The 52783-nt window shown below is 36.8% G+C and overlaps 4 protein-coding genes and 1 long non-coding RNA gene across 5 annotated transcripts; 3 read left to right on the forward strand and 2 right to left on the reverse strand.

The window, feature by feature from the left end:
- The first annotated feature begins 3420 nt into the window (after positions 1-3420).
- Positions 3421-30307, forward strand: LOC131434896 (F-actin-capping protein subunit alpha). The gene is made up of 3 exons (XM_058602143.1): positions 3421-3813; positions 4817-5385; positions 23154-30307. The coding sequence occupies exons 2-3, from the start codon at positions 5139-5141 to the stop codon at positions 23774-23776; spliced, it is 870 nt and encodes a 289-aa protein (XP_058458126.1). The 5' UTR covers positions 3421-3813; positions 4817-5138; the 3' UTR covers positions 23777-30307.
- Positions 30308-37494: 7187 nt separating this feature from the next.
- On the reverse strand, positions 37495-38150 carry LOC131438425 (uncharacterized). The gene is made up of 2 exons (XM_058608440.1): positions 37853-38150; positions 37495-37795 (listed from the first exon to the last, which is right to left on the reverse strand). Exons 1-2 carry the CDS (start codon positions 38001-38003, stop codon positions 37557-37559), a joined length of 390 nt encoding a protein of 129 aa, XP_058464423.1. The 5' UTR covers positions 38004-38150; the 3' UTR covers positions 37495-37556.
- A 105-nt stretch (positions 38151-38255) lies between these two features.
- On the forward strand, positions 38256-38901 carry LOC131438424 (large ribosomal subunit protein mL54). Its single transcript, XM_058608439.1, has 2 exons — positions 38256-38493; positions 38552-38901. Exons 1-2 carry the CDS (start codon positions 38388-38390, stop codon positions 38851-38853), a joined length of 408 nt encoding a protein of 135 aa, XP_058464422.1. The 5' UTR covers positions 38256-38387; the 3' UTR covers positions 38854-38901.
- Positions 38902-40256: 1355 nt separating this feature from the next.
- LOC131436786 (hatching enzyme 1.2-like) lies at positions 40257-47212 on the reverse strand. The gene is made up of 3 exons (XM_058605704.1): positions 46676-47212; positions 46181-46617; positions 40257-40386 (listed from the first exon to the last, which is right to left on the reverse strand). The coding sequence occupies exons 1-3, from the start codon at positions 46998-47000 to the stop codon at positions 40306-40308; spliced, it is 843 nt and encodes a 280-aa protein (XP_058461687.1). The 5' UTR covers positions 47001-47212; the 3' UTR covers positions 40257-40305.
- Positions 44345-45240, forward strand: LOC131436787 (uncharacterized). Its single transcript, XR_009230668.1, has 3 exons — positions 44345-44868; positions 44926-45087; positions 45142-45240. It is a non-coding gene; the product is annotated as an uncharacterized LOC131436787 (long non-coding RNA).
- Positions 47213-52783: the final 5571 nt, after the last annotated feature.

A 52783-nucleotide genomic window follows, 5' to 3' on the forward strand; every position in this document is an offset into this window, starting at 1 on the left:
TTTGAGCTCCATTTTATCAGATTTTATTACTATTGTCGGTAGTATCGGCATAGTGATATTCGGTTCATTCAACTATACACTAATAAGACCTAAAAGATTCTCTATAGCGATTTGAGTTTTGGAAAAAAATGTACCGGGAGTCGTACTTGGATTGAATTCAGCAAATCATATAAAGATTATGAAAAAAAAAATTTTTGAAATATAACATTTTTACACTAAGTATCCTACCTCCAGAAGCAGGGGTTTGATCCGAACGAAAATTTGAATATTGTTTGGCATCTTAAGAATAACATTTGAATTTAAGTTTGTGAAAATGGGCTCAGTCATCAGAGATGGCATTTCACTAGAGTGATACACCAGGGCGTAAGTTTCAATTGTACACTGCGGATACATTTGGTATGCTTCACACAAAGAGGAAGTGCACTTCTTCTCAGTGTCCATTAGGCAGACATTCTCTTCGCACGAATCGCTCTCACGTGATCTCGTTTAAATACACCCAAGTGATCACTGGCGCGTGATGGTGAGCAAAAACTTCTGTGAACTTCAATTCAAAGAGAGTAGCTCTGGTCTTGCATGAAAAATTTCCAAGAAAAAAACGAAAATTCAACGATAAATTGATTTCTTTACTATTTTTGCGTACCCCACGTCACTTATCCGCAAACCATACGCTCATCGGAGTGTACACCTTTGTGAAAGTATCTGCTTCCCCCTCAGAGAATTTATTAACTCTGCTCTAGCACTTTGGTGCGATTCAGTGGAGGAGGTAAAAGGAAATAAACAAACACACTCCGAGAAAAGTGAGTGATATTATTTTCACATTTTTGGTGCATATCATCCTGTAATTCCGGAACCGTAAGTCGGGTCCAAACGAAATTCAAGAGCTTTGTATGGAACCATAAGACCTTTTATTTGAATTTATGTTTGTGAAAATCGGTTCAGCCGACGACACGACCAGGCACTTCGAAGAAAAATCAGCATTAAAACTGTTCGCTAACGATTCACCGCCAGTTACCACAAATCTAGCGACCCCTTGTAAATGATAAAAATAATCTTCTCGAGCAACACTGTTTAAGTTGCTATGGACTAGTTACCAAGGAACCCCAAAACAAATAAACATGTTTTGAAAGCGGTGGAATTGTTCTATTAGTGTTAAACTTTGTTCAAATTGAGCAGAAATGCATTTAAATGAACTCGATTTTCGGAATTTAATCGAAACTAAGGATGAAACCAACGAACGAGGACAATGATCTGCTTCCAGTGATTCATCCGTACACTTCAACTGCTAGCTTTTCTGGGCAGTAGGATTCGGTGTAATATACCGGTGTCAAAATTGTTTTGTGTCGGTTGATTGCGCAGAAGTGGAAACGGTATTTCACCTTGTTGGCCACTATTCGAGGATTACTAGTGGAATTCCACAAAGAAATCATTTTACCGTACGTTATACAGGTACCGCAGAGCACTAGCCTCGCTCAGCTCGTTGTCGGTCATTTCCATGTCTTCCTTCTCACACAACGGTTTCAAGTCAAGACCTGAATTTTGAACTTGGCTTTATAAAAGACATAACTCATACTCCTCATTTTTTACATTCCGCTCGAGTCAGGTAAATCCATTAAAATGTTCCGTAATATAATAACCGATCTGAAATTTATTTTGTTTACATTCATCTTGCCTTCGATATGCAGTAACCAAGGTTATGGTTACTGTTATTTAAAATCAAAAAAATTTATCAACTTGTGCTGCCAGTTTAAAAAAATTCACTAGCGTTTTCGATTTGACATTTCCAGTTACTGAGGGGTAGTTAAATTTACGATACAGTTTTGATAGACGAGTGGCAGGTCGTGTCGTCGGTTCAGCCATCTCCGAGAAATGAGAGTGACAATATTTGTCACGATTTGTCACGCACACATACACACACGCACACACACGCATATTCACACAGACATTTGCTCAGTTCGTCGAGTTGAGTTGAGCCAGACCCTGTTAGCTTGGAGCGAAATAAATCTGAAATGTATTGAAACTTTTTATAGGGGCAGAAAAGTATTTCTTCAAGATTTTTCTCAGTGTCGGAAAATAACCATTGACCTGTCAAAAATAACCAAGCTTTCGAGCATTGTTATTTTTGACAACATCCAAATAACCGAGAGTCAAATTTTAACTAAAAGTTAAACTAATTCGCGAGATGACCAACAGCCTTAAAATGTTCTCGCGGATATTGTTAAACTTTTGGGATTTGAGTGAACGCAACTCAAATCATGTACTATTTTTAAAGAGCATTAGGATATCGGTAACTATTATTCGAAAAACTACTAGTAGTACTTACCACTAATCACATTATTAGTTACTACTAGCATAAATCAAATAAACATAGATTTCCCAGTGTAATAGTAATGTAGTTGAGCAACCCGTGACACCAAAAGCACCGTCTGGTTGAGAATGGGTGCGTAAATGCTCCTAAAATGCATGCAAAAAGTTGCCTGCGCATTTAACACAACCACAGTAGCTGATGGAAAAAAGTACACCCGTTTGTCACTAGAGGTGCTGTTAGTGTCACCGTACAGTGAGAAATCTATGTTTATTTGATTTATGCTACTAGTCACATTACTAGTTACGCGCATAAACGAATATCATAAACTAACTGCCTATATAACGACAAATACTCAAGAATACTGTTTTTATTATACACGGAATAGTTTATTACGCTGATCAAATGGTACTTTTACATTTACAATGCAGTTTTGATAGACGACTGGTAAATCGTGTCGTCAATTGATCTAATACCATGTTCACATTAGCGCTTATATCACTTGATATACCGAGATGATATGCATATCACGTGGAAGTGTTCACATATGATCGAAATGATATCGTTTGACAATCAAGTTGTCATATTGAATGTTCCCATTAGGAGTAAGATCAATAATAGTGCTTTCCTCTCATACAACTCAATCAATAATTGAAGTCTTGCATTTAATGTCTCCGAACGCTAGTATTCATTGAAAAATTTGAAATTATAATGATTGTTTATTATCATTCTCGAAGTGACGTCCATAAATGAGTGCGTTCAATGCCATTATCCGTGTTGCTAGTTGGAATTTTTGAAAACTCGACATGATATCGTACATGATATCCCGGATATCATGCCAAAATGATGATACGCGTTGACATCAAATTGTATGAGATATCATGTAATATCGCACATTATATCATCGGATATCAAGTATATCCGCATATCACTTGATATCAGGGCTAATGTGAACATGGTATAAGCATGTTACTCAAGCATGCAACATTTTTTTCTTGCGTGTATACAACTGAGTGCCGAGCGAATTCATTGATGAACCGACTGACAGCAATTTGCCGTACCAGATTTACACAGCATACGTGGTGACCAAATGTCTTCCTTCTAGTGTCACACGGTAAGCGAAAAAGCACACAGCAGCAGTGGATTCGCGTTTTCCTCGCACGATTGGTTTCGTTTATCTAGCGACCGAGCCCGTTTTATTTCTCCCGAAGTGCGTGTTTTTTGAGTCGGTCGGGCGTGTGTGAACCGTTCGAACAGAATACAGAGCTCAAAGTTGAGATTGTTGTTTATTGTGCATAATTTTAGTTTAGTTTGACACGGGTGTTGGGCGTGCTAGATTTTGCCTTTGAATCGAAAAAGTGCTACTCCAAAAGTGGAATTTTCTTGTTGGAATATTAAAGAAGAAGAGTTGAAGCGGTGTGGAAAACAAAGAGGAGACGAAATTACTCATCGCAAGACAGCAGTACTAGATTTATAGCTGACCAGAAGTGCGACAAAGGTTCATTCACTCGGTGAGTTGTTAGAGAGTAAGCAATGGTGCCAGTATGACAACATATTTGGGATATGGTTAGATTCAATATCTATCATTTTTTGAATTACCTGGAATTAAGATATGTTCAGTACGTTGGCTCATGTCATAAAATGAAATCTGATACTGATTCAAATCATCATCAGCATTAAGTTAGCGAAGTTTAAGTTTTTAACCATTAAGTTTGACACTCCATACATACGTTTGTGCTGTGCTTTATTTTGAAAACAAAATGCCTAATATAAAACTTTCAGAGCAAAGCTCGCATTTTTTGTGATGACGGATAATAAACTAAATACACTGAAGTCTTTTTTATGCGAATTTACGTACCGCATAAAAAAAACCGCATAACTCTGAAAATTCGCATAAAAAAAACCGCATAACTCTGAAAATTCGCATAAAAAAAACCGCATAACTCTGAAACTTCGCATAAAAAAAGACCGCAGAAGGGCAAACCGCATAACTCTGAAAATTCGCATAAAAAAAACCGCATAACTCTGAAACTTCGCATAAAAAAAACCGCATAACTCTGAAAATTCGCATAAAAAAGTCGCGTAAAAAAACCCCATAAAAAAAAAGACCTCAGTGTATTAAGATTCAATTTGAAGAGGAATTCCTAGAGATTCGGTACTCACTGAAATTAAGTCTTTATAAAAACCCGTAGTGAATAGTTTTCTTTTTCTTTCAAAAGTGGAAGTTAGAAGGGTGCTTATCGGCCGCTATCACAAAAACGCAAAAATATTGTTACATACTGAGCAAAAAAGACATAAAATGCAACTCCTGTTTTTAAATGACAATCGTTTATTTATATATTTTTGAACTAGGAATAATTGCTATTGTCCCTATAACATAAAACTATTGAAATTAGATTTCCAACCATACGGAGACACTACATTTATTTATTTTATGCCTCCAGTTTACATTTTTTTTATTTACTTCGATTCATAGTAAATCAGCTATCAATTACAAATCTACTTGTTTTTCAGTTCTCTGTCAACCCTGACCGTTGAGTGAACACATCAGCAACTCTCACTGAAAGTGTCAGAAAAAGCAGCCGAAAGAAATTCGTACAAGTGTCAAACAGAAAAACCTAAAGAGTGTAGTGAGTGTTGTGCGATAACATAAAAGGTAATAGTTGTAGAAAACTAGGAAAATACTCGCTAGGCAAGGTTGAATATTTTGTTTTTCTGAAAAATATTCCATCACCTTGAACGGTACGACGTTTAGAACAGATACTTTTTTTAGAAAGGCAACTACGATAGTGTGCTTTTTTCCGGTACGGATCGCAACACAGCACAATCCGAAAAAATGGCAGATATAGATGATGTGATAAGTGATCAGGAGAAGATCCGTATCGTGAACGATTTCATCCTGCACGCACCGCCAGGAGAGTTTAACGAGGTGTTTAACGATGTTCGGGAATTACTGAACGACGACCGGCTGCTCAAGGAAGGTGCGAGCTCCGCATGTGCCCAGTACAATAAGGATCAGCTCACACCAGTAATACTAGAGGGTTCCGAGCTTGCCGTGCTCGTCACAGAGTTCAACGATCTGGGTAAGTAAAAGTTGAATTATTCGGTTCTTTCTCTAGATTGCCCTTAAAACCGTCCTGTTGGACAATAGTAGCAAGCAAACAATGTCTGTCGATCGGTTTAACTCACCGAGATTGGATTTTATTTATAGATTGCTTTCTATTCTGTGTCCACTGTCGTGTGTTTGTTGATTTGCAGAAATAAAAATCAGTAGAGTAAGGTTTTATTTCGGGCGCGACAAATCGTGCATCTCTTGTTATCATGAATTAAGTTGGTGTGGTCAATAATGTTGCACGAATCTTTCTTGCGAATGAAGTTTCTGTAATTAAATACGAAGAACGTTCTTATCGCATCAATTTTACACTTCGATTGAAAAAATCAAAATTTGTTCTTTCTTTTTTTTTTAACTATTTATTGGAATATGAGTTAAAATTAAATTATTAAGATTTAAATTGGGTGTTCAGCCACAAGTGGTGACTTTTCAGCCCTATTATATATACGATTTTGTTATTACCATGAGGACATCATTTGCTTCCGGAATTCTGAGATTTTTGTGTAGGGAAAATTCTAAACCTACTTGTATTGGGTAATGGGGAAAAGGAACTTATATACTAACTTACTAACTAATACAGAGAGCGAATCGATTCAATTGAAGATTGCATCGATTTTTGTCGGAATTTGCTTATAATATTATGTGACATTACATCTAATGCTTCTATATTTGTGAGTCTGTGTCACTTATTACACTTTGCCTGGATTCCTTCAATGTGATCCTTGAAAGTGAGTTTTTTTAATTCTATTTCTTCTGGACTCAATGAACGAGAATTGGAAAAGTTAAATTTCCAGAAATTTTGGGATGAATTACAGTCTGCGTTGAAAAAAAAATTGCAATATGTGTGTGGATTTAGAATAAAACCACGAGTTAGGTGAAAAAAATTGCTTGAAGCTTATTTCTATATAAAGTCTTGTAATAGGGAAAATTGGATATAAGCAAAATTTTTTTAGAAAATTCACAAAAACTGTCTTTCTGTTTAGAAAATTCGAAAATCTCGGCTTTCGGGAGTATGATTCGTCATTGATAAATTAGGTTTTTTCGTGTTTTGTTCCTACGAGAGCAAAATATAATGTTCGTCCGAACGAGATTTTTATTCTATTTGAAGTGTTTATGTTTATGTTTACTATCCCAAATATCACTTTTTTCCCCGAGTCAAAGGCACGACGAGTCGTTTTTTTACTTTTCAGCTGCTCTGTTTGTGTAGTAGTCGGATGGGGCGAATTCTTGAGAATACAGCGGGTGCGATACTATTTCTCAAAAATGTTCTTTTATTATATCCTTCACCAGGTAATGATAGACGGCACGTGATCGTGTTGCAATATAGCTTTGTCATGTTTTTAAGCCTATTCCGACCGGTTTTTGATCAACGCATTTGTTCAAACTAATAATTTGTTGTTGATAGCGATTCTTGTTAACCGTTTCGTCACCACACCACACTCGTTCCATCAAACACTGCCTTACTGTCTTACTGCCAAAGGGATTTGGCTTTACCGTTGATAAGCCGACCTCACCAGGCATCAATTTTTCTTCACCCGTGATGTTTTTAGATTGTCTATCGGTATCCATTTTTCCTACTTCAGGATTTGTCGCATTTTTTCTTGATTGATCTATCTAGACTGATTTATGATCATCAGAATTCACTCAATTTTTAAAGGAGACAAAACAACCGTTAATGCATTGTATTATTTTGAAGCATTTGACTCTCTTGAATAAGAACAGCTGTTTTACTGCCCGATGTTTCGACTACTGGTTTCGTTTTTCATCACGGAAAATATCTCAATATCGTCTAAGAAATTGTAAGCTTCCAAAGACAATCTTTGCAAGTGTTTAGGTTGTGCACAGTGATAATATTGACATATGGTAAGATGGGGTAAAAAGACACTTTTGTGTTTGCCGCATTGTAGACACTACGTTTTTGAAAATATTAGCAAATCAATCTATAAATCTATGAGTTCGTCGAGTACGCAAAATGTCTGGATGTGTGTGAAAGGTATTGTAGTCGCACGCAGTTTTTTTTTCAACTTTATTTGGTCGGATCCGGGATTATAGGGTGACTAGTGTAAATTGAAAGTTTCAAATTACTTCGTCACTTTTCTCAGATATACAAAACTCCAAAATTTCATCCGGATCCGACTTCCGGTTCCAGAATTACAGGATAAAATCTATATTACTTCCCGGCTTCTGGTTCAGGAAGTACTGGGAATATTATTCACAAACTAAATATTCGAAAATTAGTTTCAAATGAAAGGTCTTATGATTCCATACGGAATTCCTGAATTTCATCTCGATCCGACTTCCGGTACCAATATTACAGGGTTATGAGAACATTTCAAACCTTCATAGAAAGCGCACCGTTACGTATATGCGCTGGTACGGAAGAAGAAAACACTACACCGCCTCCACGATCGAAGCACACAGCGTGCTGCGTTCGATTTCATACACGTGGTCAAGAGAATGAAAACCGACACCGGCAGATGCGCAGCAGATTCTCGGATGCGTCACAATAGATTTAAGGTTATTTGAAATAACATGCGTCAAAGGCATCATTACACTACTAGGAGGATTAAAACGAATAGATATTCGTATTGTGCCCAATTTTTTGCTTAAAAACCACTTATCTGGTTCTCCCACGTTTGATTTACGCAGTTTTACACCACCGTATAAATTCATAACTGAAGAACGCTGTAAAAAAAATTAGAATATATATGCGAAATCGAAATTAGAAACAAACGATGAGTTTTACGGACAACAATTTACGTTACCAATCGGGTGGATGTTATTTCAATTTGTTCAAATGTGGGTTCGAAATGGCTTTTCGTGGCTTTTTTTACCCCACCTTGCCCTATAAACCAAACGTTTTTATTAGAATAATATTACCAGTTGAAGTTGTACTAAGCAAACAAGTGATCATATCATTTTCGGACGAGGAACGTCAAGATATTTCTTTTGATAAAAACGTGCCCTAATCCACCTAGCAGTGAGATGGTAAGTTTTTTTATCAATCCGCATGTATTTTTTGCTTGATTATTCGCCGGTGTTGTTAGTTTTGAAATTAATTTTATGTTGTTTAGCATTATCAATTATTGGAATCTCTGGTTTCTTTTTCTTGTTTGAAAACTTTTCAGAATCTTAAAATTTTGTCCCTCAAAAATGCAATTTCTTGAATATATTCATTTTGTGAGATAATCGAACATTACTGAAAACGTACCTAACTTAAAACTATGTATATACGCGTAAAAAATTACCGGATAAGAACCTTCCATAATATGCCTAGTGGTGTAATAATTCCTTTCTCATATTTGCATATATAACACTGTTATGTTCTTCAAAATATTGTTTTGATTCCTGAAATGGGGACATCTAGGGGACGGGTATGGCGTGGATAGTCGATGCCTTTCACGCAGCCCACCTGGGTTCGATTCCCAACCACGCACATATGTTCAGAAAGATTTTCTGGTGTATGACCATAAGGTGTTAAAACCCCTCTATAATTAAAACAAAAAATGGAATCCATTTCTGAGAAAACGATGTGAGTTCCACTATTGTAGGTGAAACAGGGAATAGGTGGTAACAGACTTAGAACTGATACACTGATGAACCTCACAAATAGCATACCGAAATACACTAGGGTCTTTTTTATGCGGTTTTTTTATGCGAATTTTCAGAGTTATGCTGTTTTTTTATGCGAATTTTCAGAGTTATGCGGTTTTTTTATGCGGTACGTAAACTCGCATAAAAAAAGACTTCAGTGTACTAGTATATGTGTCTATTGATATTTCGTAACATTAGTGGCGAAGTAGTAAAGCATTTTTTTAATATAAAAGAGTGAAATTAAATTTATTTTATTCAAACGTTTTTTTTTTGTTTATTCCACTAACCGCTCAGAAAGAGAATTTTTTCAATATTTTTCACGGGTTTTGCTTCATCACCTTAATTAACTACCTAAAATGTTTAACAATTTCCCTCTGTAATTTCGGAACCGGAAGTTGGATCAAAGAAATTTTTATAAGTGTACTATCGGATAGTATTCAGACATTTTGCTATCTCGATGAACTGAGTCGAATGGTATATAATACTCGGAACTCGGGACCTCTGTTCAAAAGTCGGTTTTCACAGTTATTGCATAACCTTTCTACATGACAATGAAGTGCAAAACCTGGACTCGGATTTTTCTTTACAAAAAGGCGTTTAAAAACATATTTTTTGCAAGAACCGGACAAAAAAAACTTGAATGCATAAACCGCTTAAAAACTGATCATTTTGCTTGTTTAATACGGGCGTCTAGATCCACACTGCGTTTCATTGTGACAATCGGCACTTCGAATGCTAGAACCGGATAAGTACGTTTATTTCGGAACAATCGGCTTCGTTTTCATTCGGTTTTTGCATTCGAGAAAACAAAGCGTAACGCTTTTTCTTTGTTGAACTACAGGTTGGCATAACAATTCAACATAAACTGTTATGCATTGACGAATCTAAGACGAAACGTAAAGATAGTGAAACCTAAACGAGTTTTGTAAATTTTTGTAAACGATTTTTTCATTTAGCCGTTCTAAAATTATTATACCCCGGTTTTTAAACACAAACATCTACTCGACAATATGCAATACACTGAGGTCTTTTTACACAAATTTCCGAAGTTACGCCTGTTTTTTTTTGTTTCAATCCGAATTTTCGAAGTTACGTGATTTTTTCACGCAGATTTCCGAAGTTACGCGTTTTTTTAGGCGAGTTTTCCAATTTATCCGGTTTTCTTGTTTTGTCTTAGAAATGCTCGAAAGTGTAAAATTAGAGCAATCCACACCACCAGTGTTTTTCAATGAAAAACGGTATAAGTCAACTCTCTGACATTTTCGATTAAAATTTTTTTTTATTTACAGATCTCGACGTTTCATGCATTTCCAAACATTTGGCATCAACGAAAAATTCCTTTTCAGAAATCTAAAATTAGTAAATTTTTTCAAAATTTTTTTCTGAGATTACACCAGAGCTGAGCGTTTCATGTACACTAAGGTCTCTTTTTACACGGTATTTTTTGCAAGGTCTTTTTTTACACGGATTCCGGAATTAACACGGTTTTTATTTACGCGGGTTTCGCAATTAACACGGTTTCTGATGAGAGTTTGAAAAGCACTGTCATTTGTTTTTTGAGAAAAATTTTAAAAAAGGAACAGGTTGTCTGTAAGAAAACGATTAAGAGAGCTAATTCAAAGTTTAAAAGGTAACTAAAATCATTCACTCAATAATTCACGTGATCATTAACTGTCGTTCCATAAAATGATTAATCAGTCTTCAGATCTTCAGTCCCTGTTGTAAATTACACGACAACGTCTCTTTCGCTCAGTTGTGGTGTATGATGTCAGCATCGTCATTGATATTATCGAGAATTTCGTAGCGTTGAAGAAATAGTCGGATTTACTAATCTCTTCAACTTTTCATCATATCGAGCAGTACAGTATTTTATACCCATTTGAATAATATAACTCTAGTAGTATTATGATTTACGCCGATGAAATGAGTTGCTTCATCATGACACATCTGTCGCTGCCTGCATAGATCTTTATCCAATACCCATGTCTCCCCACTCAGTTTAGTTAAGAATGACTGTTAAGATCGTTAGTGTTTATTACACGTTGCACCTTCGGAATTGAAAAGAACTTATTCTCAAGCTGAAAGTGAAAGTGTTTATGGCTGGTATTATTAGTACTTCTTTAGTCGAACGTTCTAAATTGTACGTATTATCGTTCTTTTGAAAACCGAATTCATTAAACATAAGGCATGAGCCATTTAGATTATTTTGCTTATCGTACAACGTGTTTCCTGAGTGTTCTAATTTTAATTTGTCATCCAATGTATTTTATCAAGTATGACTAGACCATCTCGTAACCTCAGGTTGGTTTTTAGATTTCCGTTTTTTATTGTGAGAAAACAGTTACATTTTATCAAAAACAGAACAAACTAACACTCAAATCTACGGTTTTTTGGGATTATTTCGTCAAATTTTCCACGCGGTTTTATTTTTGCACGGTTTCCGCAATTAACACGATTTTATTTTACACAGATTTTTTTAACACGGTACGTAACCCCCGTGTAAAAAGAGACCTTAGAGTATTTCTAAGACATTTAACATAAAAAAATCTTTAGTTGTGTTTTTTCTAAGCGGATTTCCAAAGGTTTTTTTGCGAGGTCGTTTCAATATTTCTACCGTAAGTGGAAACGTACACACATCAAGCAAGCTTCCCACGCATAGGAAAGAGCACCTACAGCGTATGTGTTCCGATACTGAAACTAAATAATGCGTATTATCCTCGCATAATAAACTTTCTATTGGATCAACCCTAGTTGATTGTATAACTATTCACAAAAGCATCAATACAGTTTGTTTATTACGAAGTTACACTACCAGTCAAAAGTTTCGGTCCATTTGCTTAATTATTTTTAATTACGATTTAATTACGTCGTCTACTCAGTGGATTTTGTCAAGCACGTAGATCGAGTATAAACGTGTTTTGACTTGTTGTAATCTATCGATGCGTCTAGTATCTATTACGCGCTACATCCTTGTGTTGCAAAAACTCACTTCAAGAACCATATTTACAATTGTTCGTTAAATTTTTTTTTCTTGCCCACCTTTTTGAGTAGAACATATTTCGCATTCAAAATAATAATTTTTTTATGTGAATCGACGTAAGTTAATGTTAATAAAACTATATATTTCATGTTTAATTAGTAGAGAAATGAATCGAAAAGCATAGCTTAGCATAGCATGTAGAGACACGGGCAGTCATTATGGCACTACATGAAGGAGGTTACTCAACGCGAAAAATTGCTTCTAAATTGCAATGTTTCTAAAAAGTTATGAGAACGTTACAAAGAAAGAGCCAAAACAGAAAAAAGCCATGGATTTTTTTACGTTTCCTGAACATTGTAAAGTGGACCCAAACTTTTGACCGGTAGCGTATGTCGAAATCACTGGTGCCACCAAAATTGAAGACAATTTCGAATGCTCATCGTATTTTTCCATGTTCTGCTCTATGCAACTTTGGATACTAGGCACTGGATACGATTATTATTATCAATACATTTCAGAGCAGTTTCTTTCGCTCGTAGTAAAACTGTGACAAAACAATTTATATAAATATTCAGTAGAGTCGCGTGTCCAAGCCATATCTTAACCACAGTTGCTGAACACACGATCCGAGCTTGATAACAATGTATATAAAGATTACAACGTATTTGCCGTAAGATAAAACGAAGGGACATTGTGTGTGCACTGGGCAACGTAATCAATTCTATTGAAGCATCGGGGTCAACTGCATTCCAGTAATAGCAGCGAAATTGAGAATGCGTAAAACAAATGATTCGATAAATAGAACCTTGGACTCGAAAATACCAGTTCGTGTCATCATTGGGCGTCATTTCTCTTGGATGACAAGTTTAGATTGGAATTAGAAATCAAACCCGCTCAAATGCTCTGGAAAGATGGTGTAAAGTATAATCCACTGTGTTCATGTAATAACGCCTTTCAACACCGTTTTAATATTTTATTATGAATTGCTTTTGAAACTCGAATCAGTTCAAAAACCCGCACCGCATCTCGTTTGTTTGTTATCATTGTGAGTGAACGCATGTAAGCTGCCAGCACGCAGCAGCTGACTGACTTTTGATTTTTGTTTCTTTCTTTGTTTCTTCTATCATTCAGTTGCACTTCGACGTTTATCAGTCTCTCCTCCTATTGTGCTTCGAATGTGTGGCGAAGGCGAACGAGCGGTCTGTCACCGAAGCACAACAATGTGAAGCCGTGGGATAGTCGCGGCACGGGAAGAAATGGGGGGTGAAGGGAGGAGTGGTTTCAATTTGCGCGCCTCGACAACCGCCTCAACGACGATACCATAAAAGGCAATAACACTGTTTATATGTATGAGCCCCTAGGAACGGTGGCGTCGACGGTGGTGACGTCTATGCGACGTCGACGTGTGTTGTGATGAAGTGAATACTCCGACTTCAACCAGAATGGTATGATTTTTACCAAGAAAAACGAAAGCTCTCTCTAGCAAAGCCTAAACGGCCGCCAACATGTGGACAGATACGGATCGGTTGTGTAGTTTGCGCTGTAACCAATCCATCGTACCGGATCTCGGCTTTTATCGGTACTCTATCAGTTTGGTTAACGTGGTGTTTGCCATGTGGGAGTGCCGAAGATTGTATACAGTTTGTATCTGTAATCAGTAAGCTTGGCAGATATCGCTTATCACTGACAGGAGTTAGTAGAACCGAAAATGAGTTGTTTTTTGTAAATGCTGCTAAAGAATTCTACACCCTGTTTTTTTTATTGAACGTAGGAAGGGTTTATATACCTAAAACAAAAATATTTAAATATATCGCTTTATCTATTTCATTACTTTATTTCGGGTTTGGTGGGTAATTTCAAATCGTAACAACAATAGATCTTTTCTGCGTTTCTCATATAGAAAGATTATTCAATTTCTATGAAAATCGAGTTGCTATGAGACTATGAAAATTTGTGCCTAAACTTTTCTCCGAGAAGGCAAAGTTTACAAATTTAGCTTGAAGGTGAAATGTAGTCCCAAAAAATGAGCGCAAAATTTTAACCGCTTGAGTTGAACGAATCGTCGCACAGAGCATAACAGGCAAAATCGACATATATGTTAGAAGCCAGGAATATTTTCAGTGATTAAGCGCAGTGGACTAACCACACGTTTTTGTTGGTTTGTAAAAGAAACTCCGATTAATTTGTAATAGATTTGTGAATATTACACACTAGCACTATGATCCATTAGTATTTATAATTAACTAACATGAGGTTATATGTATATGTGTTGACTAACATATACAGTGGCGTCTCGTGACAAAATTCACGGGTTGTGCACTGGTTATGTGGTATAATGATGTAACAGTTTGTTGTAAGCAGTGTTGGGAATTGCCGAAAATTTGACTCAAGCTGCTCGATATTTATCTATATTGTATACAACATTTTCCATTCGGTAGAAGATGCTACAAGAACTCGAGTCTCTCAATGCATGAACCGCGAGAGAATTTTTCTACATTTCTTCGCTCCACTTCATACTCTGCGTATTTCACGGCCCTTAAAAAAAATGCATTCTGATAATGATTGGTGCTGTGTGGAATTTACCAAGAGAAAATCGCAAGTTGATAATTATCGCAGAAAATCGAATCGATTATTCGACTTGATGATTTTCATACTTGCAATATTTCAAAACCCTTGTTTGGAGCATTCACAGACATTTTCATAGACACAACGTATACAAAGGTTATATGCACATAGTTAGAATAAGCGGCAATAGTAAAATGATTCTATCGCAATTATCCACTACGTTTGTTGCTTCAGAGAGAATCCCCACAGCAGCGAGCTAAACTTTGATTCTCAAACAGATCAGAGAAATTCGCTTTCGCACTGGTGTCTATTCTATGTTAAATGAACCATGCAGATTTTTTGTTGATGATATCCGTCTCTCTTTGATGGCACTGATTGAATCGTGTGAAGAGTTGCTAGTGAGCGTTCTTTGACACGATGAAAACCATCCTTGGTTGTAAGTGCAAACTAACGATTGATGAAAGGATATTCGATTTTGTTTTTCAATACACTGAAATAACGATATTCTTTTGGATGGGATTTTTTTTATTAAAATTATTGTATATCAATAACACTATATAACAAAATAATCGAAACAATACAAGAATTCAGCGCTCTACACGTCGACGAAATTAGTCAATAACTTCATCAATAAAACTGCTTCGACGTTGCAGTTGAGACAGCAATTTTTTTCAATTCTCATAAGCATAAGCCATTGAAGCCTCTCTTGAAGGTGTGCATACAAGTTCTCACAGAGCCAAACGTGACAGAGAGAACAACAAATCTCATTGCTGTACAGAGTAATTGCTTCTCTTCTTAAATCTGTGCTGTAGCTCATGTGCACGGAATACACACTAAAACAGCGACAAGAGATACTTGAAATTGGGGGACTGCTGGGTACAACATCGCTCATTATTTTATATTCGGTACCATCCGAACTACTTTCATCGCAAAAATAGAGAATCTTACAAATGATTGAATGTGGATAGGGATGCAGTTAATTCCTCCAGTTTGTCCGATTGTGCAGTGCACGAGGTGCACATGAGGAAAGAGATGGCAGTCTACCTACCAATATTCCTTAAATGCCATTCGCTTCTTTAAATGAAGTTGATTTAGGCGATATAACTGAAAATAAAATGATCTACTTACAAGATCAACTTTTTCAAATGATCATCCGAATGAATTCGACTTCATCACTTTTTGAAGTATTTCAAATCGGATGGCAATTCGCCAATAATATTACAGGGTCCGGCACTCGAAGTGTAACCAACTTCAGACCGCTCGCGCAGCTGACGCACGGGCATCAGCTCTCTAGAAATTTGCTAAATGACAGTTCGGAGTTGTATTGTTTACAAGCGCAAGAAAGCATTTTGCCAAAAGTGAACGCGAAAAAAAAATCTTGACTTGAGAGAGCGAAGGAGTTGCTTCGTTTGGCCGAAAGCGGTCAATTTCCGAACATTGTATTTTCTGACGAGAAAATTTTTCCAATTGAGCAATTCGTAAACACTCAAAACGATAGGGTTTACTTGACCGACCGTTCATACGAGAATTTGAGTCATCGATTGGCCACCAGGAGGCAGCACCCGCAACAGATAATGGTTTGGGCCGCTGTAACCGCAGATGGGCGCTCTCCAATCGTTTTCATCGAGCCTGGCGTCAAGGTAAATGCGACATATTATCGGGAAAGTATTCTGGAGGTTGCTTTGAAGCCGTGGGCAGACAAACATTTCGGTGGCAGACCATGGACGTTTCAGCAGGACTCGGCACCGTCTCACAGAGCTCGAGTGAACCAAGAATGGCTGAAAAACAACGTTCCAAACTTCATCACGTCCACACAATGGCTCTCGAATTCACCAGATGCGAATCCAATGGATTATTCTCTTTGGGCCATTTTGGAGAGCAAAGTCCGAACTAAAAGATACACCAGTCTCGAGGCGCTGAAAAAAGTTATTGTCCGCGAGTGGGCCAAAATACCTGCAAGTCACATTCGGGCAGCTTGCGATTCGTTTTTTGACCGTCTCAAGGCCATAGTCAAGGAAAAAGGTGGTCATATCGAGCAAAAGTGAATTGATTCTGAATTTTGTATTATTTTTACACATTTTGTACTTTGAATCAAGTAAAAGTAATTTTCCAAACGGAATTTATGGCCTTTTTAATTGGTTACACTTCAAGTGCCGGACCCTGTATAATGAATTTAAAATTTAACAGTGATGTTAAATAATTATTTGAATATTTTAAATTGGAATGCTCAATCTTTGAAATCGAGTGAAGATGAATTTTATAATTTTCTCAACCAAAATCAAATTGAAAAGTAATCCACATTATGTGGTTCATCGATTTAGTTTTACTGGAATGGGTGGTGGAGTTGCCATTTTTGTCCAACGGCAAATTAAACATCGAATATAACCTTCTTTCAATACTAAAGTTATTGAAAGCTTGGGAATCGAAGTTGAAACCATTCATGGAATTTATTTCATCGCTGGAGCATATTTGCCACTCCAATGCACCGGCGAACAATTAAATGTAATGTCACATAATATTATAAGCAAATTCCGACAATAATCGATGCAATCTTCAATTGAATCGATTCGCTCTCTTTATTAGTTAGTAAGTTAGTATATAAGTTACTTTTCCTCATTACAAAATACAAGTAGGTTTAGAAATTTCCCTACACAAAAATCTCAGAATTGCGGAAGCAAATAATGTCCTCATGGTAACAACCAAATCATATATATAATAGGGCTGAAAAGTCACCACTTGTGGCTGAACACCCGATTTAAATCTTAATAATTTAATTTTAACTCATATTCCAATGGTTATTTAAAAAAAAATGATTGAAATTTTAATTAGTAGAGAGCAGTGCCCTATTTTGTCTGCTAGAATTCTCCGGCATATCGGATTTCCCTGCCATAGACGACGGTTTTGAAGGGGTAAGCGATATATCAAAGGGAAAGCAGCGCTCTGATTGGTCAATCGATGCAAAAGCGAAAATGTTGGAAGCACATGAATCTATAAATAGAAGCAAAATTATAGCTAACGTTTCAGTCCTACGCGTAGTATGCTAGAGGTAGGTTGTTGCTAGACAGCAAGACAAAAAGTGCCATAAAACGATTTGAAGCTTTAATTGGTATGCTCTGATCTTGTGTCATGCAAGCTCGGATGAAATTCAATGTTATGACGTTTCGCCTGCGTAAGATTAATTTTTATTTTATATAGGATGAACTCTATTGATAATAAGAAGAAGTTTATCGCTTCAACCGAAATCGCAGAGTAGTAGAGAAACTTAACGCTATAAAAATCACTGCTTGCATACAAAACTTGAACACAATCTTGACGAAGAGAAGCTTTAATATCAAAATCCGTTAGCTCTTCAAAATCAGTGAAAGTCAGTAAAGACTTTTGACCGTCTTTTTCCAGTTTTGGACCACTGTGCGACGCACCGAAACAGAAGACGAGTGCCATAAATATAATACCTTTTTTCGTGTTCCTTTCCCATATTTTCAAAAATATCACTAAAAGATTCTGTAAAGAAATTTTATGTTCAAGCTGGAATAAAGTTATAAACTTTCTTTCGGTATAAACTAACATAACTTTTTTCATATGCGAACAGTTATGTCAAGTCAAGTTTATGAGAATTTTTTTAAATTTCGCGTCGTCGCACTAAATGACTTAAACAAAAGTAGCTGTCATTTTCAGATTCTATTCAATGACGTTTCCATTTCATGCGCTTTAATTTATTATTTTCATATACAGTGTCAATACAGAATTTTGATTCCTCGAAACCGATTTACAGATTTTTCTCGTGGAAAATATAGATTTAAATGAGGCAACCCTGCACGTTATATGAAATTGAACAAAGCACATTGTGTGCTTCGTTCGAAAAGCTGTGGTATTTTCTTCTTCCGTACCAGCACGTAGCGGTTTTGCATCGTTTGCAAACCAAAAGTCGGATCTGGATGAAATTGCACAGTATCTTTTAAGACGATGATAGCTTCAATTTGAATCATGATTTGTGAAAATCAGTTTTACCCGTTGCACAGTGGGAAAAAAACCCAGGAAACCCGCAAAGAAATCGGGAATCATGGAAAAAGGCAAAAAAACAAGAGTGTTTCTTATGTAAAAAACGTGCTTAATTCATCTAGCAGTGAGATGATACCTTTTTTTTATCAATCCGCATGTGTTTTTTGCATGAATATTCTTCGGTGTTTCAGTTTTCATGACATTATTCTAATGTCCGTCGTTTTAAGTGGCAATTTGCGATTTTAATCACTCATTATTCTGTAATGTCGAAACTGAAAATCGGATCGAATTTGAATCTAAAAGTGTAACAATCGATTAAACATTCCATGATATGTCGAAGTAATTTCCACTTTAGAGTTTACGGTAATTTAAGGTACTTCCAGAGCCGGTATTCAGGAACCAGCATATCCCAAACCGATTCGTATGGCCGTATGACGAAAAAATTGCCATATTTTCCGAAACGAAAACTGAATACAATTAAAAATGAAATAAGTTTATTTGGTTATCGACTATCCAAATCTGCAAACCCGATAAACCTGATTAATTTGTGTGAAATAGACATTTTTATACTAATCACCCTGTATCCCCGAAACCGGAAGTTGGATCTGACTGAAAAGCAAGATGTCTTATAGAATCTAAAGACTTTTCATTTGAATCTTAGATAATTCTTAGACTTCATTTGAATCTCAAAACAGTTCTGCCATTCACGAGAAAAATGAGTTACACAATTTTAATTTCGTTTCACATGTCCTCCTGTTGCTCCGGAACCAGAGGTCGGAACCAAACGTATTTCAGAAACCTTGTTTGGGAGCATTCGGCTTTTCATATAAATCTGAGTTTGTAGAAACCGGTTGAGTCATCTCCGAGAAAATTGAGTGAAACTATTTGTCACACACGCATTTGCTGATCTCGACGAACTGATTCGAATGGTATATAGGTGTTATGTTCTTCCAGCATTTGTTGCTGTAAGTAGTTCAAATCAATATAATTATGGAATTGTTCTCAACTCGAAAATGCTGCCATCATCTAGTTTATTTATGTCATACTCGAAAATTATGTTGCCAAAAACGAACCGTGCTAAAATCGGTCCAAGGCAAAATATCATGCTGTACACAGTCTTTGGGGTACTTAGAAAGAAATGTATGTGACAGTATAAAAAATCGTGTTTGATGTTGCTCCCAAGCATTTCTTTGCCAGACAGCGCTCAAAACTTCTACTGCTGGAATAGGGGAAAAAGTCGCTTACACAAAAATTTCGATATATCCGTTAAAAATCGACGGATTTTAACAATCTATGGCTTGTTGGATAGGTATTACCGTGTGGAATATAAGTTTTAAAATATATTCTGTTTTCAAGGTCAATTGTGACAGATACTGTCAAAAAACTGAAAATTTTGACATAAAACTTCGTATAACTCAAAAAGTAAACATCCAATCTTAAAACCATTCAATAGCGTTTTGGGTGACGGGGAGACCTTTCATTTGCGACTAGTTTGATCAAAATCGGTCCAGCCATCTCTGAGATCTCGACCTCTTAGTTGATAACACACACACATACACACACACACACACACACACACACACACACACACACACACACACACACACACACACACACGGACATTTGCTCAGTTCGTCGAGCTGAATCGATTGGTATATAACATTCGGCCCTCCGGGCCTCGGAAAATTTTTCTAAAGTTTGAGCGAATTCTATACCTATTTTTTATATTTATAAAAAAAGGTAAAAATTCAAGAAATTCAATGGAATGGTTTTTAATGGCCACACGAATCGCCATCCTGCTCGTTTTGGCTATTTTATTCCAATTCCTCCAATATGTGAAATTTTCATCTAAATCACCCTTAAGCCTTAAGCGAACCACGTTGAAAGCATACGAAAACTATCTTATATTATGTAGAAAAAGTCTGGAGAATCGAATGGAAGAACCTTCACTGGCCGCACGAAACGTTCTGGTGACTATTTTACCCCATTGCTTCATTTCATTTCATATCTTATTGTGAATCTTCCTTAAATCTCGGTAAAATAGTCATCAAAACGTTTCATGCGGCCAGTGTAGGTTCTAGCATTCGATTCTACAGACTTTTTTACATAAGATAAGCTAGATTTAGTAAACTTCCAATGAGTTTTACCATGATTTAAGACCGATTTACAATAAAATGGGGTAAAATAGTCTTAAAATTGTTTCGTGCGGCCTGTGTAGGTTCTTCCATTCGATTCTCCAGACTTTTTTACATGAAAGTAGGCTATTCCAGAATACCGCACTCGACTTCTTTTCAAGTTACAGAGCGAATGTTATAGGAAACCCCAAAACTGCTGTACATTTGGGGTAAAACGAGCATTCGGTTCTACAGACTTTTTTTTTACATAAGATAAGCTGGATTTAGTAAACTTCCAATAAGTTTTACCATGATTTAAGACCGATTTACAATAAAATGGGGTAAAATAGTCATCGAAACGTTTCGTGCGGCCAGTATAAGTTCTGGCATTCGAATTTACAGACTTTTTTTACATAAGATAAGCTGGATTTAGTAAACTTCCAATAAGTTTTACCATGATTTAAGACCGATTTACAATAAAATGGGGTAAAATAGTCATCAAAACATTTCGTGCGGCCAGTGTAGGTTCTTTCATTCGGTTCTACAGACTTTTTTTACATAAAATAAGCGGGATTTAGTAAACTTCCAATAAATTTTACCATGATTTAAGACCGATTTACAATACAATGGGGTAAAAAAGTCACCAGAACGTTTCTTGCGGCCAGTATAAGTTCTAGCATTCGATTCTACAGACTTTTTTACATAAGATAAGCTAGATTTAGTAAACTTCCAATGAGTTTTACCATGATTTAAGACCGATTTACAATAAAATGGGGTAAAATAGTCTTAAAATTGTTTCGTGCGGCCTGTGTAGGTTCTTCCATTCGATTCTCCAGACTTTTTTACATGAAAGTAGGCTATTCCAGAATACCGCACTCGACTTCTTTTCAAGTTACAGAGCGAATGTTATAGGAAACCCCAAAACTGCTGTACATTTGGGGTAAAACGAGCAGGATATCGATTCGTGCGGCCATTGTGCACCATTCCATTGAAATCCTTGGACATTTTTACTAAAAAAAACGCTTTAGTTTGTTAGGCACAAATCTCCAAATATCAAGGGGAACGTGCCATTTGAGCCAATTTGTTCTGATACAGAATTCTTTGCGGGTTTTCACAGATTTTTCCCCACTGTGTGTTGTTGGGTAATCGAAGGAGTTCCGTTTTTGAAGCCTTTCTTAACTACTACCGGTGTTTTCAACGGTGGAAACCGGGTACTAGTAGTCCCAAAATAAGGTTTATATATCCACCAATTAACAAGATCAGTTTACCACTAGGTTTTATAAAAATTTGCATCTTGTTTCATCATCACTCGTGAAATTGAAAATTTTTCACTTATCGCGCTGTAATGCCTAAATCGGAAGTCGGATTTGAATCAACTTTTCAGGGACTTTTCAACGAATTTCAAGACCATTTCATTTGCATCTTGTAAAAATCTTGTTGTGAGTGCGCATTTTTCTCTTAGATTTGCACATATTACCCAGTAATTCCGGAACCGGAAGTCGGATAGAATTGAAATTTAATAGCAACGTATGAAACCATAAGACCTTTTATTTGAATCTAAGTTTGTGAAAATCGGTTCAACCGATAAAAACGGATAAAATTGAGTGACAATATTTGCCACACAGACATTTTGGGACTTCGACGAACTGAGTCGAATGGTATGCGCCTCGGTTGAGTTGGTTTTCAGAGTGATTACATAACCTTTCTATGTAAGAAAGGTAAAACAAACGAGATCTGAAAAAATGTTTGATTTACTTGCAATCTATTTTGCTAATAAAATATTGAGCTGCGATTTATTAAAAAAAAATAAATGAAGCTTGCGAACCGGTGTTTTGATCCAGAATCGATATAGAAATGATGAAAATAACACTTGATTATCAACAGAGTAACCGGAAAAAGCTAAGCATTAGCGTTCAAGAGATAAGAATCTTGTTAGTTGTTATTTGATCGAACGCGTTCGGTACAGATTGTGGCGCTGAGCTTTCTGCGTGTAGGTTACATAATAATTTTGAAGGCAACAATTAATTCAAATTAATCCATTATCACAAAAAAAAAAACATATACATATCAGTTTCCAGTTTCTGATGTGGAACAGCATGAGTCAAAACAAAATCAATCCGCACAAATTGCTGATCCAGCGCTTTTACTTTAACTTTCTTAAACAACAAGACACTGATCTCATTATTCTCGTCCTGTCTATTATGCGTTGCCACCTTTTGCCACCCTCAAACTATCCTCATGCGATTCACCATATCTTTGATTTCATAGTGGTAAGCAAAGATTGCTCACCGTTTTGCAATTCATGACTCACCGTGCGCTCATACCTGCAATGAAGCCGCACAATTCCGAGAAAGGCAAAGTAAACACAGCGACACTACCCCTTGCCATGCTGTGTTATCAGCCGTACCCGGCGGCACCGCAATAAACCTTTTGCTGTAAATGATATCATTTTCAGTGTTTTGTTTTTTTGTTCCTTCTATATTTCAGGTGGTGGTCGGTATTTTGACCCTCGGACGAAACAGAGCTTCAAGTTTGACCACCTACGCAAAGAGGCCTCGGACCTACAGAATCACGACGGTGATCACATTTCGGAGCAATGGCGTGCGATGTTAGACATCGAGTCGCTGACATACAGTGCGAACCACTACCGCAACGGATCCTGCTCGACCTACGGCCGCACCAGCAACGGACAGATAACGTTAAATGTGTGCATCGAAGACCACCAGTTCCAGCCGAAAAACTTCTGGAACGGTCGGTGGCGTTCGGTGTGGTCGATCAGCTTCCCAGCGACCGGCGGTGGAACGGCCGAGCTGAAAGGAATGCTCAAACTGCAGGTGCACTACTACGAGGACGGTAATGTGCAATTGGTCTCGTCAAAAGAGTGCCGCGAGTCGGTAGTAATTACGAACGAAGCTACCACCGCCAAGGAGATCATACGACTGATTGAGGAAAACGAGCACGACTACCAGACAGCAATATCGGAAAACTACCAAACAATGTCGGACACGACCTTCAAGGCGCTCCGGAGACAGCTTCCGGTCACTAGAACTAAGATCGACTGGAGTAAGATAGTGTCGTATAGTATTGGTAAGGAACTGAAAACGCAGTAGAGGGTGTGCGCGGGTGTTTCGTGATGGGTGGGAGGGGCTAGGTCAGGTCGATATGAACATTATGCGAAAACATATGTACATCATTGCATAGCGTATCGAAAGATGAATAAAAAAACAGGGGGAACGTGATTTTGGCATGCACAGGTCTAGCCAGTCTAGCGAGTAACCGTGTGTGCGGCACGAACGAAAGTCAGCGAAAAATTATAACAAATTTAACAATTATTTCCAAAAAAAAACGCAAAAATATTCGAAACAAAAATATCGTCTTTTTACAATAAACGTACGCTAGAAACAAAAAAAAACAAACAAAACAAAGCAGACTTACACTTTAAACGATAGGGAAATACACAATGAGAAAGGAAGCCAATTGTTCTGCAAGAGATTAGTTTGTCATCGCTGTAAATGCATCGCTCTAGGGATAAATGAAAATGTTAATCTAGTGAACAGATAGACACAAACCAACAAGAAATCAATTATATACAGCAAACAGAATCAACTCTACACTCCTTAGTAGCAAAAAAAATGGAAACTCGAATTCACCGACAACGTTTGACCGACTAGTGAACTCTTTCTACTCGATAAAGTTTAGCCAGTTTCGCACCAACCTCGATGGAACAAATACCAGGTCGGCCGTATGCTGCCGGCGAGCTGCATCCATAGTTTAAATTTAGTAGTATACCGTAGAAAAGCGGTAGACATTCAATTTGATAAGAAGTGTTAATGCGCTCAATAGTTTAATGTACACCGCCGGTACCCGTCCCTTAGTTTCCCTTAGTCTTTTCCGTGTTGTTCTAGCAGACACCCGCAGTCGGGAGGGTTTTTCATCCTTCCTCTCCCTCCGGTCTACTCTTTCCGGTCGGTAGAATCCTACCGCCTACTGCCTACAGCACAATTTCATTCCGAAAGTGTTCACACTTAGCGTACTTTGTGTGTCTTTTAGTCATGGCTCGGGCCAGCGATCGTGATGTGTTGTGATTGGTGCAGGTATCGGCACACTATCTTATCGGCCAGCCAGTCAGCCGCCATAGCCGCCTTTGGACTAGCGGATCTAACGCAAACGTTGATAAGATTTGTGTAAATTTTAGATGCCGAATTGGACTACTCTTGAAATTGTAGAAATCAGTCAGTCACACAGGCTAGCGATAGTTCGATTTTATACAGATAGCGTATTTATAATACGATATCTGTCTAGGCAAATTGCGACTTGGCTTAACATTTGTAGATAGCAAAAAGGATCATAATGAAAATTCGCACTTTCAAAATGCATTCCCAAAACTCGAGTTTTTGTTTCGATTATCATCTAATTTTCAGAGTAAAAAGAAACAATTTATGTGAGTTTTGGCATCATTCATATAATAATTTATTTCGACTTTATATCCAAATGCGCGAGTTTTGGCCTTAAGGGCTGAGGACAGTACCGTAAAGTGGTAGGTTTTTTGCTATTTTCCCGTTTCAAATTAAATTCTCTTGGAAACGGTGCAGAATATAGAAAAACCCACCTGACAATGTCTTCGAAATTTAGTTGAAAATATTCTGTGAAATTTTCAGAATGAATGTTGTATTTTTTCTGACTGAAGAACTGCTGAAAATTGGAACGCTCGGAAATGCATACCTCTACTTGTTCATCGAATATCTCGGCTTTGAAGGCTTGTATCATAAATCTACCGTGACAAAATCTAGATAATTTAGTTTAGATGCGATTAGTACATAAAAACATATATGTTATCGCGATAAAAAAAAGTCTTGTATTTTTCTGTGAAACAAAGTCAGTTTCAATGCATCCGCCATTTTTTTTTCACTTTGGTTTCCTGATAGCATTCTGAAAAAGGAGAGAGAAATAAAATTGGCTCGACAAGGCTGCCAAACACACATACATTCAATCTTTGTGAAAGTTGAATATTTTTTCATTGTTCATTGGAATCCATGTAATGTCCAACCCATACGATAGATTAATGTGATAAAACTTCTCATCAAAACAATAAAATGTATGCTGGCAACCCGGTACAGTTTGCCCATATACGAGAGAGTACAAGAGAAATGCGATGCGCAAAGGGAATTCAGCGAGCCACGTGGTCGATTTAAAACTCAACACGTCGCCCTCTGTCCTCAGGCCTTAACATCTGTCACATAAAGTTTTACACGACCACATAATCGACGGTTTTTTTGCATATTAAGTGGGGCAATCTTTTACAATTTCATTTAGGGGTGGGCACATAACCGTTTTTACTTTTCTTTACATAGTCTCAGTGCAGAGCAGTTCAAATTGAACTGCTTAGTGCAAACTCAAACAGTTCAATTTGAACCGCTAAGCAGACGTAAAGTTAATGCTATTTGCAAAAAACCTTTTCAATTTGCGCCGAAGTTTTCGTTCGGCACGTCAGAAAAGACAGCGGTTCAATTTGAACTGTTTAAGTTTGCACTAAGCAGTTCAATTTGAACTGCTCTGCACTGACGAGTCTAAGACGAAACGTAACGAAAAGTTTAAAAATTGTTTTTTTTTTAATTTAATGCTTTAATCGATAGATATAGAACATCATTGCAAATTATTGCAAAGTTTTAAAGACGAATTCCGAATACTTTTGAAGATATAGTTGTTTGAATTTTCGCGCGCCATGCCATTTCTTCGAAGCGTATGTACTATAAAGTGCGCTTTCTCGAAATCGCCGATTGACGCACAAAAATTAAATTACTGAACCAATCGACACGAACCTTTTCCAATTTTGTTAGATGTTATACAGAGAAATGTGTGCACCTCTTAAATGCATTAAAAATTTGTTTTAAATATTTTATTTTTCATAAAAACAACTACAAACAGTTTGGAATTCGATATAGTGGGAACAAGAAGACGACTTTTCAAAACCAGCCTTGGGAGATACTCATTATGTCTGCCATTTTGAATTTATTTATATTTACAAAAGTTGTTTTTTTCTTATTCTCAAACGTACATCTACAGATATTATAAAAAAGGAATTTTTCTGTGCCATTTGTTCTGTTTCTGTTCAATAAAATAAAGAAAATGATCCAACCGTTTCATAGAGTGCCCCCTTTCAACAACATTTCTTATACATTCTTCACTACTTTAGGTAATTTTTGAAAAGTGCTTCTTCAAAGTGCCCTAGTAGTTTTCTATTGGACCAGTGCAGTGAAACTTCATTCAATTCAATTGAAACTGAATGTGGAACACATTGACGATTTCTCTACTGCAGTAAACTTCACTCTCGGACACACACAATGTTCAGATCATCCGGTTTGAAAACGACAAGATTCGCTTCATACCACTCTAGCCCGTCCTTCATGCACTAGCATGATGCTCAAACCCACCAGAAGATCGTCGGACCGTCATAAGCCTTCAGGAGAGAAAAAAGCTTAGAAACACAACTCTTAATTCATTCATGGTGTTTGCGGTAACAACAAGTTGTACTCCGTTTGATTTCGTTGACTTCTGGCTGTGCAACTTCCGGACATGGCATTTTGCGACCGAATTCTGTTTCTCATTTGAAGACTTCTGAACTTTAAACGTGTTCAGTCTAGCTCTAGTTTTTCTATTCTGCACATAATTCTTGCTCACATGCAACTTTTAGCCATATCTCAAACTGAGGTGTTCGGTTTCTGTTTAAAGGCCGCGTTTGTGATCGACGGCTTTTAGCTACCGATTTTTATTAGATTGCAACCTTTTTCTGATAGCGCGATGTGACAGATTCTCAAACTACCCATGCGAAAGTTTTCCACTTTCTTTCTTCACCATTTGGAAAACTTTTGCGCTCTTGATGGAATCAACTCACAGAGTGTAAACAATACACATTAAACTATGTTTACGTAAACTTTAATAAATGTTACACAATGGATAAAAAATTAGAGTAATTTGAGTGTGTGCGTATTTTTAACGGTACACCTTTTATCTAAAGCTCTAAAGGGTATTCGTAGCCGAAATAAAATGTATTATTTCTACCAATGATGCTTGAATTGTTTCATATTCTAATACTCTAACGCTGAGTACGATTGATTTTGATATCCAAAAAAATACCGAAATATACTTGCTTTGTGATTTATATCATTCATTTATTATGGTTTATAAGAAGTATACAAGCTTCAAATGGGCGTGTCTGCTACAGGATCTCAGCTGGCTACTGAGTCCTTAGAAAGCCCTATTAGCAGCTGTAGCATGCATTTTCACCTCACAGCGAACATAATTATCGCATGTCACTAGTGTTCCAAGATATATGAACTATTCAACAACCTCGTAACATACCCCATCATTACCCTCTTCGGGTCCTACACCGTTTGGTCTTGGTAGAGTTTATTGTCAACCCTATTCTAACGCTGCCTCTCTCTGGAAGGGCACAAAGGCCTCTTCCACAGCTCTACTATCCACACCAATAATATAAATGTCGTCCGCAAAATCAAGAAGCACGTGAGACTTATTGACGATAGTTCCGCTTCTCTGCATGCCGGATTTTCGTATCGCACCTTTGAGCACTATATTGAACAACATATTTGAGAGCGCGTCGATCTGCTTTAATCAATCTAACGTCACGAAAGCATCGGATGTCTACCAGCTATCTTGACGCTTGATTTTGATCCATCGGGCATTGTTCTCTATTTGTCGATGTACACACTCGACTTGTATCTTTTGGCGAGTATTGAACTACCGAATAATTTTAATAATTTTTAACACTGGGATCTCTTTTGAGAGCGGTTTTTTTAATACGGTTTCTTTTTACGCGGATTTCCGAAGTTACGCGGTTTTCTTAGGCGGATATCCAAAGTTATGCGGATTTCCAAAATTACGCGGTTTTTTTCGGCATCAAAAAAAAAAATTTCGATTCTGGAAGTCTCCTAATTTTTGTATGTCCCAAAGTCGATTTTCACAAAAAAAATGTTTTTTGAGATTGCACCAGATCTGGACGTTTCATGCGTTTCTAAGCAATTTAGCATTAAACTTTTTTTTTATTAGTTTGAAGGTTTTTTTACGCGAATTTCCGAAGTTACGCGGATTTCCAAAGTTACGCCTTTTTTTTTGCACGGTTTTTTTACGCGGTGCGTATCCCCGCGTAAAAAGATACCTCAGAGTACTGATATACCAGCACAAATAAACTTTTGCTGACTGCAGTACCCCAAACTACTGCTGTGATGAAACGTTTTTTTAACTGAAAAAATCACTTTTCGAGATTTGAACAACTGAGCACGGTAATCCAATTTAAGTGTTTAGGATTACAGCATCATCACTGTTTCGGATTTCAACATAGATTCTGAGATCATCGGCAAGCGGTAAAATTAAATATTAAATTCACATTATTAAATTAAAGTAGGAAGATCAACGAACCTAAATGACTGCCTTGTGGAATTCCGGAAGAGACGAGAAACGCTTAAAAAACATGATGATTCTGGAAGGCTACCTCAGAAACGGGAATGAAAATTAGTGCCAATTCAGCTTCCAACTAGCACCGAAATTATTCTTCAGCATACAGTGCAATATACGAATCCAACAAATTCGGAATTCAGAAGATATTTCTAACAACCATCTAATGTGTATTGGTAGTTCAATATTAAGACGTCTACGAGTGGCATGTCATCGATGATTTTTGCCGTAGTGTACTTAGAGTGTGATATGTTGTACTTCATCATTAATTCTTGTTAGGTCCCTAAACCGTTGCAGTTTCGACTTTTGAGAGACTTTTTTGAGTTATATTTGTCGATCGGTTACTATGCATAAAAAGATGCTGATTTTATTCAAATTCTAATAAACAAACGAACAATTGTTACAGATTTTTTTGTACAGTTACATGAGGATCCATTCAATTCACAACACGTTCACGTCGTTTCGCATTGTCCCCAGTGGAAACAATTTGTTTAGTCAAAATAAATCATTGTATGATTTCCAACTTCAATTCAAAACGAATGGCAATGCTGTGTGATAGATACAAGATCGCACGGATTCTGCAGAAACGAGCCAATAAATACTTCCGTAACCACCAACTATTGCTCCTGTCCCCCTGAAATGTTGTAGAGCAGTGTAGCATAAATAAAACATAAACAAATACAGTATCAAATGCACCGCTCCGTGTCGCGTACCGCCACAAACAATAGAATTAAATCGAATCCAGCGAATGGGCGCGGTTCAAATAGTAGATCGATAGAGTTGACGAATGTCTCCACAAAGAGCTGACTGCGTGGAACGTTCAACAGGATAACAATTAAGTAATGACGATCGCAAAAACGAAAACAAGAAAGCATGATACATGATGAATAATAAAACATGAGTAAAACAATAGTGACAGATACGCATATACACTGAGACGACAAAACGTTAACGTTAGAAAAATGAATAAACAAACGATAAACAGCCAGACAGCACACAACACATGCATGAACCGTTGAGTAATTATGAGGTAATTCAAACATGAAAACAGGCAAGGAGAAAAAAATAACTATATTAAAATGAAAAAGTAATAAAAATAATGTATATTTAATTATTATTACATATATATGAAAATTAAATAAAAAATTCATATAAAAATGCGGTTCTCACGAGCAAGTGAACCATGATATAATCCGAATCTATCCCTTCTTCTTCTACGATACAGAGAACACCGTATATTCGTTTCGTTGCCGTATTGACTATTATTCACATTCGAAATCCGCAACTTTATGAGAGGCTACTATACATCCGTGATGTGATGTGATAGATATGTTCACCCCTATTCTGCATTTCGATCGAATCGGATAATTTCGATAGAATGTAAAAATTTGCATTTTGTAATCCGATCGAGTGATACTTTTGTATGGAAAACTCGAACTCGATCGAGCTATACAGAATGCCAAATTTCGTATTCGATCGAAACAATCCGATTCGAACGAAATACAGTCTCAAAATTGTTGTTTGAATATTTGCCGAAATACTATTCATCGAATTTACTCGCATTATGCCATTCAATCTCGAAATCTCGCTTCAACGTTTATGTGCTTCAATATAAACGTTGAAGCGAGATTTCTCGAAACCACCCGTTCACATGTTAAAAATAAAATTACTGATCCAATCAACACGAATCTTTTTTTCTGTAATAATTTGTGCAGAGAAGTGTGTGAACCTATAAAATGTAAAAAAAAAATAATTGTATTTCAATTTTTTTTTCTTGCATATATGTTTGAATATTTATATGTAGCTACATATTAAACACACACACATAGAATCAGTGTTGGTGATTGCCGAAAATTTGACAGAAGCTGCTATATTGCTATCTATATTGTATACAACATTTTCAATCCGGTAGAAGATGCCTAGGACAGGACCAGACAACTGGCTTCTTTTTCCAGAAAAATATTTCTCTTCTTATTCCGGTTGCTCCCTGCTGTAAATAATAAATGCCTCGCGATCACTGTTGCCAGTAGAGATAATTATTCATTCTGAAAACTTTCTCCCCTTATAACATGCAATTATTTATCATTTGAAAACACTTAGACAAATGTTTTATCGGTCAAAAATATAGCTCTGGATTCATTTTGATCAGATGTTTGTTTTGAAGAGAACGTTTAGTTGAAACAGCTTAATAAAATTTTTCTGAAACACTCAATTTTGGGTAATTAATTTTTGCAGCTTTTATAACTAAAGTATTCAACATATTCTATTTGAGAAAAATAATAACATACAGAAGTATCCAAAGATTGGGTGCTATTCTCAACCAACATAATCAATATTCTCGTCCATATCACACTTCGTGATTTCAGGCTTTCTCTTTGTATCATCCAATGATTGTTAAATGTACTCGTATACTTTCCGCATTGACAGGATTTAAAAACAAATTGAACTTAAATCCTTTTGAAATCAATAATTTTGAAAAGATGACCCGAAAAATAAAAAATCCAATATCAAGCTACATTGTTACCGACGATACTGACAACACTTTTTCTACCACCCTGCAGTAATCTTGATTTCAACAACTTGTACTTGCTTATGTCAATTTCAACCAATCACGAGCTGGTCCGAAATTGGTCCTAAAAGTGGATTAACAATTGTCAGGTCCTGTCCTAGGAAGATGCTACAAGAACTCTAGTCTCTCAATGCATGAACCGTGAGAGAATTTTGCTACATTTCTTCGCTCCACTTCATACTCTGAGTATTTCACGCTCTTAAAAAAATTTACAGTCTGATAATGATCGTTGCTGTGTGGAATTTCCCTAGAGAGAATCGCAAGTTGACAATTGTCGCAGAAAATCGAATCGATGATTCAACTTGATGATTCTCATACTAGGTTGCAATATTTCAAAACCCTTGTGTGGAGCATTCACAGACATTTTGAAAGACACAACTTATACAAAGGTTATATGCACATAGTTAGAATAAGCGGCAATAGTAAAATAATTCTATGGCAAATATCAACTGCCTGTATAGAATCGGATCGCGAAACGAGAATAAGCGACAATTTGTTGCTTCAGAGAGGATCCCCACAGCAACGTGCTAACCTTTGATTCTCAGAAATGTCATCGGGAGAAACTCGCTCTCGCACTGGTGTCGATTCTATGTTAAATGAGCCATGCCAGGTTTTTGTTGTTGCGATGATTTCCGTTTCTCTTTGATGGCACTGATTCAATCATTGAAGAGTTGCCAGTGAACGTCCTTTGAAACGATAAAAGCCATCCTTGCATAGAACCTTAGGTTCATGCACTTGAGACAAGTCTCCTGTCCAATTTGATACATTATTTGGATGAATAAGAGTTCAACTTCGGAAGATATCGTGTGAATTGGAAATCAACTTCGTGAACTATGGTAAGGTGGGGCAAGACTGCCAGAGGGGCAAGTGTGCCACCCCCACCATTTTCACATAGAATGAGCATTTATCATAAATATACACATTTGGGTTTATTCATTGAATATCCACGATATAATTTTATATTGCTTCTATTTGTCTCATTTATTTATTTGGTCGTGAAATCCGAACAAACCAAATCTTGTAATTAGCACACATAATATAAGAACGAGATCTTACAAAATAAGAGTTTTTAGATTGTTCTCCATTTGATAGGGTTTCATTTTAATGTCAGATCATTGGTACACCTTTTAGTTGAATATTTGTTAAAAATTGAATATCGATAATTGAATTATTAGTAACATAGTACCATGATTTTGCAATCGGTTCATAACGGGGTAAGTTCGCCATATTGCTATGGGGCAGGTGTGCCATAGCAGATGATGAACAAACCTAACCTCAAAGTCGATCGGTGTTGAAACATTCAATAAAAGCATGTTGTGAACGATGGTACGGATATAGGGTTTTTTCGCGTAAAAAGTTGTCAAACACAACCATGCTTGCTGCAATCCAGTCCTTGCACAGTGGTGGTTCAACAATTCGAAAGGCGGCTAAAGAACTCGACATTCCGCGGAAAACTTTAGAGAAGTAAATGATGATGATTTTTTTTGGTACATGTAATATCGAAAATAAACGTGAATCTTATTGATTGTATTAGGGAAAGCAGTACAATAGAGGAAATCTAATTAAATTACGGAGAAAATGTAATTATTGTTAGGGTGGCGGTTCTGCCCCACATAGAGGGAACTTATGCCCCGCACTGAAAATATTGAGCTGCTCCTGAAAGAACTTCATAAACGTATCAATAATCAAAATCAGGCGTTTATTTATTGTAGAAACACGAAAATTCTTAGCATGGCACACTTGCCCCACCATCCCTTAACTACCTGTCGCATGTGTCAGTTACGTGGAGTGGCGGACAACATAGAAATCCCCTCGATGGCCTTCCAGCGAGACAGGATGGTTTCAATTACAGCATCATCAACGTACACTGCGCACACGAAACAACCCCTGATTAGGAGAAAGAAGCATTCTACGCACAGCTGGGGCGGAACAGCAATCCATGGCAAAACATGAAACTCGGCATGGGCGATATGACCTATGTAGGCTCAGGTAACCTACAGACTCGATCAATGAGTACAATTTCATTCATTTTCGCTAAAGTGTAGTGAGTCGCCCGGGTTGGCGGTTCAATGCATAGGACGCTTGTCCTTCAAGCCAGTTGTCGTATATTGGAACCCCGACCTGGAAGAGTTCTTAGTGTCAATAGGATCGTAGTACTAGCCATGCAACGCTTTCGAAGCGGTTTCGAAGTCTGTTGAGACAAAAATGTCAAATTTTACACAAGGAATGTAATTCCAAGACTTTCACCCTCATTCTTGTTTACGTTCATATCAACCATACGACGAACGAATACGAATAAACCATTCTTGTTTTCTCTCTAATGAATTCGAACGCGATTTATTTGTCACAAAATATTTAAATATCAGCAAACTTTTTCAGATAAATGCTAAGCCGTGATGAAATCACTCCAACTATTGTTATTAACCATATGCAAAACGTTAGAATGTATGCCAGTTTAGTTTCGAACGATACGTATATTCGAACATCATTCGTACGACCGAAAACCGGTTTGGATGCGTCAGTTTAATGCTGCGAATCAACCATTCGAATACATTGAAAACAGTTCAACCGATTTCCGACAAATTTCTTTTCGAATTTAAACGTGATTTGCAATCAAATGATAAATTCGTTTTTCGAATAAAACATTTAGAAAGTCAATGCTTGTTTTTTTATTTGACGAACCTTCGAACATACGCGCGGTTCAAAGTCCAAAATTTTACCATATTTATTAGGTACTTTATGGAAAATATGCCATGGGTAAACATGCTTTATTTTGTATTAAATGCATTATTTTACAAATGTAATGAATATGTAGACTATCGAAAAAACAACAAAATTTCAAGAAAATTGTAGCATTCGTCACTTCTTTGATGCTTGGCATCTTCCTAAAAAACTACTTGCAATTTCAATCCTTCTTTTGCACAGGAATCTCGTTCGTACACGTTCGAGGCTTGTTCGCATTCGTCCGAAAGTATGCGTTTGTCGAATAGTCGGTACGGACGTACACAAGCATGATGATATAAAATCAGCAGAAAAACATATAAGGAGTGTATCGAAAATAAGCTATCCACATACATTCGTGAAGTACGCATGTATTTGTGATGTTTTTGTATGTTCAGATCACAGCATGCTGTGTGTTCGGCTGTTAGCTTTCGTTTGTTTACTTGTTTGTGCGGTTGAAATTCCGCGTTTTCAAAATGTCGCGTATTGAAAAGGAAGTGAAAATTAAGGTTCTGGACACATGGTTAAGTGAGAAGGGTATTACTATGCGAAAATTGGCAAAGCGGTTTGGAATTCATCATGCCAGTAGTAAAACCATCATTAATGAGTTTGGAGAACACTATTCGTTGGATGAGCTACCAGAAAGAAGCAGAAAACCAGGTTTTTCCAACCCGAAACTAGTCCAGAAAGTGGTATCTCTAGTCTTGAAGAAAAAATCAATGTCAATACGTGCCAAAAAAGCAGGAACGAGTGTCGGAATGATCCAGCATATTAAGAGGCGAAATCACCTGAAGACCTACAAGAAGCAGAAAACCTCGAAACAAAGTGTAGAACAGAAGAAGCGAGCAACAAAAAGAGCCCGGAAATTGTATTCGCGTCTTTTGCAGTGTCCGGATGCAAGCGTTCTGATGGGCGATGGGACTTATGTGAAGGAGGACTCAAGAATCCTTTCAGGTCCACAATGCTTAACTGTCGTTGTTGGGGAGGATGTGAGCGATGCGGACAGGTCGATTCAAGTAGAGAAACTCGGTCGAAAGATACTGGTATGGCAAGCAATATGTTCCTGTGGTTTGAAGTCAACCATTTTTTACACTACCGGAACTATAAATGCAGAAATCTATCGATCTTAGTGTCTCCAGGAGAGATTGCCGCTTTTATATAAGAAGCATAGTACACCTCCAGGATTTAGCGTCGGCTCACTATGCCAAAACCACTCTCAATTGGCTTGCGGAAAAGGGTATAAATTGAAAAAAATATCAATCCACCAAATTGCTCTCAGTTTCGACCTATCGAACGTTACTGGGCAATCGTGAAGCGGGTCTTCAAGAAGACTGGTAAGGCAGCTGGGAACATGCAGGAGTACAAAAAAATTTGGTCTCAAGCGTCCAAAAAATGCGATGCAACACTTGTCCGTAACTTGATGAAGAGCGTTCGATCAAAAGTTCGAAAATTCTTGAAGGAATAACTTAAATTTCATTCGTTTTTCATTATACTCAAGTTTAACCTCGTACAATAACGGATCAATTTTTAGTTTGAATAAAATATCGTTTTTTTATCAAAATTTGAAAGAATAATTTGTGGATAGCTTATTTTCGTTACACTCCTTACAAAATTCCTCGGTACACCACTGAGGACACTGAACGATCCGTCGAGCCCGCCAGAAAATACCATCGGAAATTGTGTGCTGACAGACAAATGGACATAGTGATATGTAAATATTTTCTTCCTATAAGTAAACGAATAGCTGTGAGTAATTCTAATGTGTTTAAACCATATGCACCTATACCTCAATCCATTCGACGAGCTCCTCAAGATTTTTTTTTGCTAAATTAAGACACTTATGGAAAATTTTTATAACTGTTCGACAGTTAATTTTCACGACAATTGGTATTTACCGAAGTTCCACAATTATTGAAAAATGTCCACTTGTTGCTTAAAAGTACACGCGGAACTCTTGACAACATGAAAATACATAACAAGTTTCGTGTAAACTTTCTCGCTGCGCAGAAACTGAACAATGTATTTTAGAAGTTGCTTAGTAGTTCGTTGGGTTGCGTCGCATCAATAATTACTTGAAAAACGGGCTGCTTAGAAGGCTTTGCATGAACTTCGCAAGCTACTTAAGCCAAATCATCTTCTTTTATCCGTACACTTCGACCGTCCCACTACAAAAGGGCCTAACTGCAAATCACAGTTTCTCTTTGTTTACTTTTTCTTTCACGATTTACCGAACTGATTTTTAGACACTTTACTCTTCACAAAACATTCAAGGTAAAACTACAAGCTTTAGATTTATATTGGAAACTTTAGAGAATTTGCAATAATGGCTCCGTAATGTTCAAAAGAGAAAGTAAACGAAGAGAGGCTCTCATCTGCAGTTAGGCCCTTTTGTCGTGGGACTATCGATTTGGTCGCGAGATGTCATTAAATCGACAAAATGACTGCCCGCACAAATGAATACCATAAACTATTTATACTAATTAGTATTCTCTACCTTTCGCCTTCGGCTCATCAGTGCGTCAGCAGTATATCTTGAATTGCTAACGCCTCCTAACGGTCCAACATTAACCGTGGAGCAGACGAAAATAACTCGTTATACTAGATATCGTCAAACGTTCAATAATATGGTTTGGATTATATTCCATGAAATATTTTATTACACTGATCAATGGTACTTTTATATGCGGGTGGTTTGATAGTGAATTTCAGAAAGGGTGAATCTAAAACACATCACGAGAGCGTCTGAGAATCGTAACATACAAGTGAGGAACAAACAAACACGGTTCTCCGAAGGAAATAGAACCACCAGAAATATTTTGATTGCAAAGCGATGTGCAGATATGTTGGAAATAACCTCACGAATCCACACTTGAAAGTTTGCGCCACGCAACCGAACGAACTTCCAAGCTACTTCTACCTTTTTCTTTTTTCAATATATTCTGCATAGTATCATTTCCTGAACGAATGTGGCTCAGTCAAATTGATTCCAATGTTATTGAAAAAATAAACAGCACCCATTCAAAATAACAGAACGTACATTTTAGTTAGTAAAGCAGTCAACCATCGTAATTATTGTTGTAAACAATGTAATTCATTAACTAATTAAATAACTAAATTATATATTTTCTTTACTACTCCATTTTTCGTATCACAAGTCTCCGGTCAGGTTCCTTGTCTAGTTCAAGTTCGGCTCTAGTAATAATCCACTTATCTTCTGCATGATCAGCCCAAAAATAATATTTCCCTCGTTGGTTGGAACCCTTTACTGGTACAGCAAAGCCAGTTATTTTTCCTTGGCCATACTTCTGGCTCTCAACACCAAAATCAAATCCCAAGTCTTTGATGGGCTCCCCCAGCAATGTGATGGCACCTGAAATTTAGAAAAAAAATAAAATTTCAAAGCATCTACTAATATATTTTGTCTTACCAGGATGTGACCTGAGAACCTTCATAGATTCCTTGTAGTATGCTTGACCGCGAACCTGTTCTTCCAGCTTCATTTTCATTATCAAAGCCGCGGAAATGCCTCCAATGCCGACGTACACTGCGGTTTTTACTAATGTTTTGATGGCTACCATAATGTGCTGCTATAGGCCAGCATTACCTACTTATTTTCATTCAAAAAACAACATATCAACACAATGTTATGTGTTTTACATTTGTTGACTATTTTGCCGGACTAGAAAGCTTTTTGACATTATGTCATTTGAACAGTAGATAGATTCAATGAATGAAATTCATTTAAAAATAAATAAAATTGAGTTCGTGAGAACTTGAGAGAATGAGTGTCACTCAACGAGAGCGTCATATCTCTCCTATCTCTCATCCGTCCGGTTTGACAGACGTTACATGTGACTGTTGTAAATAACACAAAACTCAACTTAGAACCAGTAAATATGAATAGGATTTGATCGAAATTGTATCAAACGTTGATTAAATTTGTTATAATTTGTGTCACAAACATGAACGCCATAATTTCCTCTAATATTTCTTCATTGTTTCGAAAATGTAACATCTTACAAACGACGGGTGCTTTAAGGAATTATGCAACACCCAAACCTGGAGGAGGTTGGTAATCAAAATTATAATTCTTGTAGTAAAACCAATAGCTATTATCCATTTTCAGCACTCGGTTCCAAGAAAAAGAAATTGGGTAAATTAGGTCCAGTGGTAGAGAAAAAAGTGATGCCGGTGGAAACTGATGCAACAAAGTTAGTCAGTTATGTTTGCGGAAGTAATTTCATGAAAACCGGAGAAGACATAAAACTAAAACCCGACTCGGAGTATCCGGAGTGGTTGTGGAGTTTACATGTTGGTAAACCTTTGACGTTGGAAGAGATGGATCCTGACACAAAACCGTATTGGAGAAAGCTACGACGGTTAGCATTGCAACGAAACAATAAACTTTCGAAACTGAAAAAGTTTTAACTGTTGAGTCTGAGTTTATTGATCATACAATAAAATTTTCATACAGAAGGCTTGAGAAATAAATGCATCCGAAAATGTTATAGATGGTAGAATAAGTTGGTATAGGGTTAGTCTGCCTTATTTTCGTTTTATTTCAATGATTCGAATATTTCTAATGTCGACGGGTATTTTAAACAATTGTCACCAATTTTATTGCTAAATGATTGCCAGCAAAGAAGAAGAATTTGGCATAGTGTTACTTTAGCATAAAAAATAATTGAAGTGTTAGTCTACGATAAATCACTTAGATTTTTCATAAGCTGGTGATTTATGAACCAAGTAATGAATTAGTAACGCTCTTATTTTGAGTGAACAATCTTTTTCAATTCGAACGATCATTGTCGAACATGGTAATCTGGTTATTATTATATTATTATTATTTTAATTTTATTATTATATTATTATTATTATTATTATTATTATCAGTACCTAATGAGAAAAAAGACTGATGTAAATAATAGCAGAAAAGCTAATCTACGAAAAAATTGCAATATAAACGGGAGTAGAGCAATTTACTTCTATCAGAGGAAATTGTGTCTGAATGCGTAACATAACTCTGAAAGCATTCTAATGGAACAGAATCTCCATACATCGGTACTAACATGTGATTAGGGCATATCGTGCGATATGCCCTTTTGAAAGTTACGAAAAATAATGTTCATTACTCAAGTTTTAAACATGAAATTTAAGCATATTGCGCACAATTTCGTAGATTGGGCTTCTATCTACGAGATTATATCGATTGTTGTGTTAATGAAGGTTGTAGAGCCGAGCAATGTGCATTATATCTTGTAACATTCGCAAGGGCCTATCGTGCGATATGCCCTAATCACATGTTACTACCGACATGGACTGATTCTGCATGATCACTGAGAGGTGCAGTTCTCAGTATCGCTCCTGTGGCGTAATCCCGCGAAAAAACACTTCACTCACAATGACCAGCCTATTTTATGTTCTGTCCTTCAGTTGATATTAGTGTTGTTTTAGTTATTATTCTAAGTAAAGAAGAAGGATAGGACCGTAATAATAAAAAGAGGAAGTAAACAAAGAGAAACTGTTATTTACACGTAGGACCTTCGCTAGTGTTCGTCTTCATTACATTTGGCTTAAATTGTTTCCAAAAATTGCCATCATACTATGCACTTGAGTAGAAATTTGTGGTTTCTTACAGTATAAGAACAGTAAAAAGTACAGTTGAAACCGTAATAAAAAGTGGAATTCCAACCATATTGAATTATTAATGTACAAGTATTAGCAAATACAAATAATTTGTATTTGGTATTAGCTTTGGAACTTTACTTGCTGTTACGAAAAATCAACGTAATAGAAAAACAAATCCATTCATTCATAAAAACTAATTCATACTGGATTTTATATAATTTTTATAGCACATTTATGTATTTGAAAATCATTTCAACAATACAATGAATTGATGCTTTGTACATCCTTATTGGAAAAGCCGTTCCGTTGTCCAATTTTTCCAGCAAACTTGACCTGAAAATATAAAAATAACAATAAAATATTTGTTTTTTTTAATCCAAATGGCGGGTAAGTTTGCATAATAATGGTTTCTATTTTACATATGGATTTTTCTGCGTGTAGTACATAGTACACATTAGTGATGATTGGGTTTCGGGTATTGGTCGGGTTCGGATTCAGAAAGAATTTGTTTGTCGGGTACGGGTGACGAATTTTTCATTTTGAATGGGTACGGGTTGGGTTCGAATTAAAAAATTTGGTCGGGTTTCGTGTATTCGAATGATTTTTATTTTTTATCGGGTACGGTCGTTTTCGGCTTTGTAATAAAATTTCTTCTCGGGTACGGGTAAAAGTTTTTTTTTTGCTTTCGCTTGGGTACAGGTCGGGTTCGGGTTCAAGAAATTGTTCACCCGACCATATCTAGTACACATAACACCAAGTAAATGACTCTTACAACATTCAAAACGTCAAATTGATGGGGTATCCGGGGACTAGCTTTGATTTAGCACCCAATGACATCTCGGTATTCCCATACGCCCGAAATACATTGTGCGGTTAACGTTCTTAGATCTTAGATAGAACGGTAATGTTCGGTTGACGCTTTCAAAGCTCAAGTTTCGGAGTTACCTTCTTCGGAGTGGCTTAAAACTTTCCATCAAATTCTGTGCTAAACTTACACCGTATTGCTCGAAAACTTTCATCCACTCTTTTTCTAATCATTGTCGTTTTTGAAGACCTTTCCTGTTTACCGAAGCATTTATAATCGACCGGAATTGTTCTATTGGACGAAGCTACAGAAACAACAACATTGGCTCCATTTTCGGCTGCGTAACGGCATGGTACCAGATCCAGCCAACACAAAATGTCACTTTCATGGGTTTATCATAAGTCTAACCAGAAAGGGTACAGAAATTCCGAAAGTAAAACTCGGTAACCAGCCCCGGTCTCCCCTAAAGTTCGTAAACGCGAAAAGATTTATGAGAAAAATGTGGTTAGAATTTAGAAGCTCAACGCAAGCTACTATTCCATAACAATAAAACCTAAATAAAAGTTCAACTATCTTTTTTTTGCTTAAAATAGGGTAACGGTACCCCATTTCATTTCAGCTCCAGTAGTTATCTCATAAACGCAAACCATTAGTTAGAGTGAGTCTCTGTTCGATTGACTTCAAGTATAAGATGAATTTAGGTGCAATCGCTTCGAAATTTCGCGTTGCTATAAGAGCAATATCAAACAATTTTCGAACTATTTTTTTGCGGTATTGCTTCTTAGAGCCGAGGCAAAGTCGCAGTATTCGATTTAATTGCAATCCGTTAATTGAAAGCCGCGTAATCGACAAAATAACATGGCGACTCTACTAAAGAGGTAACCATTTATATAATAGCCCTTTTATGTTTTCTAATAATGAAAAAAATAATTAATTCAATATTATCTCCTTGAAATATAGTAGAGGGAGTACTTCTTCTGTCAATTGTGGAATGAATGAACATAAACCAAGGATCTCAAAATCTTAAAATTTGTTGTAAAGACTGTCCCAGAAAGTATGGACGCAACCAAAAACCGGCTACCATTTCGCAATGGTTCAGAATCTGTCAATTTTTACGGCTGCGTCCTGTTGTTTACACTCTTCTCTAATCACTTGTGCAGTTGTTTATTCGTTTTCATTAGTTTTACCTGATTTGATTCTGTTTAAATTTTACTACAGCTTTATCCGATATAAATCCTTTTGAAAAAGGTCAAGCTGTTATTTAGTTATTGTGCACACCAGTTTGAGTCACCAGTTAAAAGGAATGACTTGGGCTAGAAGGAATGACTCAATATTTTTACATTAAATTTATACAATGTTAATTTAATGTGAAAAAATCAGTCTCAAATAAAGAATAGTAATTACATAAAGTCTCAAGATTAGGCAGTCCTTAGTTATTTTAACCACGCTCGAAATTAAGGAACGAAGAACCCCGTTTACAGCATTGGTCCTCTTAAGCAGACACGTACCCAGACGGGGGTCCCGAAGTTAGAAAAAGAAACAAAAAAAAATGTTTGATGCGAAGCGAACAGTATCAAAACTAAATAGAATGGTGATTAAATGCGGGCAAAATAAAAAGACAATAATAAAAAGACAGCAAATTGTACTGGATGACCGGAAAGAAAAAGCTATCCTGCTGCTGAATCCCGCACATACTTATTCAGGATTTAGAACTGTATGATTAACGCAAGTGCACATGTTTGACTGATTCCATCATTATACGCTAGAGAAAAAATGATTACCCGACAATGGACCGAAGTCGTGCTTCGAAGCGGCACGATTGCCTTGAAGCAGATCCTGTCAGCTTAGAGCGAAATCAATTTTCAGTCATCGTCATCGCACGGCATCACATTCAACAATTCATGTCAATTGCATGGGTGCGCAGTGCTGCTATTTTGGCGCGCACGAATTTGACGTTTCTCTCCCCTACTTCAAAGACATCATATTAACAAGATATCCAGCTCTCACATTTCCCGAACAAATCATTGGCAACATCCTTTTTTGCGAGCATGTCGCCCTCAGGTGAGTCCGCATCAAATCTCATACATAGAAGTAGGGGAGAAAAATGTCAAATTCGTGCGCGCCAAACTATTTTGGCTGCGCACCCATACAATTGACATGATATGTTGAATGTGATACCGTGCGATGGCGTTACTGAACTGAAGATTGATTTCGCTCCAAGCTGACAGGGTCTGCCTACTTCTATGTACGAGATTCGATGCGGATTCGCCTGAGGGCGCCATGTTCGCAAAAAAGGATGTTGCCAATGATTTGTTCGGGAAATGTGAGAGCTGGATATCTTGTTAATATGATGTCTTTGCTTGAAGGGAGACTCAATGGATCATGATTCCGGTTTTGTGGGATTGTCATAGTATACATTTTGAGGACTACCTCAATGCAAATCTTAGCGTAGATTAAAGGAATACATGAAGCAAATGAGCATCGCTGTTATGGTTAAAATCAACGATTTAGGGTTCCACCTTGCTCACCTGCTTTGGCCTTCTCGAACTATTATCTGTACCTAAACCTCAAGCATAAATCAAATAAACATAGATTTCCCAGTGCAATACTAATGTAGTTGAGCAACCCGTGACAGCAAAAGCACCGTCTGGTGGAGAATGGGTGCGTAAATGCTCCTAAAATGCATGCATAAAGTTGCCTGCGCATTTAACAAAACCACAGTAGCTAATGGAAAAAAGTACACCCGTTTCTCACTAGAGGTGCTGTTAGTGTCACCGTACAGTCGGAAATCTATGTTTATTTGATTTATGCCTCAAGTCATCTATGAGAAATCGATGTGAGTTTCGTTTTGGAATTTTAGACCGCTATTTCCGAAACCTGATACCGAAATCTGCATAGCCAAAGTAAATTTGTATGGCCATCAACTAATATGACCTACAAATTTTGAACATGTTTTCCGTTCTCCACGAGTCGAAGTAAGGGAGCTGGCTCGGACCACTTCTCAAAATCTATCACAAGTTTTGAGGAATTTTAGTGCTCTAGAAATGGGTATTTAGAAGGTCTCAGACATGTGTGACTGAAATGATATGACAGAGATGTAATACAATAACCTTATCTCAGTCACAGTTACACATTTTATTGAAATACTTAATACTGATAGTTCCAGTGGAAATGATTAAAGTGTCTGTTAAAAACGCGGACAAAAGGCGCACTGAAAATCATGTAGGTAAGCCCTCTACAGTAACATTTTTTTTTTAATCTGAGGGCCCCTCCCGAAACGAAATCCTGGGTACGGGCCTGCCCTTAAGTTATCGAAATGTCGGTAAATCATGACAAATTGATGATTAAGCGTAATTGAAATGTCGGTAAATCTTGACAGATTGATGTTTAACGCACACTGAGCAAAATACCATAGTAACCGTAACCTGTTTTCCATTGTCATTTCAACTATACGCCTAAATAGTAGCAACAACCATGATATATGACTATTCACCATCTGTACTGTATAAATTACTAGACAACAAAGACTACGACTTGACTAAACTATTTGTATTTATGACTTTTCTGGCATGGTCATCCTGACAATGGTAGTCATCTCAAATATAAGAATAGATAGTTAAAATCACAATTTCTAGTAAGGTGAAATTGCTCTCGAGCCTTGTATATATGAGGTGCTAAATAGTTATCGCTACCATGTAAATATGTCCACAGTTTAATAATGTTACCATAATTAGATACATGGTTTAAAAGACGATTATGAAGTTTGAAAACACTATTCATGTAGTCCATATCAACAGAATTTATGTAGTAAGCACATTATCGTATAGTGTTTTTCAACCTACTATGTATTACATTTGTGCTGACTATACAAATTGTCAATGAACGGGTGCACTGTTATTGTCACATAAAGTTACAATTTAGCAGAAAATGTCGTACCTGGGTAACACATCAGTGATGGATTTGAACAAAATATTCTATATTGTGACTGTGTACTTTGGTAGGTCTTGCAGGTAGGTAAAGTTTGTAGCCTTACTAGTTTCCGAGGTTGAAATTCAATTTTTCAACAGTTTTTCCGGCAACTGTTATGTTTTCCAGTGAAATCAATATCTCGTATACGGTTTATTATTCATTATCGGTCGCTGTAGAAACAACATCAAGCGATTGATGAAAAGGAAGATTATCATTTGATTCCCGGATTCAATTCGCTCGAATCCCACGGAAAGTCGCAGGTGAGTATCGAGGTTTGCATCTGGACTTGGCTAATAATTTCTTTCCTGCTTCAGGAAAAACTCCACCGGACAGAACCTTGAATCAACTGATGCTATCAAGCAATGCTAAGCAATATTTCACCAGGTATATTGTTATTTGATTTGATGCGAAAATAAAATAGAGTTTAATGAAATTATTTTGTTGTTCTTATTTTAGAATTTAAATTCATAAAACTTTTTAACATTAGCTCATGTTTTGCTGATCTTCAGCATTGTTGAATCAACCACTGCCTTTAGTTTCGAAATAACTAGAAGTGAAATGTCAAAAATACCATGACTCTGGTTATAGCAAGAACTACAATGTAAAAAAAATATTCGGTCATGGTTAGGCTAACCATCTCAATCGTATTAGTTATTCATACAATACACTGTTCAATATTACTATTCTAGAGCCGATACCACTCATAGTAAACATGAACTTGACCATTGTTGAAATCATCTGATTTCATAGTCGGCTGAAAACCACTATACGCTCATGGTCAAGTTGGCCCTCTATATAGTAACAGTTACCATTTTATTTTTCTGAGTGCAATGCTGTCGGTTTTTACTAAACTGATTATTGAATGTTTGCTATATTAATGTGCAGGGGAGAATCGACAGCCTTGGTCCATTTTTCATATGGATTTTTTTTATAAATGTAAATGAAAGGTATTTTAAAATTACACACTATGGAATGAGATTTTTTTCTCTCTCGAAATAATCAAATATTGTTGATGAAATTTAGATGGAGGTCACAGAAATTACTAACTTTACCTACAATTCAAAATTCTAATAAATTCCATCACTAGTTTCCGATAAAACACTAGTGGCCCAAGGTCATATGCCAGTTCAAAGCTGCCGACTCTCCCTTATAGTTAAAAATCAATTAAATTTGTACTTTTACGAACACTCCATATAGTAAATGTTGTAAGTAAATACAAACAACCAACCGTTTCCATAGTCTAAAACATGGCTAGATAAACGGTCGTTGTTTGCATTCATTAAAGCATTTTATTACAAATGATTCGAGCTGTTGTGGGTTGATAATGAAAATCTAATGACTACGAAGCAATACCTTGGGTTCAAGGGTTGGAGATCCATTCCAGCTGAAGGCCGTTGGAGAATAATGCATAACACTGCCGAGATCGTACAGTATTCCATGGGTTGTAGTACGCTCCTGTCGTTCCTTCCTAAAGTTCCCCATTGAATCCGGTTTTATGTTTTGGACTTTGACACTCACGTATCGGTCCCGGTCGTGACGAGTATGCTCGTGGAAGAATCCTAAAACGTGCATAAGTTCATGCAGAATGGTCCCCGTTCGACGAATGCAAGCATTTTTCTGTAAGTTAAGAATTTGCTTTCCTCCAGCCCGACCAACGGTCGACCAGCATCCGTTGCGTGAGCTTTCGATTGATATGTAGTCCTGTTGCCTTACTCGGGGGACAAATCGAACGCATGTTTTCTGGCTGAAGATTTGAAATGCGCTGCGGATTTTCTTCACTTCACTTGAACCTGAAAGCATTAGCTATTGTGATATATTCCGAAAATTTCTTCCGAAAAAGAAACCTACTAAACTCATCACTTATTTCATAAGGAATAACGGCTTTTTTCCACTTTTTACTTTTAAATTTAATGGCGTTTTTGGCAACATACGGTTGATAGATGTCGCCTTCTACGTAGTTTCCTGCTTCTTCTGGATTGGAGTCGTCATATTCCGGAACAATGGACTGTTCAAGTCGTTTCGAAGTATGGTTCCCACTTGCTGGTTCGTACAAACCTTCGCCTAGCGGTGTCAGATCAAACTCGAATAGGTCATCCTCGTGTGAATTTGACTGACAAACACAAAATAAAAACACCAGAAAACCTATTAATTGCTGCTGCACTGATGATGACATCTTTTTCGTGGAAGCTTTGACGGTTGATTGACGGCATCGAAATACGGTTCCAATATGATCTACTCGCACTTCCTACCGAAAACCAGGTGGGCGATGCTCGCCACGTGCGATAAAAGGGTTCAATTAATTTAATTTGATTATATACTGTCGCCAGTACACCTTGTGGCAAGATGTAGGCCAATGTAAGTTTGTTGTAACATTGATAGTACCTATTTTTGGATACAGAAAACCGCACCTACATTACGCATTACGTAGGAGCTTATCATACTAAGCAAATGATTAGTACAAAACGAAATGCAAAGTTTTTCTTAGGTATTCCAGTATTGGTTAGCTCGGCAAGCTACCTTCAATGATAATGAACCTTCAGTTTCATTAACGGTGCGTTCAATGTTAAGGTTTCGCTGAAACAGGATACAAAGCCATTGATTGTGATGATGCTATGGGATGCCACCGGTAAGATAAGCAGTTTAGCATTTACTGCAGTTGCTAGAAAAATAATTGGTATGGTTTTCGTTTTTTCATTTTGAATTCATACTTTTGAATTTTGTATGGGAGCATATAATTTGTTTGCAATATATGCTTACTTATGAAGCATCCCATAACCGGAAGATAAACTAACGTTTGCATTAAAAATAATGGACTTTTTTCGGATGGTGATAAAAAAAATGCTGCTTGGAAGCGAAAATTTCTACGCCCTTGAGAGCGGTCTTCCAGCAGTTACCTGGAACATTAGCCATGGCGGACGAAAAAATGCGTGTAGGCATGTTTTTGAGTTCTTTCTTCGTTGCGAAAACTAGTAATTGATAAAAAAAACTGTTAATTATTGAATAGATTTTACGCTAAAGGTTGGCCCAGAAATTTCCGATGTGACGCAGCTGAGGAACGTTGAGCAGATTTGTCGACTTGCTTAACACATCGATATTCAGTCACTCCATCTACATCAACGATCGCTTTGAGTATTAAGCTAACGCCAGATCCGCCCAGAACGCGACTTCCGCTTCCTGACATGTATGTTCATGTTCGCCAACTACTTTTTCACTATTTGACCGATTGTACCGACCTCCCAAGCCAAGTGCATGCAGGCGCCCAAGTAGCAAATGTAACTTGCTGGAATTTCAAGAGGTTTTACAATGATTTTAGAATTGTTATTTATGTTAGATATGTCCAGAAAGATTTTTAAATATATTAGAATCGGTTGTGCAACTTATAACTGTTAAGTTTTACAATACTAAGGAGTGTATCGAAAATAAACTATCCACATACATTTGTATTGTACGCATGTATTTGTGATGGTTTTTATGCTCAGATCGCAGCATGCTGTGCGTTTGGCTGTCATTTTTCGTTTGTTTACTTGTTTGTGCGGTTAAAATTCTGCGTTTTCAAAATGTCTCGTATTGAAAAGGAAGTGAAAATTAAGGTTCTGGACACATGGCTCAGTGAGAAGGGTATTACTATGCGAAAATTGGCGAAGCGGTTTGGAATTCATCATGCCATTGTTAAAACCATCAATAATAAATTTGGGGAACACTATTCTTTGGATGAGCTACCAGGAAGAGGTAGAAAACCCGGTTCTTCCAACCCGAAACTGGACCAGAACGTGGTATCTCTAATCATGAAGAACAAATCAAATACTTTACTGTCGTCGTTGGGGAGGATGTGAGTGATGCAGACAGGTCGATTCAAGTGGAGAAATTCGGTCGAAAGGTACTGGTATGGCAAGCAATATGTTACTGTAGTTTGAAGTGAACCATTTTTTACACTACCGGAAGTATAAATGCAGAAATCTATCGATCTGAGTGTTTCCAGAAGAGATTGTTGCCTTTATATAAGAAGCATAGTACACCTCCACTGCTTTGGTCGGATTTGGCGTCGGCTCACTATGCCAAAACCACTCTCAATTGGCTTGCGGAAAAGGGTATAAATTTCGTTGAGAAAAATATCAATCCACCAAATTGCCCTCAGCTTCGACCCATCGAACGTTACTGGGCAATCGTGAAGAGGGTCTTCAAGAAGACGGGTAAGGCAGCTGGGAACATGCAGGAGTTCAAAAAAGTTTGAGCTCAAGCGTCCAAAACATGCGATGCAACACTTGTCCGGGACTTGATGAAGAGCGTTCGATCAAAAGTTCGAAAACTCGTGAACTTAAATTTCATCCGGTTTTCATTATGCTCAAGTTTAACCTCGTACATTTAAGGATCAATTTTAACAGTGTCAATTTTAAGTTTGAATAAAATATCGTTTTTTATCATAATTTGAAAGAAAAATTTGTGGATAGCTTATTTTCGATACACTTCTTACCGAAAAAATCACTGTAGAACAACTTTAAGTACGAAAAAAGTCTTGTTTCAACAGGCTTCGCTGCCGATTCATTGCGTACAGAATCATTGCATGGCTAGTACTACGATCCTCCTGACACTATGAATCCTTCCAGGTCGGGGCTCGAACATATGACAACTGGCTTGTTAGACCAGCGCCGTATGCATTGAACCGCCAACCCGGGTTGCGTTAAGTACGTCCTCAACAATTGTGCAGCGAATCACCAACTTGTCTATGTTGCATTAGGAGTTGTAGAAGTTCTGCTAAAAATTTTCACACCGTCATGTAAAAAGTAAGTAACTATAACGATTGTGCAACAGGTAAAAAAATTTCCAAATAGCTGTCATAATTATATCGGACACAATATATGTCGAATCTATGTGTTATTATTTTTTTTTTGAAAAAATAGCGAAATGATGCTCTCCGCAAAAAGTTAAAAATTAAAAGCTAAAAATTGATGAGCCAAATTATAACCTTACTGTGCAAAATTAGGTTTCAGTTGAGTCTGCCTTATGAAATTTTAGGTCAGTGTGATTATTTTCTTCATTTTTAGAAAAAATAAACAATGATGAAATTCAAAGCTTACAAAAAAGTTGTGCAAGGTATATCTGTTTGAAATGAGCACAAAACTTGAAAACATGAGAATGTTATCATGAAAGTTGCAGAAATCCATTACTTACGCAATGAAAACAAAAATCTATCAGAAAACTTGTATTCGGTTTTCATCGTGCTGAAATAATCAGCAGACCCAACATCGCTGTTAACGATATTGAACGAAAAGCTAAGTTCATCATAGTTACTCTACTTACTATATTACCGCCTGAGCAACTTTTTTGTGCAACTCCAGCACATGGACCAAAATAATATCTACAGTGCATATCACAAATGTCGTGTCAGCTAAGATGAATTAATAAACTATATTGTTGTTTAAATCAACTAGTTTAATACGCTCTATGCCATACTGGAAAATATTGAAGAAAAATTCATTTCACGATTTTGCAGGTTTATTAAAACATCAACATGATTAGGATCGTCTGAAAAGGTGTATTAATGTTGGGTAACTTTCTTATACATGTTTTAAACACCATCCCGATCATACTCATTAAAAAGAATAGATTGTTGTTTTCACCGGAATTAATGTACAATCATAAAAAAGCGTACATTCCAAGGCGCTTGGAAATTTCGGGTGTACGAAGACATGTTTCACCATAAAAATGCAGTTCGTTGTCGATTTTCTATTTACAAAAACATGAAAGGTCAATTATTCGAGCAACGTTGTGGACTATTAGTTATGAAATAACAAAACATACATACTTAAATCCGATTTTCAAATTCGGCATTTTGAAATGCCAAAGTAGATCGTCAACACAACATTTGGCTGATTGCTCAGTAATCCACATGCTCTTTTCCGAAATTCGTTAAAGTAATATGCTGATTTCTCAGTAAAGCGCGTACTTTTGCCGTAGTTTGGCACAATATTATGATGAACTTGTCAGTCAACAACAAATATACCGAAATCAGCAAATCTGTTTGCCGAGATTTCGAACTGTTAGTTAGCTTTTAGTGAAACTCGGCGAGGCACTTGTCACTTAGAGTTTCTTTACGATTTTGCAACACACCACTTCGCCATTGCTCGTGTAGCTGGAAAACATATAAATTGGAAGATGGAAAACAGATTTTTTAATATTCGTGACAAGATAAGTGAAGTAAGAAAACTATCTGCTTCGCAAATATAATTATTAATATCTGCTTATTTCCAGGTAGAGACGTTGAGGAGCACTAGAAAATATTGACTTTTGGCGTGATGTTTTCTTTTTTGCCTTTCTCATATAGAAAGGCTATGCAATCACTGTGAAAATCGACTTTTTAACCGAGGCCCGGAGGGCCGAATGTCATATACCATTCGACTCAGCTCGACGAACTGAGCAAATGTCTGTGTGTGTCCGTCCGTGTGTGTGTGTGTAACAAAAATATGCACTCACTTTTCTCTGAGATAGCTAAACCGATTTTCACAAACCAAGATTCAAATAGAAGTGTTTATGGTCCCATAGCTTGCTATTTAATTTCATTTGAATGTGACTTTCGGTTCCGGAGTTATATGGAAATATGTGAAATTTTGAAAAAACAACAAGGATCAGCCCCTTGGGGTTGTTCGAACCGTTGATGTGGAACAAGGAAACCAAAATTTCCAATGATTGACATTTTCAATTAATCGTTACACTTTTGAATCCGCAAATGCACGAGAGTCTTCTTAGATTGATCTTTATTAGGAACCAACACCGAACACGCGAACCCAGAATATAGACTCTAATAGTCGTGATTTGTATTTGTTTTGAAGCCGACGAAATTACATCAATAGCCCAAATGTATGCAATTATATGTTTGTACATGCTTGCGATACGGATATCGATATTTAAGCTTCTCTTTGCCAAGCTTGTGTTCAAGTTTTGTATGCAAGCAGTTATTTTTATAGCATTTCTCTACCATTACTATCCTTCTGCGATTTTGGTTGAAGCAATAAACTTTATCTCATCATCAATCGAGTTCATCTTATATAAATTAAAAAATAATCTTATGCACTCAAAATTTACCCTGGGGTAGTTGTCATTTTCTCAGGCGAAACGACATAATATGGGATTTCATCCAATCTTTCATGACACAAGGTCAGAGCATAAAAATAAAAGCTTCAAATCGTTTTATGGCACTTTTTGTCTTGTTGTCTAGCAATAACCTACCATTGACCAATCAGAGTGATGCTTTCCCTTTGATATATCGCTTACTCCTTCAAAACCGTCGACTATGGCAGGGAAATCCGGTACACCCAAACCTCCTTTTACGAACCTTATATATGTATGTATGTATGCTTACGCACTCACTCTTCTGCATATATGTGTAAATATTTATACATATAAATGATCGCTTTTACTTCACCAATATTTATATGTTTTAAGAAATAAAAATATTTGCACACATGCGTACGTATATTAATACATATATACATATATAAGTTACGTAAATGGAGGTTTGGGTGTATGCCGGAGATTTTTTGCAGACAAAATAGGACACTGCTAGCTATTAATCAACATTTCAATGATATACAATTAAAAATACATGGTTATGAACATTCAAATCAATACGTAGAAATATTTCCAATCAAATGGTGATATAATATTAATAATTGATACAAAATTGACTGAGCAGTAATTGTTCAAAACTTGACCACATTTCTACGTGTATTTTTCTAGAGTTTCTAGTTTGCACCCCTATATAGAAAACAAAAACGTGTTCCACATTAAAAGTTTACACTCAATTATCTCTGGAACAACTCAACCGATTTTCGCAAACTGAGATTCAAATGAAAGGCCTTATAATATCCTAAAAACTTGTAGAACATTTTATCAGGATCCAATTTCCGGTTCCGGAAGTAAAGCGTGATAAGTGGAAAATTACCAAATTTATTAGTATTT

Source organism: Malaya genurostris, chromosome 3 (genome assembly GCF_030247185.1).
Source record: "Malaya genurostris strain Urasoe2022 chromosome 3, Malgen_1.1, whole genome shotgun sequence".
Classification (NCBI taxonomy): domain Eukaryota; kingdom Metazoa; phylum Arthropoda; class Insecta; order Diptera; family Culicidae; genus Malaya; species Malaya genurostris.

Excerpts from the sequence above, each read along its gene's own strand:
- LOC131438424 (XM_058608439.1), top strand. The coding sequence starts at position 38,388 with ATGAACGCCATAATTTCCTCTAATATTTCTTCATTGTTTCGAAAATGT. Across the intron at positions 38,494-38,551 it reads AACACCCAAACCTGGAGGAG|CACTCGGTTCCAAGAAAAAG; the intron begins GTTGGTAATCAA and ends ATCCATTTTCAG.
- LOC131436786 (XM_058605704.1), bottom strand. The coding sequence starts at position 47,000 with ATGTCATCATCAGTGCAGCAGCAATTAATAGGTTTTCTGGTGTTTTTA. Across the intron at positions 46,618-46,675 it reads TGAAATAAGTGATGAGTTTA|GTTCAAGTGAAGTGAAGAAA; the intron begins GTAGGTTTCTTT and ends TAATGCTTTCAG. Across the intron at positions 40,387-46,180 it reads CTCCAACCCTTGAACCCAAG|GTCAAGTTTGCTGGAAAAAT; the intron begins GTATTGCTTCGT and ends TTATATTTTCAG.
- LOC131438425 (XM_058608440.1), bottom strand. The coding sequence starts at position 38,003 with ATGGTAGCCATCAAAACATTAGTAAAAACCGCAGTGTACGTCGGCATT. Across the intron at positions 37,796-37,852 it reads GGTTCTCAGGTCACATCCTG|GTGCCATCACATTGCTGGGG; the intron begins GTAAGACAAAAT and ends TCTAAATTTCAG.
- LOC131434896 (XM_058602143.1), top strand. The coding sequence starts at position 5,139 with ATGGCAGATATAGATGATGTGATAAGTGATCAGGAGAAGATCCGTATC. Across the intron at positions 5,386-23,153 it reads CACAGAGTTCAACGATCTGG|GTGGTGGTCGGTATTTTGAC; the intron begins GTAAGTAAAAGT and ends TCTATATTTCAG.